At 46.3% G+C, this 66,019-nt stretch overlaps 3 protein-coding genes across 3 annotated transcripts; 1 reads left to right on the top strand and 2 right to left on the bottom strand.

Annotated features, from left to right (window-relative positions):
• Positions 1–17,343: 17,343 nt before the first annotated feature.
• On the top strand, positions 17,344–18,201 carry LOC119334292 (low molecular mass early light-inducible protein HV90, chloroplastic-like). Its single transcript, XM_037606886.1, has 2 exons — positions 17,344–17,627; positions 17,727–18,201. Exons 1-2 carry the CDS (start codon positions 17,463–17,465, stop codon positions 18,078–18,080), a joined length of 519 nt encoding a protein of 172 aa, XP_037462783.1. The 5' UTR covers positions 17,344–17,462; the 3' UTR covers positions 18,081–18,201.
• An 8,836-nt stretch (positions 18,202–27,037) lies between these two features.
• On the bottom strand, positions 27,038–33,887 carry LOC119328810 (origin of replication complex subunit 3-like). The gene is made up of 17 exons (XM_037601798.1): positions 33,591–33,887; positions 33,289–33,516; positions 33,022–33,196; positions 32,758–32,927; positions 32,522–32,652; positions 31,642–31,915; positions 31,465–31,539; positions 31,244–31,320; positions 31,081–31,171; positions 30,601–30,791; positions 29,924–29,993; positions 29,421–29,500; positions 29,001–29,078; positions 28,469–28,544; positions 27,995–28,122; positions 27,608–27,766; positions 27,038–27,469 (listed from the first exon to the last, which is right to left on the bottom strand). Exons 1-17 carry the CDS (start codon positions 33,639–33,641, stop codon positions 27,364–27,366), a joined length of 2,160 nt encoding a protein of 719 aa, XP_037457695.1. The 5' UTR covers positions 33,642–33,887; the 3' UTR covers positions 27,038–27,363.
• A 1,251-nt stretch (positions 33,888–35,138) lies between these two features.
• On the bottom strand, positions 35,139–38,482 carry LOC119328811 (protein MICROTUBULE BINDING PROTEIN 2C-like). Its single transcript, XM_037601799.1, has 5 exons — positions 38,245–38,482; positions 38,048–38,116; positions 37,331–37,690; positions 35,996–36,211; positions 35,139–35,594 (listed from the first exon to the last, which is right to left on the bottom strand). The coding sequence occupies exons 1-5, from the start codon at positions 38,374–38,376 to the stop codon at positions 35,442–35,444; spliced, it is 930 nt and encodes a 309-aa protein (XP_037457696.1). The 5' UTR covers positions 38,377–38,482; the 3' UTR covers positions 35,139–35,441.
• Between the last annotated feature and the right edge of the window lie 27,537 nt (positions 38,483–66,019).

Genomic DNA, 66,019 nt, shown 5'->3' with positions numbered 1-66,019 from the left:
GGGGCACCCCCAAAGACACAACAATTGATCTATTAATCTCTTAGCCGTGTGTGGTGCCCCCCTCCACCATAATCCACCTCGGTTATATCGTAGCGGTGCTTAGGTAAAGCCCTGCGTCGGTAGCTTCATCAACATCGTCACCACGCCGTCGTGCTGACAAAACTCTTCCCCGAGCTCTACTGGATCGTGAGTTCGTGGGACGTCACCGAGCTGAATGTGTGCTGAACGCGGAGGTGCCGTACGTTCGGTACTGAAGATCGGTCAATCGTGAAGACGTACGACTACATCAACCGCGTTGTTATAACGCTTCAACTTAACAGTCTACGAGGGTACGTGGACGACACTCTCCCCTCTCGTTGCTATACATCACCATGATCTTGCGTGTGCGTAGGAATTTTTTTTGAAATTACTACGTTCCCCAACACAAACCGCCTCCGCGCTCACCTTGTGCACCGCCGTCTTCTTGGCCTTCCTCGCCTCGCTGGTCTTGTTGCTGCTGCGCCCGCCCTAGGTCGGAGAACGTGGAGGAGGAAGCTGTGAGGTGTCCACGGACATGGCTAGAGGAGTGCATGTACCGTCCGGCATGACCACATCCTCCAGGTCCGAGAGCCCCTTGTCCACCAAACACACCGGGGAAGAGATCACCGAGCCCAAGTTAGAGCCGTATTGGTTGGGGATCGACAACTCCATCCCGTTGGACTGCCCTTCTTGCAGCGTCGCATCAGCCAAAGCCGCCTGCCGAGGAGGGAGCGCCGCCCCGCCCTTGTTCGTGATGCCAAGCTTCTCCCATGCCGCCGTGTCAATGGAATCATCATCGATGCTTGCGTCTTGATCCTTGTCACCGTGCCGCCCCTCGCCGCCCTGGTCTGGGCCCTTGCCGTTGTTGGGAGGGGAAGGGTAGGGAAGGGCAAGGGCCCCCAGACGAGCCTGGTCGAGCTTCGGCTCCACTGACGTGTTGAAACACGCTCCATTGAACCAAATCTGCACTGAGCCCTGAAGCTTGGAAGGATTGCTGCAGGCAAAGCACATGCGAACAGGCACCGGACGGATCAGCGACTCCTCGTCAACCAAGAGAGGCCTGCTGAGCATCGTCGTGGCTGCCATGAGCCGGTCCATCCGCCACTGTTTGAGTGGCACCCCCCACAGCTTGACCCAAACCGCAGGCATAGCCTCTCCCTTTGGCGCCTCGCGGATGGCGTCGTGGATGTCCGCCGTGATGTTGTTGAGGGAAAGGAAGAGTTTGCCATTGCGCGTGGCCATCCGTAGCATGGTTGGGTCCGGAAACACCACTGAGAACGAGCCGCCGTCGAGTTGAGTAATCTGCCAGCCCCATGACCCCTCAAACAGGTGCGGCAGCTCCATCTCCAAGATGGCCTTCGAGAGCGCACCCGGGGCCGCAGATAGCAGGGCCGCGTTGGCCCCAAGAAGGTCATGTGGCTCATCCTCCGAATCTTCAGCATACTGCAGGCAGTAGAATCCTTCACCGGAGATGGCGTGCCCCATGGTCTGGAGCAGCAGCGGCTTCCCGCGGGAAGGGCATTGGGCAGAAGTGTGTCCTCCTGGGTGCACACCACACACAACAGCTTGAAGGTGCACTCGTTTTGGTAGTGGTCGGCGCGGCCGCACTTGAAGCACTCCGGGCCATCTGCTTATTCAACGGGGATCGGCTCCGCTGCCGTGTCCTTGGAGGATGGCGGCACCTCAGATTTCTGCAGGACGGGCGGCTTGGAGGCCGCCGCCCCACGGGCTTGAACTTCTGCTTCTTCGCGAATGGATCTCCGGCGCGGTCACCGCGGTGGGGCAGCGGCATCCCCTTTCACTTGAGCTCGAGTCCATGCTTCTTGCACTCCTCCTTCTTCTTCTTTTTCCTTTCTTGCTCCTTGAGCCACCAAGCAAGCGGTGGCCCCCAGCCTCCCTCCTCGCCGGTGTGCTCCGCCCACTGCGCCGAGGGGTGCTGACGCCGCTCACGGTCGTGGTCCTACGGTGGCTCTATGGCCCGCTTCTCCGCCCGTTGATCTGCCTTGGATCACATCGCCACCACCTCGGCGAAGGAGCGCGCGGGTGGTGGAGGAGGAGGGATGGGGAAGAGAGTGTGGGTGGAACGACTGAAGCGTCGCACCTCCGATCTGGTGGCTGGAAACCCTAGTGAGGCATCTAGGGTTCCCCGGCGCAACCGCAGCCACTTATATGGCTTTGCTGTCGGGCCTGGGCTGGACTAGGCCTGAGGGGCGAGCTCACACGCAGGACCTGCCTCAGGCGCAGGTGTCGGTGTCAAAACCGGCGGATCTCGGGTAGGGGGTCCCGAACTGTGCGTCTAGGATCGATGGTACCAGGAGACGGGGGACACGATGTTTACCCAGGTTCGGGCCCTCTCTATGGAGGTAATACCCTACTTCCTGCTTGATTGATCTTGATGAATACGAGTATTACAAGAGTTGATCTACCACGAGATCGTAATGGCTAAACCCTAGAAGTCTAGCCTATGTGGGTATGGTAATGAGTAAATGTGGTGTCCTTTCCGGACCATCCCCCTCGGTTTATATAGACACCGAGGGAATCTAGGGTTTACATGGAGTCGGTTACATAAGAAGGAATCTTCGGTCGCCAAGCTTGCCTTCCACGCCAAGTAGAGCCCAATCCGGACACGATGCAGTCTTCGGCCTTCATGTCTTCACAGCCCATCAGTCCGGCCCATGGATAACAGGTCGGATGCCCGAGGACCCCTTAGTCGAGGACTCGCTCAGTAGCCCCCAAACCAGTCTTCAATAGCGAGGTGCTCGGCACACATATATTGTCTTCGGCATTGCAAGGCGGGTTCCCCCTTCAATGATCTCCAAGTAATGTATTCGGCCATTGATCCAATGTCGCCTCCTTGGCTTCTGCGCATTGAATAATCTTTGTCCTCCACGTGTCGAGTGAATGTGGAAAGTTAGGGTATTTTTGCGAATAACACCCCATCCATGCAAGGAAGAGCGCCTACTTAAAGAGATTGGATCCCAGATCCATTCAGCGCTACGTAGAAGAAACCCCCAGAGACTGCTTAGGAGAAACCATTCCAGCATGGCTAGTGCTCCCAGCTCCTCCGGTCGTCCCGGCCCAGAGAAAGGCGAGTGGGAGAGGTGTTCCGTGTCTCATAGCCGATTGACGAAGTTGCAAACGCAGGGATTCCTTCCCCATGCAGATCTAGTCCATGTTCGATCGGGGCTAGCTTTCTTCAATGAGGGGACTCATGCAGAGGACTTCCCCAATCCGTCCGGGGGAGAGCGAGTGTGTTTTGTCCCCTACCTGCTAAGAGGCGTTGGATTTCCAATCCATCTGTTCCTCCAAGGGCTTCTAGAATACTACGGCCTCCAGCTGCACAACTTCACTCCGGCCTCTATTCTGCACATTGCGGGTTACGTCGCTTTATGCGAACTTTTCCTGGGCGTCGAGGATCATTTCAAATTGTGGAGGAAGTTGTTCTGTCTCGTCCCGCGCAATCACGAAGGGTCAATATTTGAAGTGGGTGGAGCCGAAGTATGGCGCATCGTCGATACCGGATATCCATCCGGCACACCAAGGAAGGCACCCGATGAATGGCCCTCTGAATGGTTTTATATAGAGGATGTTGCGCTTCCCGACCCGATTCAAAAGGGTCTTCCTAAATTTGTGCACGTCCCGCTGCAGAAACGCCACAGTTGGCATACCCGGAGTCTTGAAGAGGAAGATGGCGCAGAGGTTCGTCAGCTGATGAGCAGGATAAAGGAGCTCACCCAGTCCGGACTCACAGTAATCGAGGTTATGGCGATTTCCATAGCGCGAGGGGTTCAGCCGCTCCAATACAAAGGGCTTCCAATGTGGCACTGTCATGGGGAGGACGACGCCTCTCGCTGCGGCCGGAAAGGTCCTGATACCCCTGCCGCTTTGGCTAAGATATTAGCCGAACTGTTCAAAGGGGAGGAAAAGGAATTTCTCCACATTAAATTTAGGGATGGGTATTCTATGTATAACCCTCTCAGGTGGGTAAGGCCCGACCCCTCTGTTTTTACTCCTTCCATCTCCGAATTGCCTTTGATAAACTTATAGCTTGTTTGCTTATGACAGCACTGGCGAAAGGTCACCGAGGGATTTTATAGTCCCGCCCCACAGCCGGAGGACCACAAGCGGGAGCTCGATCCCGGGTTCGAAGAGGATCCGGACATATTTGTGGTGCTTGCGGAGGGGGTGTTTTACCAGACGAGCTATGACGGCACAGAAGTGGCCATCATCGCCGATTACCCCGGTCTTCTTCCAGCTTCACACGTAAGTGATCCGAACACACCTTATTCAAAAGAGATCTCTCCTTCCTTCTCACCCACCGCACTGTCTTGTGCTCAAAAGGGGAAGGGTTCGGCGCGCCGTACTACTCCAAGGGTACCTCCGAAGAGAGCGTCCCCCACTCCGGGCGAGCCTTCCAAGAGGAAAGCAAATGAAGATACGGCCGTGCCGTCATCGAAGAGGTGTGAATTCGCCAACCTGCACCTGAGTAGTCACATCCAACCGTGACCTTCCTGTTATCCATGTGTCAGGAGAAAGATGCGCCGGACCGTATCCGGAGGTTCAAGCGGCCGTACTTCCCGCAGCTAAGATTCAAATCCTGCCATGAAGATGGGGGCTGATGCGGAGGCACAGTCGGACTGTCCTCCGGCCGAGGACTCGGATGATGTATCGTCACCAACTCGGAAGTGGAGAGTGCGATGAATCATCGGCGCCGCCGGGCCATTTGACAAGACCCTGGTTTTTAGAAGAGTCGTTTAACACCTTCAACTCGGCCGATGCGTACATTCGAGCTGCTCGAGATGGGATTAACAGGGCCACAAAGCAACATTTGAAAGATGTGCAGGTAAATTTATTTTGTTTGACTATGATAACCATATGCCAGTAGCCCCGAGACTTAAAGGAGTTGAAACAACTGATTTAAGGATCAATGTATGACCAGGTGCTTACAGAGAAGAACACCCAGCTAGCTCAGGAGCTAGAAAAGTGTCAGCGTCGGCTGCTTGCTGCCAATGCCGAACTAGAGAAATACAAGGCATCTCCCAGTAAAGTTTCCTTCTATCAAAAATTCATAATGATACACCGATAGTGCGAATCTGGGTGCTAATCCTTGTGTTCGATCGTTAGACCAAGTACGAGAGCAGCTGGATGCCGCTTGAAGCGAAGAACATGGAGCCAAAAAGCTACTAGCAGCGGGCGAGCGTGTATTGACAAAAGTCGTTCAAGAGAAAAAGAAACTCCAGGACTCGAACTCCAAACTGGGCGAAGAACTGAAAGATGTGCGAGCTCAGCTAGCTGACTCTGTGAAGGAGAACAAGAAGCTGCGAGGCGGCATATTCAGTATGTGGCCACTTTTGTTTTATAACAGTTTTGGAGGTAACGGTAGCTAATATAGCTGTAATTGCAGGTGTCTTGACGAACCGCCCCGAAGAGGAGGTGTCCGGATCATCGAGTGATCTTCTGCAAGGGCTGTCGCAGTTGCACGAGCAAGCTCGGCAGGCGATGCGGAGTGTAGCCAAGGCTTTATGGCCATCCGACCCCCCTCCAGGAAGCATGGAGAAGCTGGTAGAGTTGTTCAAGGGAGCGCGGCGGCGTATCCGGCTATGGAAGATATCGGCACACCGAGAGGGTGCGCGAGAGGCCTAGGCCATGGTGAGGACGCGATATACCAAGCTGGATCCTAATCACATGGCTCGTGTCGGACCGCTAGGGTCGAATGGGGAAGAAGTTCCGGTTAGTTTAGTGTATGACCAAGTAGAGGTGGCCGCCAAATATTCCCAACAGGATTGTAAGTTAGACTGCATGTTGGAAGGTGTAGAAGAGGAGGTTTTCGAGCCCAAGTGACTTTGTACTTTCCTCATCTAACTGAATTGTATATCATTTGTCATGGCAGACCTTTTCGCTTCAACCTCCGGTCCCGAAGGTGCGGAGTGTTTCTGAATACCGTCACAGCCGAATAGGCCGGGGTATGCCTGGAAAACTAGGCGTAGGGGTCATAGTTGCTTGAACAGACAAGTTGTATCCGGCTAGCTATGTTATATTACATTGATATCGTAAGAAACATCTTCCGGAGAGAATAGTTCCGTTAAGGGTTCCTTTTCCTGGGTGTGCATGCATTTAATGCGCATGTCCAAATTGTGGTGTGAGCACCACGGCTTGTATAACTTCTGGGGGTGCACAATGGAGTGAGTTTTAAAAAAACATCTTTAATTCACCGACCGAATATTCCCTTAAGAACGCTAGCTTTCGGCTTCACCCAGTCTGAGGTACACATCTGGATGACACGGCAGTAACAATCGCAGAGGTGTTCCCTTTATGCCCTAGCCGAACTAACGGGAATGTAGGGCATAAGCACAGGAGCCAGGCAACCCAGCTTGGCCAAAACTTAAGTCATATCGATGCATATAATGGCAAAGAAAAGGTACATATGGAGAAACTCATATGTGAGGAGCTTGATGCTCAAGGAATGGCAAGAACTTCTGTCCGAGAAGCCCCCAGGTACTAGTGGCGCACATGTTTAAAGATGTATGTGCCATTGGTGTGCAGTCTAGCTGCACCAAAGCTTTAAAGCGAGAAAGAAGAAAGTAATCGGAAAAGAGAGAAAAATAATGGAAACTACAGGGGAGGAGGCGACGAACAAGGGGTTTAGCGCTACGCGTAGAATCTCCGGAGTCTGGCTGCGTTCCAGGGGTTCGGCTCGAGGCGATTATCTGATGCATCGCGAAGACGGTACGCTCCTCCAGTGAGAACTTCATCAATTATGAAGGGACCCTCCTATTTGGGCTTGAGTTTGTCCTTTTTCTTCTCCGGGAGGCGTAGAACGAGTTCGCCAATGTTGTAAGTCTTGGCCCGTACTTCTCTGCTTTGATATCTTCTAGCCTGCTGTTGGTAAACTGCTGAATGGGCTTTTGCGACATCGCGTTCCTCCTTCAGGGCATCTAGGCTGTCCTACTGATCGAGCTCGGCTTCTCTCTCTCTTCGTACATACGCACTCTAGGTGAGTCGTGAATAATATCGCAGGGAAATACGGCCTCTGCACCATACACCATGAAGAAAGGTGTGTACCCGGTAGTACGGTTGGGCGTGGGCCGCGGCCCCCAGAGTATGGAGTCGAGCTCCTCAACCCAGTGCCTGTCTGATTCTTTCAAAGACCGCACTAGTCTGGGTTTGATGCCGCTTATAATAAGACCATTGGCGCGTTCGACTTGACCGTTGGTTTGTGGGTGGTAGACGGAGGCGTAATCTAGTTTAATGCCCAAATTAGTACAACAGGTTTTTACCTTGTCAGCTGTGAAATTGGAGCCGTTGTCAGTGATGATGTTGTGTGGGACACCATAACGGTGCACAACATCGGATATGAAGTCTATTACCGGGCCGGACTCAGCCGTTTTGACCGGTTTAGCCTCTATCCACTTAGTGAATTTGTCCACCATAACCAGCAGATATTTTTTCTTGTGGCTTCCCCCTTTAAGGGTTCCAACCATGTAGAGTCCCCAGACCACAAAAGGCCAAGTGATGGGGATTGTTTGTAGGGCAGTGGGGGCGTATGGCTTTGATTGGCAAAGAGTTGGCATCCGACGCAACGTTGGACAAGGTCCTGTGCGTCCGCTCGGGCCGTTAGCCAATAAAACCCTATACGGAAGGCGTTGCTAACAAGGGCCCGAGCTAAGGCGTGGTGGCCGCCGAGTCCGGCATGAATTTCAGCCAAGAGTCGCCGCCCCTCTTCCTCGGATATACATCGTTGAAGTACTCCGATGGCGCTTTTCTTGTAGAGATCTCCATCATGAACCTTGTAGGCCTTTGAGCGCCCGACAATGTAGTGGGCCTCATTCTGGTCCTCATGAAGCTCCTTCCTATTAAGGTAGGCCAGGAAGGGTTCGGTCCATGGGGCAATGACTGCCATGATGAGATGCACCGATGGTGTTATGTCGGTGTTTCTGGGATCTGGGGTTATGTTTCATTCCGGACTAGTATTGCCATTTTCCCCCTGCCACACCACGGATGGATTAAAGAGCCTTTCCAGGAAGATATTAGGTGGGACGGGGTCGCGCTTAGCGCCAATACGAGCAAGAACATCCGCCGCTTGATTACTTTCTCGAGCCACATGATGGAACTCGAGCCCCTCGAACCGGGCCGGCATTTTTATGACTACGTTACGATACGCTGCCATCTTCGGATCTTTAGCGTAAAAATCTCCATTTATTTGAGATATTGCAAGGTTTGAGTCCCCGCGCACTTCTAGGCGTTGTATGCCCATGGAGACAGCCATCCGGAGACCATGCAATAAGGCCTCGTATTCGGCTGCATTATTGGAGTCTGTGTATAGTATTTGGAGAACGTACTGGACGACGTCTCCGGTAGGGGACGTTAAAACGACACCCGCTCCTAACCCTGCCAGCATTTTGGAGCCGTTGAAGTGCATGACCCAATTGGAGTATGTGTCATACTCTTTAGGGAGTTCGGCCTCTGTCCATTCGGCGATGAAGTCGGGCAGTACTTGGGATTTGATAGCTCGACGTGGTTTATATATAATGTCAAATGGCAGGAGCTCAATGGTCCATTTGGCAATTCGGCCCGTAGCATCGCGGTTGTTTATAATGTCGTTGAGTGGTACTTCGGAGGCCACCGTGATCGAACACTCCTGGAAGTAGTGACGGAGCTTTCGGGATGCCATGAAGACCGCGTATGCTATTTTTTGATAATGAGGGTACTGGGATTTGCATGGTGTAAGGACAATAGATACATAGTATACTGACTTCTGAAGCGGGAATTTGTGTCCGTCTTGTTCTCGTTCGACGACGAGTACGTCGCTCACCACCTGATGTGTTGCCGATATGTATAATAACATCGGTTTGCCGGTGTTTGGTGCGGCCAAGATTGGATTGCTCGAAAGAAAGGTTTTTATTTCTTCCAGTCTTGTTGTTGTCGCGTTCGTCCACTTGAAGTGGTCGGTTCGTTGTAGAAGGCGATAGAGTGGCAGTGCCTTTTCTCCTAATCTGGAGATAAAGCGGCTTAGAATTGCCACGCAACCTACGGGTTTTTGAACTTGTTTAAGGTCTGTTGGCTTAGCCAATTGTGACAAAGCTCAGATTTTGGCTGAGTTTGCTTCGATTCCCCTATTGGAGACGATGAAGCCCAGCAGTTTTCCAGCGGGGACGCCGAAGACACACTTTTTCAGGTTGAGTTTGATGTCATACGCCCTGAGGTTGTCGAATGTAAGACGTAAGTCGTCTATTAGTGTTTCCACGTGTCTGGTTTTGATGACGACGTCGTCAACGTAAGCTTCTACTGTTTTACCAATCTGTTTCTCCAGGCATGTTTGGATCATGCGTTGATATTTGGCGTCGGCGTTCTTGAGCCCAAAGGGCATGGTATTGAAGCAGAATGGCCCGTATGGGGTAATAAATGATGTTGCCGCTTGATCGGATTCCTTCATTTTGATTTGATGGTATCCGGAGTATGCATCGAGGAAACACAGTGAGTCATGTCCTGCGGTGGCGTCAATGATTTGATCAATGCGGGGAAGGGGAAAAGGGTCCTTAGGGCAAGCCTTGTTGAGATCCTTAAAATCGACACATAGGCGCCAGGATTTATCTTTCTTTGGTACCATTACCAGGTTTGCCAGCCAGTCTGGATGCTTGATTTCTCTGATGAATCCAGCCTCGATGAGCTTGGCCAGCTCCTCCCCCATGGGTTGTCGCTTAGGTTTGGAAAAGCGCCGGTGTTTGCTTGACTGGTTTAAATCCCTTTAATATGTTGAGGCTATGTTCGGCCAACTTGCGTGGGATCCCTGGCATATCCGAAGTGTGCCAGGCAAATATGTCCCAGTTTTCGCGCAGGAATTCTCGTAGTGCGGCGTCAACTGTTGGGTTCAGGTGAGCTCCGATGGATGCTGTCTTCTTCGGGTCCGTTGGGTGGACCTAGAATTTGGTTATTTCTTCTGCCGGTTTGAACAAGGTGGATTTGGGGTGTTTGTCGAGGATCACATCGTCCCTGTCCACTTTGGAGCGTAGTGCGGTTAATTCTTCGGCCGCGAGGGCTTCGGATAGCGCCTCCAGGGCCTGGGATGCGGTTTTGTTTTCAGCGCGGCGTGCTATGTCCGGATCACTGACGAGAGTGATTATACCGTTTGGTCTGGGAATTTTGAGCTTCATATATCTGTAGTGAGGTATAGCTTGGAAGCGTGTAAAAACATCCCGCCCCAACAGGGCGTGATATCCGCTGCTGAAAGGGGCCACTTGGAAGGTTATTTCTTCGGACCGATAGTTCTCTGGTGATCCGAATACCACGTCAAGTGTGATTTTGCCCGCGCACCGCGCCTCCCGACTAGGAATAATTCCCCGGAAGGTTGTGTTACTTTGTTTGATGTGGCTCCTGTCTATTTCCATTTTATGGAGTGTGTCCTCATAAATGAGATTTAATCCGACACCACCGTCCATGAGGACCTTGGTGAGTCGAAACCCATCCACAATGGGGCTGAGGACTAACGCGGCTGGTGCTCGTACTATTTTGTACTTTGGTTCGTCACCGGCGTTGAATGTTATAGCCGTGTCGTTCCATGGATTTATTACAGCGATTTGGCAGACTTCGTTGAGCTCGTGAAGTGCCCTTTTGTGCTTGTTATTTGAAGCGAATGTCTCGAAGACTGTCAATACTCTTGGGTCGTCGTCTTCTGGGGGGTGTTGTTCTAGGGCGTCCTTGATAAGGATGTCCTCGCCGCTCTTGGCTACCTGTCGTAGTATCCAACATGCTCTAAGGCTGTGGGTTGCCACGGTATCTGTTGTTGTATGTATTTTGCATGGGCCATCGAGCCACCCTTCCAGAACAGTGTTGTGTCATATAGTGGCTTTGTGTTTTTTGACTGTTGGATTGGGCGTGCCACGAGGGTACGCCCTTTTCGCCTGTAGGGGAAGTTGGGTTGGGGCTGGTGGTTCCCAGCGAGCTGCCTGAGTTTCCCAGGTGCTTTCCATCACGCAGTATTTTTGTACGATGGTCGCTAAGTCAGCAAATTTTAGTATTCAGCGGCGATTGATGGCGTTGAGGATTCCTTCGTTCGCATAGTTTTTGCAAAACGCTGATATTGCGTCCTCGTCACGGCAATCTTTTACCTTGTCCTTGACAAGGAGGAATCTGGCCCAAAAGTGGTGGACCTTCTCCTGAGATTGCTGTTTTATGCTCATGAGAGCCTCTATGTCCGGGTGGGTGGGTGAATTAAATCCGAACCCCGACCTAACCGGTTGTCCGGAGTCCGACGACCTTCCGGACTAGACAGTCCGGGTTTCGGAATATCTTCTGATTGTTTGGAACCGCCGTCCGATGCTATGTTCGGAGGGCTGGTCGCGTCCTTTCGCGGGTGAGTATCCGGTTCTTTATGAACAGCGACCAGAACAAAGTCTGTCTTCAATATAGAAGAAGACTCGCCGTCCTACTCCAGGACTACCGCGGTCTGGTGGGTGACCGGTGGAGTTTCGTTTTCTCCCTGATCGGTTTTAGGCCCGATCTGATTGTAATCTGTGACGATTCCCAAAGCGGCGATGCGATGTAGGAGCTCGTTTAAGGACGAAAGCTCAACCGGATCCATCTACTTGGAGTGCTCGAAGTAGATGCGAAGGGGATTTTCGATGGCCCGAGAGGTCATCGTCGGCTCCGCGGCTGAACGTGCGATCATAGTGAAGTCGCTCAGCCAGAGGGTTTGGCCCGAGGCCAAAACTACCCCTGCGGTAATGTTGTCTTTAATGACAAGGCGAGCCATCGAGCCTTTCATCGACGGCACAGTGGAACTCTCAATGAAAGCACCAATGTCGGTGTCAAAACCGGCGGATCTCGGGTAGGAGGCCCCGAACTATGCGTCTAGGATCGATGGTAACAGGAGACAGGGGACACGAAGTTTACCTAGGTTCGGGCCCTCTCTATGGAGGTAATACCCTACTTCCTGCTTGATTGATCTTGATGAATACGAGTATTACCAGAGTTGATCTACCACGAGATCGTAATGGCTAAACCCTAGAAGTCTAGCCTATGTGGGCATGGTAATGAGTATATGTGGTATCCTTTCCGGACCATCCCCCTCGGTTTATATAGACACCGAGGGAATCTAGGGTTTACATGGAGTCGGTTACATAAGAAGGAATCTTCGGTTGCCAAGCTTGCCTTCCACGCCAAGTAGAGCCCAATCCGAACACGGTGCAGTCTTCAGCCTTCATGTCTTCACAGCCCATCAGTCCGGTCCATGAATAACAGGCCGGACGCCCAAGGACCCCTTAGTCCAGGAATCCCTCAGCAGGCGGTTGTACCACAGCACTTGTAGGCCCCAACGCTGGGCCGCAGCCCACTTGCACGACCGGGCCCACTGGCCCAGCGGGTGTCGCCTCCCCAACCCTAGGCAGGGGAGCCCGAGCTTCCGCCGGCGCCGCCGCCGCCGCGGACCCAACCGTTCCCGGCCAGATCGGCCCCGGGCAAGGGAGGAGAAGCAGGCCAGCCTCCTACAACAGCTCCGGCCACCCACGCCTGGTCTCCCCTGCCGGCACTGCACGAGGCGCATGACGAGCCACCGCAGCAGCCCTCCTAGGCCCGTGGCCGCCGGGCGGCCGGGCGCGAACGTGCTCCACCGCCCGACCTTGAAGGAGCCCCCGAGCTCCTCCGCCCGCGCCACGAAGTCGCCGACAAAGCACGCCGTCCGGCCGCGCTCCGCACTCACCTCAGCACCGCACGCCTCCTCGTCGTCGTCGTTGTCCGAACACTCGTCGGCGAGGGCCCAGAATCTGCTCCTCGGCCAGCCGTGCACGCATGGCGGTGGAGAGCCTTGCTTGGTGCCCATCACCGGCTGGACCGCAGTCCACGCGCCCCCCTCGGTGAGGGCACCCGCGGAATGGGCGCACGAGGCCGAGGAGGGCGTGAGATCACCACCCTGGTCGCCCTGGCCGTCTGTCCGTACAGGAGCCGTTGGAAACCTGTAAAGTAGCTATTGCAATTCGAATACTGAAGCAATTCCCCTCTCAATCCCCTTTTCTTACACTTTTTGATTTCTCTGTCAGCTCTGCGCGAACTTGTCCTGAAACTCAAATCTTTTATATACTTTTGTTTAATAAAGAAGATGCATGCATTAGTCAGATGTAGAAGACGGGGATAATCCTTCTTTCCTAAAAAAACCGGCAATAGCGATGGCGGCGTTGTCCACCAGAGCACCAGCACCAGAGTTCTCAGCGTCAGCCGGATCCGACCCCTCAGCACGCTCGTCGGCGATAGGAGACACCGCGGCCATGGGCGCCGGTGGGCTAGACACCTCGCCGGTAGAAGCCGACGCCCTAGCACCTGGTGAAGAGAAGACAGCCTGCGAGCTCTTGCTGGCTGGCGCGGTACCAGGCCCGTCGGCGATAGGAAACACCACGGCCATGGGCGCCGGTGGGCTAGACGCCTCGCCGGTAGAAGCCGACGTCCTAGCACCCGGTGAAGAGAAGGCGGCCTGCGAGCTCTTGCTGGCTGGCGCGGCACCAGGCCCGTCGGCGATAGAAAACACCACGGCCATGGGCGCCGGTGGGCTAGACACCTCGCCCGTAGAAGCCGACGCCCTGGCACCCGATGAAGAGAAGGCGGCCTGCGAGCTCTTGCTGGCTGGCGCGGCACCAGGCCCGTCGGCGATAGAAAACACCACGGCCATGGGTGCTGGTGGGCTAGACGCCTCGCCGGTAGAAGCCGACGCCCTAGCATCCGGTGAAGAGAAGGTGGCCTGCGAGCTCTTGCTGGCTGGCGCGGCAGCAGGGCCGGACTTCCTCGACGCCGTGGCAGACGCGGCCTTCTTCACGACCTCGGGCGCATTTGCAGGAGCGGAGGCTGCGGGCGCCTTCGGCGACTCTGCAGGGGCCTGCGTCGTGCTGGAGGCTGCGACGGCGAGGACAAAGAAGAAGATTGCGACCGCGGCGCGCGCCATTTTGTATGGTTTTTGAAGTGTTGACGGGCGCACCAACGGCGAGGATTGGTCGGGGTCGGGAAGGATGGCTGTGTAGGTGTGTTTCTGGCTTCATTGGGGTGAACTGGAAGGGCGCACGAGGTGAGAGGAATTCATAGGGTGCCATTTCTGCTTGTGAGAGAGAGGACGGGAAGAACTCCCGGAGGGTTCGTGGTCCAGATTGGCATCCTCAGACGTTGGCTGCCCGGCTGTTGCGCGCCGAATTTTGAAGCGTTGTGTGTTAGATGGCCGGTTCAGTTTTTGTGAATAGTTCGAGTTCAGCCAAACTGTTCACCAAAACGAACAAATCAAATGTTCGCCGGCACATTTGAATCGTGTCGAGGATATGGATAGAGGAGCCGGCCATCCTACCGGAGTCATTGTATGTCTCTTTTCTCGGGAAAACTGAATAAAAGTAAACCAAATGTCATTCTCCGGTCATTTCGACAAATGCATCTAGATCAATAGCAATTTATCCATACATTTAAATCTAAAACTACCGGGTTGTTCAACAACTTTCTAAAATTCATCGACCCGTAACCCGCTCCATGGGTTCTGGCAAGTTGTGTCGTGTGTGTTTTTTTATGTGTGTGTGTGTTTTCAGGGCTTGTTGAGCTGTGCCCTCAGGTTTAACCCCATTTGATACTCTGTGTGTGTGGACTTTTTGTGTGTGTATGGTGTGAACCTTTGTTGGATGCTTGGTTCGGGTGGTTTGCTTTATATATAAAGCAGGGCGAAAGCCTTTTTTGATAAAAATTCGTCGACCCCAAAAACAAAAGAACCGGTTGTCGAACCAAAGACCACATTGTGCTATTCAAGAGTGGTCTTCATCTCAAGCTTTCTCTTCTCGAAGTTGAACTTCTTCATGGGCACATGTTCTTGATGCAGACACGTTGTTGCTATGCTTATTGGGCTCTGTGTGAAGGGCTTGCCCTTTTGTTATGTGGTAAATCGTGCACGGGCGTTGAGGCTAGACAATGACGTGATCAGCAAGTTGCAACATTGAGCAAAACAATGAAATGGCCAACACATAGAGCAACAAGAAGCAAAACTTACGAGCTCTTCAAGTAGCGTGCCCCTAGGCCACCTTATTTGCAGTTGCGCATACACACCGCAATACTTGTTGATGGTCTTTTGAATGGCGTGTCACCGATAGAGTAGCGACTTTGCACCACGACCATGGATCACTTTCATCTTGTAGGGCACGTAGTGCTTGTGCTCATGAAACCAAACTTGCACATGTTGACGAAGTGCTGCTGCATTTTGCTACATAGCTTGAAACTACACACTCATGGTCAACCACGCCTCACACAACAATTCATCATTCTTCATCGAGAACGTTGCCATCATGTTTGCTTCAAAGTAAACAACGAGAACTTAAAATTTTGGCAATGTCATTTGGCCGAACAGTTGCCGGATGGAGTGTCCGTCATGGACAGCATCGACGGGAGCGGAGGATACCTGGGCTGCGGACCGATCCGGGTTAAACGGCGGCTTAGTCGGGAGAGCCAGGCGGTGGGTGGGGCAGCATATAGGGTGGTACAGTAGCAGTCTCAACCTTTGAGGGTGCGGATACAGAGCACACCGGGGGAGGGTGACGGAGTGGTGGGAATGGCTCCAGACGGGGTATTTTGGTGGGCCAAGGGTGTTGAAGTCCGACGTGGCGAACGTCCGAACACCCCTATACCTCCCCAGGTTTAGTTCCGGTTAGTGGAATTTTCAACGTCCAGAGCCGTTAGGAAAATTTTGGTGACCGTAGGTGGATGAAAGAAAAGGTTAGGACCGTTCGATCAGGACATGTAGAAGTGATTTGGCGATCCACGTTGGAGTTGCCTCACGAGACAACCATGTGCCATGAGAGACGGGCCTCTGTAATAAATAGGCCACAGAACTTCGAGATGGCACAACCATGCAAGGGAGCTCAACTCAAACCGACACCATGACCGAACCATGGGTTAGAAGAGCACAACGTGGAGGCACAAACTAGCTCGGAAAAGTCGGTCTTCTGAATCACTCACCGATGGACGTTGTCCATCACCAGAGGAGCCCCGTCCGTGCAGCAAAGAACCGATGCCCCAACACCATGCCGGATACACTCCGAGCCGCACAAGCAAGCCCTACCTAACACCACCCGCCGCCGCACGCTGCCCTGGAGGGGAATAGCACACGCCGCCAAGGCCAGGAGCAACGGCCTTAGCCAGATCCCCCACCAGCCGAGCGCCCCCGTGCGAGCTGCTCCACCCACACCTATGTGACGCCACTACATTACGTCCACACACCTTCACCTAGCCGTCATGCCGTCGTCGGCCGCCAGATCAGGACCACACCCCCATGCGCTTGAGGCCCCATGGCCCAGAAAGACAAGCGGGGGATGAAGACGCTCCGCCGCAGCCGCAGTCACACGGGCTTCGCCCGTCGGCGAGCGCTCGCCGGCGGCGATAGGAAGAAGGAAGGAGAGGGAAGGGGAGGGGCATTGGCACTAGGGTTGACGCCGGGTCACTCGCGGGAGCAACATGGGGCCGAGATTGGAATGGGTCAGATTCATTCTATGCATTCTTGAAAGACATTTGACTTCAGTTGATATGGGACATTTGAAAGACAAGCAACAAAGTGTGCTTCTATGAGGGAGTTCCCGCGGGACCTATCCGACGTCATTCAGTTGATATGTTGCTACATTGATGATTGGACGGGTGTCTAGTCTAGAATGTAAAAGCGACGGTGGTTCTCCAAGGAGGATCCAAAAGATGCATAGTGGCAGTGGCGACTGAGGTGTTTGATCGTGCTAAAGGATAGGCACAGGTGGAGTGGCGCATTGCGAGACTACAGACTGTGCATCGTCTTCAACACCTTGAGACCAGAAAAGGTGATCAATACTGTGATATCGTTTTTGGCACAACGCCTAACGATTTGTCCGGCCAAAAAAAAAACTCTAATGGTCTTGTTAAAGAAAACTTCATAAAAAGAAAAGAAAAAACAGTTACCATTTTACCAGCAAGAATAAAGTTTACATACCCGCAAAAAAAAAAGTTTACATGCTGCCTTCATGCCTGCAAGGCTTCGCGTACGTGTATACAGTCACAGATACGCGTCTCTCTAGTGCTTTTGGTTAGCTTGACGTGAATCACATGCTCGTTCAATAGAGGTTTTTTTCTTTTTGGTAACTTCTCTGTCTGTTTGGCCTTTCATGGAGCGCTCCGCACGGTGGCCTCCACCTCCACGTCCGCGTACTCGCTGCCTCGCTCCACGTAGAGGGTAATTCACGGCCGGGAGCAGCTCGCGACGTGGGCACCGCCGCGGCCACCGCGCCCGGCTCGTCACGGGTTGGCTGGCTCTCGCGGAGCACGGCCTATAAATCGTGCCCGCTCTCCCTGAACAATACATCAGCAAACACTCGGCGACACAACAACAACAACAAGCAGCACTGCACTAGCAATCATCTTTGCCTGTTGTAGCTTCTGTAGCTTTTTTCTCCTTTCGTGCACCTTCCGTCCGCGGCTGATCCATGGCGACTGTGATGGCCATGAGCTCCTTCGCCGGCGCGGCCGTCGTGCCGCGCGGCCCGGCCGGCCGCCTCGGCGCCAGGTCTCTGCCAGCGCCGGGCCGCCGCGCCCTCGTCGTCAGGGCACAGAGCGAGGGCCCGAGCGCACCACCGCCGAACAAACCCAAGGTACGTACTCCCAAAGCATGACATGTACTGTATAAGCAGCACGGCGCCGTTGCTAGACTCAGCCCGGCGGCAGGTTTCTGATATTTGCTCCTGGCACAGGCGAGCACCTCGATCTGGGACGCGCTGGCCTTCAGCGGCCCCGCACCGGAGCGCATCAACGGGCGCCTCGCCATGGTGGGCTTCGTGACGGCGCTTGCGGTGGAGGCGGGCCGCGGCGACGGGCTCCTCTCCCAGCTCGGCAGCGGCACCGGGCAGGCGCGGTTCGCCTACACCGTGGCAGTGCTGTCCGTGGCGTCACTGGTGCCGCTGCTCCAGGGCGAGAGCGCCGAGGGCAGGGCCGGCGCCATCATGAACGCCAACGCGGAGCTCTGGAACGGCCGCTTCGCCATGCTCGGCCTCGTTGCTCTGGCGGCCACGGAGATCATCACCGGCGCGCCCTTCATCAACGTTTAAAACTGAATTTGGTGTCCACCGGATAACACGTGTACTTAGCTAATAGGACTTGTAAATGATGATCATCCTCGTATTCTTTGTAGCACTGCTAATTAAAGACGGTTCACCTTTCTTTTTCTCACTCGTATTCTTTGTGGCATTCAATTCAGTACTATGATTCAAATCGAGAAGACATGGATTGGAGATCGAAACAGTTCCCAGAACTTGGGCTCAGTAACTGGTTCAAGCAGACTCACATTTGCCAACTTCAGGGGATTATTTATCCTTACTGGAGTTGCTTCAACTCCTCTTTTGCTAGCATTGATAATTTATTTCTACAAAAAGAAGCACGAGTTAACAAAGACTGTTAGACAATGAGAATCGACCAGAGGAAAGTGGAATGAATGAGGAAAATAGTGAGGCCCAATGAGGAAAATAGTGAGTCCCTACCCCCAAGCTCTAGTTTATTGGATCAACCGAGAATGTTAGGTTTTTGGGGGTCCAGTTTTCCTTATAAACTGGACCAACTCTCTTCTTCTTAATGAAATGCAGGAACCCCCTGCCCCCGCAAGAGGTTTCTCGAAAAGAAAAAAATACACAACAAGCAGGCCAGGAGGAAAGTGGGCTAGAAGTAGTATCTGAGAACTGACAGACAAGCATTGTTATGCCCAACAATGGGTCAATGCCGTTTTCAGGTGTAAAAATAAACTAGCCTGCAAGTGGAACTCATCTGAAGTTCAGTACATTTTTAGCTCCCCTGTTATCTCAGCGAACTCACCTCAGCTAATATGTTCAACCCTGGAAATTATCATTATTGAGCTACATGTGTAATATAAATAGTCATTTGCGCCAGGGTTTAAACTTGTAAACAATTAGAACTGCAAAAACTCATTTTATTTGACTGGCTGCCAATCTCCTGTATTTCTCAAGTATAGCTTGGTTATACCCCCAAAGGCAAGCTCATCTAATTGGGTTCATTGTGCATCTCTAAACTGCTTGTTTATGATGCAATTTTAACAATTAATGTATGTAACCGGCGTATGTTTTTATAAGTGATGTGGTGTCATGAGATATTGATTGAATGCCACTCATCCTCTATGAGATTGACAAGTCAATAGCTTATCCAGACAGAACAGGTTATTACAGTGAGATGATAAATGATAGCATGCATCCTAGCTGAAGTAGTAACCTAGTAGATGCATACCTTCTTACAGAAACTTTAACCTTGACAGTTGAAACCTTCTAGCTTGATCAGCATTGAAGATAACAGGTATGCTACGATCGAGCAGGAGTCAGCGGCTTGGCAATCTTCTCTGTTTCTCGAATCCTTATCAGCTTTTCTACCATAACCATCCCCCTCGCTTTCAATGGTCACCTAGTGAGGGCGGAGTCGCTGAGACAATGATCTGATGTCCCAGGAGAGCACCTCCTTGATCAGATCCTGAAACTCTTCTGCTGAGGCGTAGAATGCCTGCTTTTGTTGCAACAAATTAAGTTTGATGAACTTTAAGTCAGAAACTGGATTTACGGTATATTTGACCAAAAGAACAAACAACATTTTGGTAGAGTACACAAAGAAGATAATAAAAATTTCTGAACAACCATAACACTTACTACATGCGCCCAGCAGTGGGAAAGTGAAGAAATGAAGTGCTCAAAAAGGTGGATAGATTCCACAGTTAATGCACCGTCAACCTACTTGGACAACATATCCAGCATTAGTAGATGGCAAATAATCCAGGAGTAAGCCGATTGGAACGTTGCCATAAGAGGTCCACAAGTGACCCTGCCGCCATCAAGGTTATATTGTACCAAATAAACTATATGTGATACTTTGACAAAAGCACAAAAACTGAACTTTGGCCTATAAACGCATAATAAATAAGATACATCTATTGGATTTTCAAGATACTGAGCTTCCTCTAAATAACATCAAAGTGGAGAAGTTTGTAAGATAAGAAAAAAGTGTAAAACTGCCTACAAGGTGAAGAATAAATATTTTCGGTCATGTAGGATGTTTAGGTAAGAGAAATCATCATCTGAATACAGAAGAGTAGCTATAAACATATACAATCTCGAACGCGTACCATCATGTATTTCGACTCATATACAAAATTAGCATGTTCTGAAGAACAAACAGAAAAATAAATGAGCTGTAAAGATCAAGAGAGTAATGAATGGAGTAACACGCCACATAGCATGTACCACTAACCTGGTAACACCCATCACTATGCAGAGTTCCATCCAAACTACGAAGCAAACTACAAAGACTAACCACAAAATACACCAAGACTAGCACAGACCGCTTCAGCGGCAAACATGACCAAAAGACATCCACTTCTCCAGCTTCATCTAGCCTCAGCCAACCCTTGACCCCTGAATCGGTCCTTGGCAGAGACGCAGAAGGTTGACAACATTGTTCTTGAGAATCTCTGCTCCAGCTTTTGCTCTTCAGCTTGCTCCGGCTTCTGCAAACGTGCCCGATAAAACAAAAGCGAACAAGCGGCAAACACAACATCAAAAGGGGACTTGATGATCTTTTTTCTCAAAGGTTGCTTTGTTGTGTGACGTCCATATGGCCCGACATACTGCAGCCGAACCCATAGTACAGAACTTCTCCCCACTCAGGAAAAAAACATAGCACCAAAAGTACACAAGGAATTTGGGAAGTAATCGGTTCCGAAAACAGAACCCACGGTTCTCCATACCACCCGAGCAACAGGACAAGTAAAAAAACAGTGTTGAGCTGTCTCAACCTGATCACAAAACGAACAGATTTGTGGTTGAAAAGAACCTATTCTAGTATCTCCAAATGCCATATTTGAGAGCTGACATTTTTCTTGTTTGAGATTGGGGAGCTGACATTTGAAAGGATCCCTTTTCAGTTTTCACCAATCAATAGCACAAATTGCAGGAGGGTTGCAAGGAACATGACACATACAGCCCCCTTTCTCTCTAACAGTTTCTACATATTTGCATAAATTAAGAGAAGCAGCCGCGATATACACCTAGGATAGCAGATGTGGTTTGAACTTGCCATGGAGCAGCCACGGCTACCTCAGGGAGAGGAGCGTCGGTGCCTGACGAGAAACGGAGATGTGCCCAATGCAATGTTGTGAATACACCCCTACGAGTAAGGTTGAACGCAAAACCACTGTATAGTCTGTAAATACACCGCTTTGTATCTTTTTTTTCTTAGTTAGACGGACAGTCGCCGTTCGTCTCAGCTATATTCTACTTTGAACACCGACCAATGTTTCTTGATACGTTTGACAGGCCATGAGATATGTGACAGGAAGCACCAAGCCTCAAAGCAACTAACGTACTGGGGGTCAATACACAGCCTAATACATATGCTTCAAATAAACTTCACTGAAGGTCGGGATCCCATCTCCCGGAAACGGGGCAGGTCAGCATAGGAAAACCTTCTTCAACACACAGCAGGAACAACAGGTTCCACTTGGTCTATCTTTATTGGCCGCGAACTAAAATGCGTTCCAGTGGCCATCAACCTGGCTTGGAGCTTATGCAAAAAAATCTGAGTAACTGCATACCATTCATGCATGAAAAACTTTTTTGTTTCGAAAAGGAGGATATACCCCTGGCCTCTGCATCAGAAGATGCACACTGCCATATTATTAATTACTGAAACAATGCCAAGCAAATTTAAGCATTGAGGCCGATCAAACCGATCAGAATGAGAAACCGATCAGAAGATGCATGAAAAACTTACACATGCCCAGTATATCATGTCTCCTCGTTCCATGCACCTCAACGAGTCCCAAGTGGTGGCTTCTCATTCTCTTCAAGAGGCTTGTAATCTGAGCACTCGTTAGCGACATGGGGAGCAGATACTTCAGAAATGACGTCGGCCTTATGCTCCACAAAAGAACCGGCAGGAGAGGCCAGATTATTTTCCTCCTCAGGCTGGCTGTTGCTGAGTTTGTAGTAGCCATCACGAATAACTTGGAGTACTCATCCCAAGGGATGTTATTGGGTTTCTTGTATGCAATTTGTGACCCCCATCCATCCTTAAGAAGGCGCTCACATTTAACAGGGCAGAGGAAGGCTTCAAATGGAGGCTGGCCACCACTGCTTCCAGCAAGCATGCTACAACCCTCGATTTCTTGGTCGGTTTGGGGGCAGTGTTCTGTGCTGATTGCAGCTTTAGATCCATCCTATTCTCTCAAGTTCTTGTGAGAACCATCAGGCAGTTCGAATGTTTTAGATTCGCTCGTCTCTTGGTCGCAAATGTTATGTTCATCCCACTCATCAAACCGTCTAAAGCCGTGCATGTCCTCATACGAACCAAAAGTACACACAGCTTGTTTGGTAAACACTCGGGCAGGGGAATGGAAGTTTGCACAAGGGTGTTTATGAAGGGATTAGGCATGGGAAGTAGATTTTTACTCCCATTCCCTTGTTTGACATATGATGGGAATTGGCGTGGGATAGAACTCTGCTCACGAATTAATAGGGTACCCCCTGGGAATAAATCGGTGGGAATTGGCTTCCTAAACTCCCAGACTCCTTCCCACTTAAACTCCCATTACCTCTAATCAAACAGTGGATTTTTAATCTCCTTACCCCTCAACTCTCATTCCCTATCTCTAATTCCCCCGAACCAAACACGTTGACAAGGAATTTGGGCAGCAATCGGTTCCGAAAACCGTGCATCTACTCGTCATAACTGGAAACATATTCTCCCGTGTCCTCATCCAAATCACGAAATTTATTCACCTTGGCATTTATCTCATGCGCAGCGCTGTTTAGATACTTCTGTCTTGGCATCATAACATCCTGAGGCAAACAACAATGGTACGTAAATCCTAGTTCTTTACACACCTCTTCCACTTTGTCATCAAAATCTCTGGCATCTGGCATGATCACAATTAGAAGTCCCTGCTGTTTTCCATTGAGAGATTCGTCGTTGAATTCGTGCATCTCCCGCAATGCCCATTCTATATCGGTCGGAAGAGCACAATCTGCGTGGGCGGATATCGTCTCCACCGTCGTAAAATCCATCCCAATGTCCACACATGTATTTCTCAGATCATTTATAAATATGGCCGTCTCTTCGGAACTGGTTATATTTGAGAACCTTATGCAGGCCCAGCTTCTTTTCACTCTTCCTCTTTTGACCTGTCTCATGGAGATAAAATGCTCAATCTGCTCAATCCCTGCGCTATCAGAAGAGCCACCGATATGACTTGCCTCAGGTTTCTTCTTCTTCTCTTCATGAGTGTCGTGGCTTGCCTCGGGCTCAGGAAGCTTCTTCTCCAGAGGAGTGCCTAACGATGGCAATGAGGAAAATCCAGCCACATAATCATGTTCACCCCGCTCATCAAACAGTTCAAAGTCAATCATGTCCTCAGACGAACAAAACAGACTACCTGATGATATCTCCTCATCAGAACTGGAGACACAATAATCTCCAGTGTCCCCATCCAAATCACAAAATTCTTTGGAGTCACCATCTTCACTTTTCTTCACCTTGGCATTTATCTCATGCGCAGCGCTGTTTAGATACTCCTGTTTTAGCATCACAACATCCTGAGGCAGGCAACAATGGTACGTAAATCCGAGTTCTTTACACACCTCTTCCACTTATCAAAATCTCTGGCATCTGGCATGATCACTATTAGAAGTCCCAGCTGTTTTCCATCAAGACATTTGTCGTTGAATTCGTGCATCTCCCGCAATGCCCATTCTAAGAGCACAATCTGCGTGGGCGGATATCGTCTGCACCGTCGTAAAATCCATTCCGAGGTCCACGCATGCATTTCTCAGATCATATATAAATATGTGCGTCTCTTTCGGACTGACTATATTTGAGAACCTTATGCAGGCCCAGGTTATTTTCACTCTTCTTCTTTTGACCTGTCTCGTGGAGATGAGATGTTCAATCTGCTCAATCCCTGCACTATCAGAAGAGCCATAGATGTGATTTGCCTCAGGTTTCTTCTGATTCTGCTCATCGGTGTCGTGGCTTGCCTCAGGCTCAGGAGGCTTCTTCTCCAGTGGAGCACCTAACGATGGCAATGAGGAAAACCCAGCCGGGTAGTGCCTGCCCGTGACACCTCCCCCGTGTACATCCCCACCCCCGTCCCCGCCGGGGGCTTGCATCCCGCACCCGCAAGCAGCACTTGAGCGGTGAGTCAAAGACGCGCTATGGCAGGCGGCCGGAGCGGCGGCGCGTTGATCTGGTGGAGGTCGGAGTGAGCAGCGCTGGGACAGGGCGCGGCGGTCGTGGCCTCGTGCCGGCGGCGCAGTCGGGCAAGGGAAAGTTTAGATGGGCTAGGGTTTCTTTTGGGCCTTCTGAGGTTTTGTCCAAGGCGCGCCTTCTTCTTCTTTTTCTTAGGCTAGCTATAGGGGGGTAACTTGAGTAGTAACTTAACATATCCCAAAACAATTTTGCTTATGTGGCAAGTATTTAATGAAGAAAGAGGTGTTTGTGGTAACATAATATGTTACTGTAACATAGCGCTTCCCGAGGCAAAATGAGTCTATGAGCTAATAAATGAAACTATCTATGACACTACTACTTAGTTACTTTACATTATAAAGGTAGTAATTTAGACTAGTGTCATGTGCATGACACTAGTATAAGTTACTCCCCACTATGACCAGCCTTATACGCGAGGAGCTACTCAGCGTGAATCAAGTGGGGTTTTGTGTCGAAAGTGCTCATTTGATCCCGAGCTCACATGCTCTCTCATAAATAGTAAAATCCAAAAAAATGGTAAAATTATTTTTTTGTAAACATTAATGAATGTTTTAGCTGCCTGCATATTTGTGTGATGAAATGACATTCGTGGAGGTCTGGACAAAAACTCCATGTCTGTCATGTGTCTTCTTTTTAATGGCACCTTAATTTATGGGGACTCGGCAGTGATGAATCGATTGAATTGGCGTCATTGCCAATCATTCGATGGTGCGCGAGACAACAATCTCCCGTCGTGTAGCCTTTGCAACAAGGTCTGTTTTGCGCTTAATATGAACCATGTTTCGATAACATATGGACATAGCCTCACGACATCGGGCTTGTTGCAGGGCCGCTTGTCTCTGCAGCAAAGCTCTTGTCTGGCAATGAGCCATGCTTATGCACGTGACATCCATCCATGGAGCCGAGGGTCTCCAAATGAAACTCCATCTCCGAGTTGGTCCATGGGATGAGATCTATGTGGGCAGAGAAGGAGGGGCGCTGGGGAAGAGGATGCGTCAAGGGATGAGGCGTTGTGGGTCTCCACTCGAGCTCTCCCGCCTGATATCATCCATGGTACTAGTAGGAGGACAAGGTTGAGGAAGAAGGGATGCGGTGGATGAGGACCCGTGAGACACGTGTCATCCGATCGAGGCGGTCGACAAGGCATGAGTAATCCGTCAGGTGATTATAAAATCAATTCGGTATAATTATTGTCATGATATACTATATATATATATATATATATATATATATATATATATATATATATATATATATATATATATATATAATACAACAATATTAGCACGTCATAAGCCATTCGGTAGTGACCATTGTGGGGGCACACTGGACGTCCTCGATTGAAAAGCTCATTTGGATTGACACCAGATATGGACATGTTCAGCTTGACCGTGGCTCTGACCCTGTCCAATTTGTAAAGCCGGAAATGGGGATTTGGATTCTTTCTCACTGCATATGCAATCAAGTTTGCTGAGATGAGTGATCCTCCCAACACAGTGGCGAACTCTTCCACTATGGTTAGTAATTGCGGATGGTTCATCGGGTTTGCGCTTCCGAACGCCAATGCCTTGAACAGGTACTTGTACTCCTCGAATGGGAGACAATTAAAAGAAATAGGTTTGGCGGTTCCAAATTTCTTTAAGTTTTCATTCCGACCTAGGATTATCATCTTGTTTCCTCTGACCATGCTCATAATAGATGAATAAAATGTTGCCCAATCATTATCATCTACATCAGAAACAAATTCGACAACTACCAGTGTCCTCTCTTACAACCGTTCTTGATCTATTGTTTTGAAGAGATCATCTCCATTCATGCTAGAATAAGGTTCTCCCCGCCTAGCCCTGGTTCCAGTGGCGCGTCTAGCAGTGTCGGTGGACATGTGGAGGTGTGTCTCCGCCGGATTTATCTTTGGTGGGTTTTCTTGGAACTGGTCGTCATTCATCTACGTTCGTGTCTTTAGGTTGGATCATTCTGATCTACGATACTCTTCATCGTTCTGTTGCGCTAGCCCTATGGGGTCTTAGCACGACAACTTCCAGGTTATCTACTAGAACAAGTTTTGTCTAGCTTTAGCAAGGGAGAAGCGATGATAGCTAGGTGATTTACAGAGCTTGATGTAACTTTTATTATTTTTGTCATGATTGAAGATGAATAGATCGAAAGTTTTTCCGCAATAAAAAAAAGAACACAACTTCTCATCATCGCATACATGTGCAAGGGCCAGGCATGTAAGGACGTTGCAGCAAGAAGCTGGTGATCTGCTGCTTCTCGACATGCCAACCAAACACGAAGGGGCCGACGTGAAGGTAGGCGTCATAGGGGGGGTCTAGGCAAGATGCGCTCGGCTCGCATCTGCCCAAGAGTATGAAAACTCCTATCAAGGCCCAGGCCAATGACACTGTCCCAAACGCATGAGTTTGCTGAATTTTCAGCAAAAGGGCGCCGAAATAGTCGGTCACTAGCCACACAAGAGATGTGAGGAGCTCCAAGGCATGATTTTCTGGAAATTACTAGCATGGATGTGAGGAACTTTATTTTGGTTGCCAGCATAATTAAAATCAACATCGGCCATATCAAAATTATACTACTAGGAGATAAACTGTTGTGTGGCAACTCAGAGTTCTCCAGTTTCATAATCAAATGATGCAAATACTCAAATAAACTGGTACCTGCAGAAGCGCTCAAAGGCTCCATTGGCTTAATGCATCTCTACAGCATACAACCAAACAGAGCTCCACATGCAACAGACTAGGAGAAACATTTTCTTAGCCTTTCAGTGCACTGCTCGTTTCTAGCATAAATTCTTCATGAAAAATGAAGGTCTCAAGGACCGAATGCAATTCTCTGCACCAGATCTGGCCTTAATGCATCTCTACAGTTTCATAATCAAATGATGCAAATACTCAAATAAACTGGTACCTGCAGAAGCGCTCAAAGGCTCCATTGGCTTAATGCATCTCTACAGCATACAACCAAACAGAGCTCCACATGCAACAGACTACAGGAGAAACATTTTCTTAGCCTTTCAGTGCACTGCTCGTTTCTAGCATAAATTCTTCACAAAAAATGAAGGTCTCAAGGACCGAATGCAATTCTCTGCACCAGATCTGGCCTTCTCTTGCTTGGCATCCGAAGAAGTCCAGTAATTTGGAGCTCAGTGACAGCCCTGCAGAACCGTGCTCTGGAAAATTACGTGTCAAGGATTACCTGGACTGAAATATCAGTAGAAAATTATGGACTGGTATTTGAAAATGAAAACCATGAATTCAGTTTGTCAAACTGTGGTCAATGAAGCAAAAAAAACTATGGTCAAGGATACTGGATCATGGCTCCACTCTGTTGAGGCGTGGCTTTTGATTTCTTTTTTGAGGGAGAACCAACCAATTTGCTTTTCCCTTTTGAATTGATAATTCCATCAAAAGACAGGTACCAGTCATGGAGGTTAATTACGTCACCATATTCTTGGGCTAGGTTGCACCTGCAACATAAAATGGTTTCGCATCAGCTATAAAATGTTGGCCAAGGCTTTGCTTGCCCACGATATGGCGAATGTTTGAGCCTAGGCCTAGCCTGTCAATCATGTATAAATTTACTCCATGGACTTACATTACTAATATGGCATATTATGGTGGTGCCATTCAGATTCCAAGCGTAACAGCTACTTAAATATCAGTCAGAATATTCATATCTTAATGCATGGACTTACATAACTGATGTGTCATGCAAGGATGCTGACACAGCAATTCCATTTCTGCTGCAGCAAGAGCAATTAAGACGGCTCTGTGACTTCAGGAGATCAAGCTGAACCATTCTTCTTGGGTTTCCAATTAGTGCCTAGATATGAGATGAGATGAAATGGAAATCAGAATTGTTATTAGTATATGGATTACTCTTACCATTCTAAATTAATTGAAGTTCTAGCTTTGTCCTAAGTCAAACTTCTCTATATTTGACCAAGTCTTGAAAAATGTGTTAATATCGACAACATCACATATATATAATATGAAAATATTTTTTATGATGAATCTAGTGAAACTAATTTGGTGTTGCAGTTGTTGATGTATTTTTCATTTTTTTTCTATGGTCTTGGTTAAACTTAAAAGAAGTTTGACTTAAGAACTAATTTGGAACAGATGGAGTACACAGTAACAACAATTTTTTATATGAAGGAAAAACTTACAGATTGGAGAACACCAACATTCTTGAAGCAAATGATTTCGTGGAAAGGTAAACACTCGACAGGCACCAAAAAATTTCTGTTGAATATCTAGACATTAGATGCTGAAACTTCAAATGACTTAATAATATTATAAACTGAACAGAGTTAATAGGATAAGTGACTTCTCAGTTCACAGCATAAACTTGACAATCAGTCATGTCAAGATGTTAATTACTAAATCTCATTGTATATCATACCTATTCCTAGAGGGTCTTATGGTATATCATTGTACATCTAGGCTTCATCTGGTATTGTGGTGGATTATGATAAACTGCTGATCACATTTGGCCCAGCTTCGTATATTTGGGTGTCTAGCTAGACGCTTCTCTTAATGAGGATGGAAACAAATATATTACTGTGTTTCAAACTGAGACGAAATGTTAGAGAACAAACACACTGGATAACAAAATTTATCTGATATTAAGCTAATTTACCAACCACAACATGCAAGATCAAAATGGTGCTGAGCTAATATATCCTACCATAACTTTACCTCGTAATATCATCCAATAGCATGGTAGCTTTATCGTTTAATGGCACTGTTCCAATTGCAGTACTATTTGTTGATCTCCTGATACAGCATGAAGTGATGGTCAGCCAGTTTCAGCTAAGCAAAATTTATAATATTGTATTGGAGTTTCATGGATAAGATATTCAGTCACGTCTTGCCAGTTGTCACTATTGCATTGTATGTAAAGTAAATACTATATTAGTCTGACTGGCAGCAGGTGCGTTGAATGAAACACCCCTGCTAATTACTATTCGACATTACAATCATGATCATGATTCAGTATCACAAGTCTTACATATCCATTAATTATAAATAAAAATAACTGCATGGTTATTTTGGCATTCTTAATATTTGTTTTATCAATAGAATTGCACATGAGAGATGATAAAAGGTGGTACAAACCTAGGCCACTTATCCTTTGTGATTGTCACACAATCTTCACTGGTTGTGGTTGACTGAAGCTCTTTGACCTTGGCATTAATCTAGAAAAGAATGAGCATATTCATAACTAGCGCCTCAGTGCAGCCAATACAAATATTGCAATTATTGTCTTTGGGTTTTCTGCTACAAGCCCATAATTAGCTTCTCCAATGTAAAGTGAAATTGCCGAATTTCCAGTCCATTTTGTAAAAAGATAAGTTCAGCAACCACAAGTATTCAGAAGCTACTTTAACACAAAAAACTTCAAACAGAGAACCAAAATAATGTCCCATTTTCAGAGTATCTATCCAGATTCCATACAAACAACCTAGTACGAAAACTGGTGATGAGAAACTGGATCCACCATTTAGCAAGTGAATAAACTTGACCAAAATGACTTGATGAGAAATAATAAATTTCTCGTTACATGACTTGTACTTCTTTCACCAAAGTGTTCATCATTACAAAATCAGCAGTGAGAATACCTCATTCATTCCTTCTAAATGGATGCTCCAAACTTCAAGAACACGAAATAATGTTTCCATAGGCATGTATCTGATCCAACATAACGGATTCATCAGAATCTAAAAGACCAAATTAAATAAAAGTTTCAAAAAAGGGTATTGCCTTCAGACAAATGAAAAAATCAGCCCTAGTATGTAACCGCTGCAAAAAAAAAAACTTGTCTTTCATGGTAATTGTCAGTTGGCCATATTACTTCCAATACAATAATCATGGCCTAGTGACTCCATTAAAGAGTCTGGAGCTCTCTTAAATTATAAATTAAAGATATAAAAAAGTACGAGGAGAGTGATTGGGGAAATACTGTGCACGGTCAAATACCGCAGGGCCGCAGGTTTTATATTAGCTCAACAATGCAATGATAGAAATTACAATCGGTTAGGATCTACATGTGATATACTCCCTCCGTTTCTAAATATAAGCCTTTTTAGATATTTTAATACAGACTACATACAGATATATAGACATATTTTAGACTGTAGATTCACTCATTTTGCTCCATATGTAGTCCATATTGGAATCCCTAAAAAGGCTTAGGAATGGAGAGAGTACAAGATTAGATATGCACAACTATCTATAACAGTAATAAATCAGAGACTTTGTGCATCAAGAAATCTGAAAGCAAATTCGATCATCTTACCTTACTGTATCCAATGCCTGAGCTATACATCTTCTACCAGCACCTGATTTTCCACTTGATAGATTCCCACTTGTCGGTTTAGACAGCAGTTCATTATTTGAATCATTCTGAGTATGCAGATCCGGATTGATTGCCTCGCAGAAAATATCTAGAAGTTGCACTTTGCCATGTCTTCCAGCTTCATACAAGCACTGGATGGTCATAATGTGGGAGACAAATATTCAGTATTATGGACCTACCATATTCACAATTAATCAACTAAAGAAGCTTCTGTAATTTCAAAATTGTATGGATGTGTTTTATACCATATATATACCAATGAGTAAATTACACAGTTACACTTTTCATTAGCTTTTATTTAAGTATCCTTCACATGAAGGTAGACATGTGAGCATGCAATATCTTAAGTGTTTACCACAACGCTCATTTATGTATAATGATGGAGAGCTGTCGTTTTCTCAAGGGCTGTTAAGTGTTTACCGAGAGAACAGAACTCCAATCCTTTTGCAGCTTCATCAGCTCAGACAACCCTTCTACCAAATTGTTGCCAGGCTTGATTGAGTTATTTTCCCTGCAATACACAGTTTCAAACCTATAGAATGGGAGAAATTATTGTAACCAGATCTTATAGATGATCTTATACCTAGTGCATGAGGGTAAACCAAAAGCTTGTTTCTGAATTGCTACAGGCAGTGCACCAAATTTATCACGCCAAAAGTTCTGTAGGGCAGTAAATCAGAAGCAACTCAAACAGAGATATATATACTAAAATATAAGGGAAACTGAAGTGTAGGTTCTAGCTGGTAGTAGTAACAAAAAAATAGCAAACATGGTACTATGATGGAAATAGGAAATAGCAGCAACCTCAGAATCCTCTTCAAGCATTCCCATGCACAAGAAACTCAAAGGTTCGACGGAGAAGTGCTTACTGCATGCAAGCTATGTCAATTTTGATTAGTTTTTCCATAACAGATGGAGAAAATATATTCGATAGAATTTCTAACATGAATATAGCTTAAGTGCTTAATATGAAAAACTAACCTTGAGAGCACTAATGAATGATGTTATTGTCCCATCGTGTCTGAAAAAGTAATTTCTGAGGAAGACTGCAACTTCGTGACTGATGCAGAAACCGGCACATGGTTTAACAAGGATGGCCTCCACAAGGGCATTCATTCTATCAGAGGGAGACCCCAACGTGAGTTTACAGGGATCTAATCTTTGAAGAGCTTCCGATGAGAGCAGTTTCCGTGGTGCGTCAAGGGTAGTTGCTATCCCCATTACAAAGAAGATTGGTATCTTAATTACCCACTCACTACAATAAAGAGAAAAGTATTAGGCTTTCAAAAATTCTATGTCGAACCAAATCCACAAATGCAAGCTTCTTAATTGAAATTAATCGCAGAAAGAAGAAAAACTATGTATTATGTTTCATTACTGGTAAATACATTTCTTCTAGAGAGGAGCTAAACAAGTGGCATGCTCATGCAACTACAAGAATATGTTTCATTACTACTCCCTCCGTCCCATAATGTAAGACGTTTTTTGACACTACACTCTAATGTCAAAAAACGTCTTACATTATGGGACAGAGGGAGTAGTAAATACATTTCTTCTAGAGAGGAGCTAAACAAGTGGCATGGAGCATGCAACTACAAGAAAAGGAGCAGAAGCTATTGAACAAATAAATCGATATGCTTCTTGCTATCATTGACATTGAAACTAATTAGTGTTAAGCTGTAAGGATTAAACAGTGGGCTAAGAGTTGAAACTGGTATTTATGTAGTCAGGATTTTTGCATATCTCATGGGTACCGAGATCAGAGTTTCTTCAAAGATTGCACCTACTTTTACCTGGGTTGGCGTAGAAGTGCCTAAAAGATAAGAGCAAAGTGCCTGAAGCGACTAAACATAGAGTTTACCTCAGCGTCATCAGAAGCTCTCCCAAGACATCACCGGAGCATTGCTCTAAATCATCAATTATGATAATGATAGGTTGATCGTAATTGTCGCCTTTGCAGTACCAAGATGCGAGTGCAGATACATCCGCTACCTGTTGGAGAAAAGCAGCAACAGATGAAGTTAGAGAGCCAATACACTCAAGTCTGAATCAACAATGCAGATTTAAAAAGATTTGAGCCACATTCATGTCACTCACATCTGGAACATCTGAAAGCAGCTGCCTCAACAAGCTCCTTAAACAGCCACCGACTCCATTCTTTGATGATAATTCCGTTGCCGAGAGCTTGGCCAAGTGACATCCATTAGACTCCAGATGATCCATGAGATCCCGAAATGTCGTGACATCATCAACAAATTCTGCGTTCTCTGCAAAAGTGAGAAACCCAATCCAATCAAATCAGTCGATTCCTCGTCAGTAGAAACCAATCAGTCAAACACTTGATGGCAGTGTTCTGCTTACTAGTGAGAACAAATGCCGTTGGTATCTTTCTGCAGATCACATCAGTTAAGAGAGGGTACGGTTGCTGGATTTCGGCAGGGCGGGGTCTCATGATAGAGCGGATCGCGGAGAAGGATTCCTGGACCCACCGCAGCACCTGGTCGAACAGCTTGAGGTTGATGCCTCTGAGGACCTCCTGGAACCAAAACGATACCAAGATGAGACATAGCACGCATTAACGTATGCGCATGATGAGGAACGAGGCTGGTCGATCGGAGAGAGGCAGACATTGATGGTGGATTGGATCTTAGACCAGGTGCAGTGGAATGCCTCCAGGCGGAGCTGCTCGTACATCTCCATGTCCGCCTCATCGTCGTCATCCCGCGGTCTCTTTGCAGATTTGGGGTTGGGAGATGACGGCTGGGAGACCTCGATTCGCCGCCGAGCCCGGGAAGTTGCCGGGGAGGAAATGGATGCGGATGCGCCAGCGGACGCCTTATGAAGTACAAAGAACGGCTGCAAGAAGACTGACATGAGAGGGGGGTAAATGCAGATCACACGCAGGCTGCAACATCTGAGCAGAAACATGCCTGGATATTGTTGGCGGCTGTGAGCGGAGCTTCGCGGGATGGTGTACCCATGGCTCCGGCGGTCAGAGGGGGGAGGCGGCGGCGGCGAGGGGCACGGCAGCTGCTAATCGAGCCGGCGGTTGCTCACCCCCGCGAGGCAGCGGGCTAATTGATAATGCTCTGCCCCGGCAGACGGCGGCGCGGTTAGGGGAAGGAGGGGCGGGACGGGCCGCGCGAGGACGGGAGGGGGACGGAGGAGCGGGCGAACGAATCAGGGAAGGCGTGCGTGGGTAGTTTCGGACGGGGAGAGAAGAGAGGGGACTGATGTGATCTGACGGTCAGGGCGCTCCGAGGGGTCGGGTCGTGTGGCTGGAAATTGCCTGTTGGGACGGTGCCTTAGGGTAGACCAGTGCGATGTCTGGCTTGGCGGGAATTTGCGCGCCAGAATTGAGCGGGCCCCTGAGTCCCAAGGGCCGTTTGTGCCCGTGATATTCAGCCCACCCTGGTTGGTAGGCAGGCTTAGCTTGGGAAAAGGCCTTCTTCTCTCTAAAAAAAAGTTAATACAGTACGCACTTTGCGTGCTCTTAATTTTTTTGTAGAGAGGCCTCAAATCAGCCCTTTCTTTTTGAACCACAAACCGTAGGTAGAACAATTGTTCTACGGTATTTTCTCACTAATAAGGCAAATATAATACAATATTTTATACAAGAAAAACAACAGAAATGAAAAAACTGTTCTAGTGAAATAAAAAACTCAAAACTTGCAAGGTTTAACGAGCATTTTCTGTTCAATCGTCGAAACTAGCGAATTAAGTTGAATTGGCATTTGAACGGGTTTAAGGAGTCGAGTCGTCAAATAACATTCTCTCTAAGCTTTGGCTGCGTTTTTTTTATAATAATCTCCTCCATTCAATCACAGTTGCATCATTTACAAGGAAGGCATCATCGCATCCGGAGGCGAATCCATCCAGATACTAGGAGGAGGTATCTTTACAGCTGTACTCGGTAAACTTTGGATGTGTTTGTTTAGCCTTCCTGGGCGACTTTTCATGAGAGAAAAACTACGTTTGTTTGGGAATTGTGAGGATATATCATTAAGAGCATGCATTGGGAGTGGCATAAACCTGCTTTTGGCTGTACTTTACACTTAGGGGCTGTTCGGCAGTCCACCAGCTCCCTGGAATTTGAGAATCTGGGGAGTACCTGTTCAGTCGCTCTGCAGTTTTCGACTAGAACTCCGCCAGCTCCTGGAGCGGCAGCGTGGAGCACAGGGACTCCGAACAGTCCCCTAGTGTGGATATGATCTAGCTGCAACTGTTCTGGTAGATTCATTGCAAGATGTTTTGCTGTGTTCACAAGTTCCTCCGAAAAGGAAATTAGTGTTGTCACTATAATGCACTTACTTGCTTTCAGTTCTTCAGATGACATTATGTGATTCCACATCACCGTGAATCGTGATTGCACAAATATGACGATTCAAAGGATAATGAAAAGAAGATGCATCAGCAGTTCAAAAATTCCAACATCATAAAACTTAGCAGCAATCTGTGCCCGGACATTCAACCAAGTCTAAAAACACTAAAATCACACTAGATAGCAGCACTGCCCAGTGCTCATCATCAAAACAACAGCCAAAGTTTTCCTTCTAATATAATCCACAACGGAGAGCACAGAACCAGGTAAATGTGATCCGAAAACTAAAACAATTGTCCAGTTTCAAGTGCTCGATTGGTTACAGTCACACCGGTCACACACATGAACCAGCTCAAGCCCACAATTATAATTACATCAGTGACTTAAAATTATCGTACATACACTACAATTGGCACCCCCGTGCATCATCGTACATACACTACAACTGGCACCTCGTGCATTATTGTACAACAAGGACCTGCAGCCTTGACCGCGCCTCCGCAACTGAACTCAACTGTTCTTCGTTAGGGTTTGCTCTTGCAGCAGCAAGAGCTTCAGCATATGTAACTCTTTCCTGCTCTATCTTGTCCACTTCAATCTTGTCGATTTCACTCTGAAAGAGCAACGTTTGATGGTTACTTAAAGAGGGTAAATATGCAGGCATGACATCTTCCCAGTTTTACTTTTGTTGAAGTTTCCTGGCAGCTTTCATAGTGATCTTGCATGGCGGGGCACAGGTCGCACTATTAACATATCCTAGCAGTGTTACCCTTATTATGTTGATAGCCTAAATTGTTAGCGAATTTCATTGTAGAATCCGAATCTTAAACATTACATGATTTTCAAGCCAGAAATGATAAGCTAGATTACCATACAATTTACACAGTTGACAAAAAAGGAACAATTTGGAATACTACATTGCAATTAGATCTTTTGCAGAGAATTAGTAGTACAGATAACAGCGTCATCATTGATCAGACCTGTAAAACTTGTAGGGATTCAAGGATTACTCACCACTGATTGAAGTGCCTCTAGATCATAAGATGGTATGCTACCATCGTGACAATCATCTGAAACATTCTCCGAGATTTTCTCGAATAATGTCACGAATGAACTTATCTCAAACTCCATATTGGAGACGTCCCCTTGAAGATCTTCCACCTTCTTATTTGAGGTCTTTACCTCCCATTCCAATTTTTCTAAGGATGCTTGCTTGTCTGCAAGCATAATCTACAGAAGAAATTTCAGAAAAAAAAACATCAAATAAATGCCCTAGTATGGGCAGTTGATTTGACTATAAACCAAACATTTAATATAAGAAACGAAGGGAACAGAACACCCACTCTGTTAAACTTTACCGAAATTGAGCTATGCTGTTATCATCTGGTAAGGGAAATGTATATGAAATAAACATGCTTTATTCAACTGCATTGCAAAAAGTGGAATTGCGTAAATGCACAGATCAATTCTGTGCACGAGAACAGGGCCACAGTTCAGTTTGCACTATGGCCAAAATGAGGATTAAAACTTTGGACCGGATAGCCTAGTAGTGGAAAAAAAACTAGGCTGCAGAGATTTGAAATTCACTAATAAAGCCTGGCACGAGGATTAAATGCATTGCAATCCAGATTATAACTGGAAAGTGGAAACTGCTGCATATGGCCTGTCTGCTATTCGTACCTTAGTTTCTTCAGTTTAAAATCAACTTGGCATATTGTGAACTAAATGGTGGTGAACATAAGCATATCATTCCCTAATTTTATGTTGTAATTGCAAGAAATGTTTGATGAATCTTCTAGGAATTGGCCACATGCTCTTTTCAAAGAAATTACCATTTTGGCTGCTTGGAACATATGGAAGATTAGAAGCAGATGCTACTTTGACAGGATACCTGCCTCCTTGGTGGACTGGCTGAGACTACTCCAATCTCACCTCAATATTTTGAAACTGAGGGTGCAGCCTAATATAGCCGAATTTTTGACTAGCTTTAATGATAGTCATGTAGTGTCACTTTTCTTTCTTCTTATGGCCTTTGTATAATTCTGGATTTTGTTTCATGACTCTGTAAATATTCTTTATTTAATTTAAATAGCAATAGGAGCCTCTCCTGCTGCTCTAATGGTTAAAAAATGTATTTTATGTGTTTGTTAGGATCATTGTGATTTGAACACCAAAAATATAAAGCGTAGCAAGTAGTGTGCCATTTGTAGAACAAAATTTAAAACGATAACGACAAATAAGCTTCAGAACAAGAGAGGAAACTCTGGCTCACTGAAGCAGAATATAGCACAATTTCCACTAAAGAAATATATATAGCACAATGTAATTGCAGGCAGGCGGGCAATTCACCTTTGCATTTTGTAACTGAGAATTAGCATATTTGATCAAAGCTTCTTTCTCAGCAACTTGGCGTTTCAACCCATCAACTGTCGAATACACCGCATTCATCTCACTCACAGTACTCTCGGCAGACCTCAATGCCTCCTCTTTTTCGACAAGTTGCTTTTGGAGCTCATCGACCTGCTCACGCAGCAAGCCAATCTCATCCTTGTCTTTGGGTTTATTTTCTGCTCCCGATTGAGTCATCGGGGCAACGGAGCCGTTCTCTCCATTTGAATCAGGTGTGCTTTTATTTCCTGTGTCTCCAGGATCCCTCCGCTTTTTTGCCGACAAGGTTTGTGGTGTCTTTGCGCTTTTCAAATCACCACCCTATAAGAAAAAAATCACGCATCCCTTCACCGTTACAAAAGCTCATGACAGTAACAAAACAGATTTATCAACGCCATGCCATCTCAACAAGGCTACAAAAGCTTAACAGAAACCGACAGACTTGCGAGATCTACCCCTGTAAACCATGTAAATGACAATGAAATTCCCTAATCTGAACTTTCTTGCACAGCCTATCTACCGAAGCACGACATCTGAACCACTCCCGGGGTCGCAATTCAGAAAAGTACACAGGGAAACCGAAACATCAGCAACTGTCACTATAGCTTTTTTGTTAATGCAAAAAATCCCCACATCCAAGGAGCAAAGCGCCAAAAGACGAAGAAAGAAGCGTGTCACCTTCTTGGCCGGCGCCGGCGTGTACACCAGCGAGGCGCGCCGCGAGTACGACGGGTTCGTCCTCTGATCCTGCATCCAGAGGCAAAGCAAGCCCGATGGTTAGAACGACCCGAATCTACAAGCTCCGCGAGAGGGAGCATGAAATCCCTCCAGCCCCGGCGAGATCTGCGCCTCGGCTCGCCCACGCGCGCGCTCACCATGAGGGACTCGACGAGCGGCACCATGTCGACCAGGTCCTTGAAGAGGACCCGATCCACGTTCCCGCGGACCTCGCCGGGGCCGGCCGCGCCGGCGCCGGCCTCCGCCGGCCGGAGGGACCGGTCGAGCATCCCTTTTGTCTCTTTTCAAAGCGAATCGGGAGGGCGACGAGTGGGAGTGGGGCGGAATGGAATCGGGTTGGGAATTTGGGAACGGGAAACGGCTGGGAATAGACGAGAGGGTCGGGCGGGTGGTTGGGTCGGGGTTTAAGGCCGCGCGGCTTCTCCGGGTCGCTGGGTTCCGTCGTGGTGTTGATTCCGACCGACCGGGCCGCTTTTTAGGAGGCTTCTTGGTGCGGTGCGGATGGAGTCCTGGCTGGAAAATGCCTGCTTTGGGAAAGGGAACGAGGGGGCCAAAGAGGCGTCACGCTTTGGCTAATGATTCTGTTGTGTGGTTCATGCAAGTGGAAACTAGTACTACTATATGGAATTGGCAGATGGAATTACTTCTTCTTCCAAGGGGATCTTATCTTCTTTTTGTTTTTAACTAGTCAATGTGTACGTGCAATGCACGTTAATTTGAAAGTATATTAAGTGTGTGTGGATATTAAGTAGGATATTATTTGCATGTTATTATGTGATCAACATTATATTTGGCATTGCCGCAAAAAAAACATTATATTTGGCTTGAAACTAACTGCACGCTAAACGTGTTGAGTGCTCGACATTGAAGCGGTCTAGGTCGTTGGATTGACATGATTTGATGTCTGAAATTAATTAGATCTGCCCCTTTGGGTCTTTTTATATTGGTATAGATATAGATAATGTACTCCCTCCGTTCACAAATATAAGATGTTCTTGATATTTCAAAATGAGCTGACTACGGATTGAAATGTGTGAACAAACACACTAAAACGTGTCTTGTACATTTGATTTCGGAAAAAAATAGAACATCTAAATGTGTAGGGACTACTATTCCATGCTGCTCACTCCACCCTTATTTATAAGTCTAGAACACCGCACACATTTCGGTAGAAAAAAATGACCATGGATTTGTTCAATAAAATATTAGTTATATGTCGTAAAACCTATATCATAACGGGGAAAGTATCTAGTGCTCCCAGGTCTAGGGTGCTCCCGGTGCTCCGATGCGGAAAACATTTTTTAAAATGTTTAGAAAATTCTGAAAAAAATGCAGCACATCGATGGAACATCGATGTCTCTTGTCAAAAAATTTCAAATCAAAATTCGAAATATTGTTCGAGATACAAAAATGACAAAATTGACATCAATGTGATAAATGGGCCAAAACTAAAGCCTAACTTATGTTATGTACAAAAATTTATCATTTTTGTATCTTGAGCAATGTTTCGAATTTTGATTTGAAATTTGTGACAAGAGACATCGATGTTCCATCGATGTGCTGCATTTTTTCAGAATTTTTTGAACATTTTAAAAATGTTTTTCGGACATTTGGAGCACCGGGAGCACCCCAAGCCTGGGAGCACTAGATACTTTCCCTATCATAACGTTCAATTCCAAAGAAAGATTTCAATGATGTGTTTGTTGTTGCATATAGTGTATATTTTATAGACTAAATTAATGGTCAAGGTTAAAATATGCTTGAGACTTATAAATCAGGATAGATGAAGTAGTGGAAATGAAAGGAGACAATCTTAAGATAAAGAGTCAATATCGGCTACCTGATCAAGGTGTGTGCCGAATATTAAGTGTAGCTAAATGATCTATGGCAACAAATATGTGCACGAGTGTCTCCGTTTCACGGGATACGCTCTCCACCAGATGCTCCACCAGGTTATGGGTCATTAGATTCAAAATCAAAGGACAAGATCCATCTGCAAGGGGAGCTGCTGGTGTATTTGCAAAACAAACCTTCAAGTCTAGCTAAACAAATAAGATAGACCTCCCAAGCCCAGTTTGTCTATCGCCCTTCCTCAATCCTGTCTTTGCCCCGTCCTGTCTCCTGTGCCCCCCACCACCTTGGCATGGGAGCTGAGGTAGGGTTTGAAAAAAAATCGCCCATCATGTCTCTTTCCCTCTCCAGCAGAAAGTCAGGATCTCCGCCATAGAAGCTAAACCTACGCAACGAACTGTATTGTGGCGCTGGCTCATGTTCTAGTTTTGGGACGTCGATGGTACAAAGTGACACAAGAGTTGATAGTCTGCTGTACTTCAAGGATCAAGGTGTGTTGTCTTCTTCCTTTACCAATGTGTTTTGGAATGAGTATTATCTACACCGAACCGATGTATGATATATGCAACTAGAAGGGTAAAAATTGTATCTTCAGTTTCAGTTGCTACAGTAATAAGATTACAAATACACAAACAAGATGCTTTTGTTTTATTCCTTCAAAATTTATAACATTTTTTCATGTGCAGCACTATGCATGATTGTGAGTACTTGTATATGAAGAATCAATACTTGGGAGTTGTGAAACCATTACTAGTTGTTCATGCTCCTGATTTTATTTTGCTACGATCCACATTGTAGCGATGCTCTGAAGGTAATATCCTTAATGTGTGTTGCTTGTTAGCATGTTAGTGAACCAAAATTAATGTTTTGAAAACTCACCAGTGAACTCAAAAGGCATGTACCCACAAAAAAACTCAAAAGGCATGCAAGGTAGAACATGCACATGTTACTGATTGGGAATGACATTAGCGTGATGTGAGTGTCGTCTATATGCATGAGCTGCAAGTATGATGGTAATTTTTATCCCCTGGTTACAACACTTAAAATATAAATAAACAAAGAGATTTGCAAGACCGCAATTATTCATTTTCTTACGCAAATTTGGGAGCTTAGTGGGTTTTGTAAAATGAGAGGGCATAACAACAGATATCAAACTGCTAAATTTACTCCTTGTACTCTTCCTGATTGTGCCTAGTTGTCCTAGGCTCTGGCTTTTCTAGCACCATGTATTCATCAAGAATGTAAACCTGTGAAACTAACAATGTAAGCTTTTTATTCTACTTTGCACTTAAGATGGACGGTTGTTGAACAAATTATGTGCATTCATACTATGAAACACTTGTGCTGCAATGCAAGACCATTGATGTTATTGCATTGTACTCCCTACCAGCTAAAGATATCGTGTCCATAGAGCTGCAACGAGATGCCTCATGATGTAGATCTGGGCGCTGGTGTTTCAAAGCTGGAAGCCAAAGAGGGAGAGGGAGAGAGGTGATTCGCCCCATTTTTTTTAACCCCAGATCAGCAAGGCGACCTAGAGCAGTGGCACACAACATTGGAAAATGTAGGTAGACGAAGTGGGCTTCGGGGGTCTATCTGATCTGTTTAGCTAGATTGAAGGTATGTTTTTGCAAATGTACCATCATCTTCCCTTGCAGATGGATCTTGTCCATTGATTTCAAATCTAATGGCCCATAGCATAGCGGAGCACCTGGTGCACGAGTGCCTCCATTTCACAGGATGCGCTCTCGCATCTGGTGCACGAGTGCCTCCGTTTCACAGGATACGCTCTCTGGTTGCATATGCCTTGCGCCTGCTTTGCAACACGTATTGTCACGGGCGCCTAGAGCCCATGCCAGGGTTACCAACAGACCAGGGAAGGTTCTACCATTTGTCATTGTAATCTTATGCCCAACATTGAGTGCCTCCATGGATTTTGAGATTCCCAATATCGGCTAGCTCAATTTAAACTAATTCTATGAGGAATTTATGTGCACACTGAGTTCGCCCCTTTGGACATAGTTGACAGTATTCCTCGAGTTCAATCCTCCTCGAGTTCGCCCAATATCAGGCTTCGATCCTCCTCGAGTTCGTCCGTTTGGACATAGTCGACAGAACTCCAACATAGATTCTCGATGTCTCCTTGAGGCAGTGAGGTTGGGGTTTCTTGTCATGTGGCGATAATTGGTGTTAGATGGTTTAGATCTATGCAAGAGTTCAGCGACGACGACTGGGGCTCCAATGTGTCGGTCCTTGGAGGCACGTGCAGGAAGACTTCTTGACTGTCATCGACAAGGTCAAACCTGCTCCGATAAAGAAGCAATGATAGCGATGCGTCGGTAGCTCATTATGGTGGCAGTAACGGTCGTTCGATAGCCTCGGAATCTCAATGTATTTTTTATTTTGTTTGAGATGCTTTATACTTCCAATGAGCTTTTTATAATATATCTTGATCTTTTTCAAAAAAGAAACACCAAGAGATAATTTCTTAGTTGAGACATGCAAATCTATTTCAACTTTTTATTGTTCTTAAGTCAGTGGATTTTTGTTTCTTAGACACAATACAATCGAAGAAGCTCATATACACGAGCATACACTCACCTCTATGAACACACACATGCACACCTTACCCTATGAGCATCTCCGAGAGACTGAACCGACATAGCATCTTAAGATTTACGAAGGCACCACAGTAGTTTATCCTTTCAAGTCAACAGTCATCTTACGTGACTACACATAATAGAAGCTCGGACCACCTATATATGGGTGAAACCCACATTTCCCATTAGAGCAGCTATAACCGGAATTGTCTAATCCGGGTCCCTATACTTCCATGGACGCGCCCGAGACGGGCATGTCCTCATTTGGCCCTCTCCACAACCACACTTTCCTAATCTCAATACTCAAATCCATGCAAATCCATGCACGACGATCATACAACGCAAATTCATCATATATTCTATGATACAGAGATAGTGTAGCCCAAATAAATTCAGTACATGTCAAAATAAAATTCAATAGTTCATATATAGATAAACGATACACGAATGAATCAAATCTTCACTCCTCACGGTAATTGGTCCTCTTTTTCATACGAAGCAACCACTTCGTCCCTTCATCATCCAAGGGGTTGATGTCCTGCAACATGATCCTCAACTCCTACGTATCTCTCGCAAGGCGCAACCTCTCTTTCTCGAGGTCAAGACCACGCATTGTCACTGTTTGCTCAAGCTCCCATTTGGCAACCTTCTCTTGCCTCTCCAATTCCACCTTGTCCTTCTCCAAGGCAAATCTCTCCCGATCAAACTCCATCTTCTCCCTTTGCACAACAATGAACAACTTGTACATATCCTTCTTCTTCACCTCCTTTCCATAAAAAATGCCCATCCAAGTGACGCATATTTTGCTTGCCGCACCTTCACGCGCCACCCTTTCCTTCTCCCACTTGTTTTCCATCACTTGTTGGTTTCTTTTTGGCATGGTTGGTTGTAAGTCGGACGCACCATTTTCTTCTCCTTCCTCTTCCAACCCAATTGATTGAGCCAAGCTTGACCCGTCATTTTTCTTCATCTTCTTCGGGTCGTTTTCAATTTCCTTGAGGACAGTCCGTCACTTGGGTTTTCCATTCAAATTTTCAACCAACAATGAAAAAAAGTGAATGGCTTCTTCTTCACTTGACGTACAGAAGCCGCCGCCAAAGTGGCATAGGTTTGAACTCCGATGCCACTTTGGTTCCGTCCTAGAGCTTGTTTGAGATAACCAATAAATTTTCTAACGACCTCTTAGATGGACGGACATCTATGTTGAAGAGAGCATTGGGTGTGGCTTCATGTAGTGTTTTTACTCGTGATAAAGTTTTCAAAAAATCCCAATATTTCTCGCCTTTTTGCCCGGCTCCACAAATCAGATCCATGCTAGTCTTGCACCAACTTTCACATAACAAAACATCCTCAAATTATGTGAATGTCGGACCCCTAGGCTTCGCAACTTTCGCAAGTTTTTCTTCTTTTTAGTGTGTGATGCTTTCTCAACTTCAAACATCTAGGAATTGGTATCCTCCATAGTAAATTTGTAAAGACTCTTGACCATGATTTATCATGTCATGCAATATTTGTTCCTACTATATGCATCGCAATTTAACTATCGTCCTACTAATACGATCCGATGATATGTGCAACCAAAGAAACTATGAAGAAAATGTGAAAGGGTCACAAATTATACTAAGACTTGGTCGGGCATTCCATCGAACACGAAGTGGGCATGATCGGAGCTGGCATTGCTCGAGCACGCCCGATGTAGTTTGAGCTCCGGTGAGTCGGCCATCATGTATGCCTCGGGGATGGCTTGTTTTTTTTGAAAAGGAGGATTACCTCGGCCTCTACATCTGGACGATGCATGCAGTCATTTTATTAATTATTCACAAAGATCTTATAAAAGTAGTACATCAGGTAGTCTGAAGCCACCATCCTAGCAACAACTGTCGCTACTCCTATCCACCTGATGACGGGGTGCCGATAGTCCGAGCCTAATACCAAACAGACATCACACAAATGCCTAACATCTAAAGCTAGAGGCCCCAACCAAGCCACATACCGGGTTTGGGGCACAAGCTGGTCTGACGCACCCTCTGTGTTGTCGTCACCATCTTCCATCAATCCATCTTCAGAGCAGAAACTAATGCACCGACTTTGCCAGGCCTCTCTGCCATCGACGCCACCATGACGCTAGACAGCACCCTGCCGAGTCTCCACAGCGCCATGCCCTTGTGAAAAGCTCAAATCCGGGATGCCCGTCCACTTGGAGGGCATGACGGGGTCGGACAACAACGACAAGTTTATTGTCTCCGTGGCCACGACCGATAGATTTGGCGGCGGCGCGTTCATGTCCTCAGCAGCGGCCAATAAGGCCGCGTCCGTAGCTGCCTTCGTTGCCGCTATCTTCTCCGCCGCCTCATGCTCGCACTGCCTCCGGCGGCGCTCCTTCCGGGCAAGGTTCTCCGCCTTGCAAGGATCCAAAGCCAAGCATGGGACCTCGACTGATTCCGCCGAGGCATCATCTGTGGCCGTGGAGGCGGGCACGATCGTCGGTGACAATATAGGCGAAGGCGGTAGAGGACGACTAGTAAGGATGGGGCGGGCGGCTGCGGGAGAAATGGAGGAGGGAGGAAGGAGGCTGGAGGAGTTCGATCGATGCGGAGAACTAGTCAATTTGGTTCTGATTTGGGATGGATCCGCCTTGACAGAGCCAACACGGCGGATGTGTCTGGGCGCTTCCGTGCCTCCCCATATCTAGCCTAGATATGAGCCAGATATGAGGTGTGTCTGTCAGTTCCAGTGTTTGGGGTGGAAATGGGGCGCCCGGTTGGGTGGCATTTTTTCGTCCGGTCATTGACCTGGCAGCCCGTCCAGGCATTTGGGACGGATTGGGAGTCTGGTTGTAGATGCTCTTATGCATGCTTTTTCTAGGGTAATATACATAGAGTACAATGTACAGAACAACTGTTCATCCGGTACGCTCGAGAGAGAAAAAGGTTTCCATCGAGCGAGTACATTAGAAGGACCATCGCCCTGTACGTGGTTGCATGATTCCAAAGTGGTTACCGAGACAAAAGCCTTGTACACTACTCCACCTTCGAGACACTCTGGCGATTAGTAGCGCTCTTTTTTCCTGATTGGCACTAACACTTGTCTTTTTTTTTTGCGGCAACTAACACTTGTCTTCTTTCTCTCGAGAGTACAGTCTACACCGGCCTGATACGGGACAAGTATAAATACACAACAAACCAAGAAGAAAAATAGCAGCCGGACGGTCGTACCGGGCCACCAGTTGGAGGCTGGCGCGACACTCGCCGGCCGAACAGCCATTGAGACGTCGTGCCGTCCCAAAACAGTTTTTGTCAAAAAAGAAAGTCTGACAAAGACGGAAATAGAATTTGTAAGGGTTCATCTGGTTCACATGATTCTAAAACCGTAAAATATAGGATAAAAACACAAGAGGAATGCATGTGCAAAATAGAGAGTTGGTAAATATAAGAATTATGTCAACCTTACTATGAATCAAATGGAAGTTAAACCACATGAAAGTGAACAATTAGAATATTATTATTCTCTCCTATTTAAAAAAATAACGTTTTGTCGTCTAACTTCTTTTTCGTCCAACTTTACATACGTTCTCTCTTTCCTTTCTTCGCTTTAATCCTTTTTCTTTATATCTCTGGTTTTTCATCGGTTTACCTTTAAAACCGCCTTAACTAGGGATGAAAATGGAGTGGAAACTTTCTGTTTTTCCGGAGGAAAAATGGAAGCAGAGAGGAAATATGAAAACGGAAATGGAAATTTGCAAACCGGAAGTGGAAATGGAATTTTTTATGCGGAAACGAAAACAAAAATGGAACGGTGTTTTCCGGTGGAATATGCATGGAAATGGAACTTTCCGTTTCCGTGAATATGGAATTTCTGTTTTTACTATAGACCTATAGCTGCTTTGTAGCCCAACCACCAAAGAGAACACAATGACACAATTAGTAGAATGCATGTAAGGCCCAACTTCTACTACCACACATGTACTCAACTTGACCCTATACGCAATTGTCCGGTACTACTACAATACTACGCTAAGTTGCTAACATAATGATATTATTTTGTAGCCATGTTAACAATTCATTAAATTTGTTTGTTTTTGTGTGCATTTCTCTATGATTTAAGGGGTTTTTAAGTTCCGATCAATGCCTATTTCTGTTTTCGTATCCGCATTGTATTCGCTCCGTGTCCGTTTTCGGTAGTATCCGTTTCCGTATTCATTTCCGGGGATTCTTATTCGTTTCCGCTTCTGCAAAAAAATATAAAAACAAATATGATAACACTCAGTTCCGTCCGTTTCCGCTCCATTTTCATCCCTAGCCTTAACTGCCTCGTCTTCTATTTATTTACCAAATAATTTTTTTTATAAGCCAATAAGTGCTTACGAAATAAGTTTTTATCAAATAAAACGTTTATTTACACAATCACAATAATATGGACATGTAAATCACATGCTAATGTACTAAAATATGTATACCCCTTTCAATTCACGGGTAATTATCTAGTGTCACTTAAAAATCTTATTCTCCTTCTTTATGCATAGAAATTTGAAGAATAGGTCCAAGTGGATGTCAAATTTTATGTGTTTTCATCTGAAACTGAGATAAAGGAAAAAACTTCTTCATTTTTCCTCTGCCTGATTCTTCTGAACCAAAGACATAACAGTGGTGCCATAGAAACCCCGGCGTTGTACAGGTTGTAGATAGGCCTGTCCCCCGCGTCGCCCTCCTCTGGCGACATGGGGGAAACCCCAGCCGCCGCCGCAAGGTAACCCTCCCTCCGCCTACTCCCGCTGCACCGCCGCCGGAGGGCCGGCCGGCGAAGCCGTGCCGCGCCCCGGGATGGTGGCGGCGGGGCGGATCGGTTCCCCTCGCGCATCCCCACCCCACCCCACCCCAAGCTCGAGATCCACCAGCCGCCGCCGCCGCCGCTGGGAAGCTCCCCCTCCGCCCGCCTCTGTTGCGCCGCCGTCGGAGGGCCGGCCGACGAGACCGCGTCGCGCCCCGGGATGGTGGCAGCGGGGCGGTTTTCGTCCCTCTCACGCTTTCCCCTGCCCCGCGTCCCCGATTTCTTCGCGCACCGCGGGCGCCCTCCCTTCCAGCTGCTGCAACTCCTGCCGGTCCGGCGTCGGACGCAACGTTCTTGGCTCCGGCCTCGGCGTCCTCCCTGCAGTCCGCCCACCCCCTGTTGCAGCACGGCCCACCCCTACTGGTGCTGCTGTTGCCCGTGGGCTGGGCGCGAGACCTGCGGCCAGCTGTGGGGTTGTTCTTTGCCCGCCTCCGTGCAGGCGCCCCCCCATTTTCGGCGGCCCTTCCTCCCCTCCGCGAGCAACGGTGATGGCTAACGCGCAGAGGCGACGAGGCTATAGTGCTTGTGTAGTCATGGTGCTTCTCTAGGCGGGTACTTGCTGGTGCTGCTTTGGCCCCGACGAGCTTGGGCCCGCGTCTCTCCGGTGCCTACGATCGCTGGTGTCCTTTGCCGGGCAGCTCCGCCCTTGGTGACCCAACAACTGCGTTCCTTCCAGCTCGCTTGGCTCACCGACGTTTCGATGGCTATGGCCACGGCAGTTTGGATCTGCGTCCCTCCAGTCCTAGCTTGCCGGCGTTGCTGATTGCCGTCGCCCCACCCTCCTCGTGGTTCGCTCCGCGCTTGTCCTGCCTTGTACATCTCAAAAGCCTCCCCTTTGGTCAGATCCAATGCTCGTGGGTCCGGAGGCGGTGCCACCCTCCGACGGCAGGTGCAGCCCGACCAACCGCCTCCCGAATAAGTGGCTCTGGCTAGTGACGGCTTCCTCATCTTCGACTCCAGATACGGTGGCTATGGGATTGCTCAACCTATGGCCGGAGCGAAATCTCTGCCCGGCTTGCCGGTGCTGGCAGCGTCGGCGTCTGCGGATGTCGTTTCCTTCTTGGAGGCACTTTCAAGGCCCTCGGCTGAGCCCCTCCTCGAGCACAGGGGAAACCCTAGGTCCTCTGGACCGGATGGCGATGGCGTCTCGGCGTCGTCTTCTTTCTTGAAGGCGCTATCTTGCTCGCTCGTGGTGCCCCCAGTTTTTGGTTTTCGCGATGTTGGTATTCTCGCTAGTTTGGCTTTGCCGCTTTTGGTTTAGGCTTGGTAGGTCTAGCTGTGTTCTATCCTTGTTCGGGCCGAGCATCCCTTGTCTCCCTGCTTCGGGCATCATGTTCACGCCTGTCTGCGTTCGTGTCATGTGATGTATCCCCTATGTACTCATTATATTCCTTCTAACAATGCAATGATACGCAAGCTTTGCGTATTCGCGAAAAAAAGAAAAATTTCCTATTCCTTCATTTCCCCCCTTTGAAACAGAGGAGCACTCAGGTTTTTACCACATCTTGCCCGCACAAATTATTTATCTTATGAGTGTTTGTATTGGTTAAGATAGTCGGCCAAGACATAAATAGAATCGTAAGGTGATAATGTTATTATCACGTATACACAATGTTGTTTTAACCATTAAGACGTCGCTTCTAGGTGGGAATGTATCCGGTGCATCCGCACTTGTGGTGCTACCGGTGCACCGGATGCCATAGAATATTTTTTTAAATCTGAAAAAATTCTAGTATCTTAACACAACATCAGTGTATCATGTCACAAATTTTCGTATGAAAATTTGAAATATTTTTTGAGATACAAAAATGAAAAATGTGATATTAGTGTGATACTGTGCCAAATCTAAAGCCCAAGTTATCTTATGTACTATTCAGTGTTGAATTTGTCATTTTTGTTTTTTGAATTATGTTTCGAATTTTGACTTGAAATTTTGTGACAACCTACATTGATGTTGTGTGAGTATACTAATTTCTTTTAGAATTTTTTAAACAATTTAAAAGTACAATATGAGTTCGGTGCACCGGTAGCACCATAAACTCCGATGCACCAGATATTTTCCCGCTTCTAGGTATCCACTATATATGAAATGGAAGCACATTCTTAGAGGTATTAAAATCGAGTATCTTAGGAGCAGTACAATTTCACGGTTTGGTCACCACTGCCCGTTGGAAGTGGACGCCTAAACAAACCGGTCTCCACTACATGGGCTTAACATTCTAAGAGCATCTCTAGCAGATCCCGTATAATATTGACCCGCAAAACTTGTTTACAGTTCGCTGTAGATGTGATTTGCAGGGAGAATTCGTGCGCTGCCGATCAGGCCTCGTATATGAAACTGTAAAATTAAAAAAAAAATCGTGGGAGAAACTTGCAACGACATTGATCATATATTGTTCATCATCATACTACATTAGTCTCATACATAGTTCATCAACATTGTACTAGTAGGGGGGGGGGGTGCGGGTCCGAGCCTACGCTAACAAAATTGACGAGCTCGCGGCAGCGACGACGCGGCGGAGAAGCCCAGTCCTCGTCGGAGTCAAGGTCGATGAAGACCTTGGCCTGTTCCGCCTTCATGACACGCAGGTCCGCCTCCTTGGATGCGTGCGCCTGCGACGCCCTTCTCGAGGAAGTTCCGCTCGTAGTCGAGCTTGCAACGGCGGAGCGCGTCAGCCTCCTCGAGCTCCCTCGCCGAGCGCTCCATGATGACGTGCTCTAGGTGCTCCTCCTACCCCGGGGGGAGGTAGTCCTTGGAGCCGATCACTCCTCGACGCGGTGGCGCGTCGGCCTCGAGCTTGATGGCGGGCGGCCCGAGCTCCTCCGGCTATCTCTTGACCGGTGTGAGCCACGAGCTCGAGGCGCCCGCGGATGAGCTCTCCGCGGCAAAGGAGCCAGAGGAGGCATGGCGGCGGCGGGCGAGCTTGAAGGAAATATGCCCTAGAGGCAATAATAAAGTTATTATTTATTTCCTTATATCATGATAAATGTTTATTATTCATGCTAGAATTGTATTAACTGGAAACATGATACATGTGTGAATACATAAACAAACAGAGTGTCACTAGTATGCCTCTACTTGACTAGCTCGTTAATCAAAGATGGTTATGTTTCCTAACCATAGACATGAGTTGTCATTTGATTAACGAGATCACATCATTAGGAGAATGATGTGATTGACATGACCCATTCCATTAGCTTAGCACTTGATCGTTTAGTTTGTTGCTATTGCTTTCTTCATGACTTATACATGGTCCTATGACTATGAGATTATGCAACTCCCGTTTATCGGAGGAACACTTTGTGTGCTACCAAACGTCACAACGTAACTGGGTGATTATAAAGGTGCTCTATAGGTGTCTCCAAAGGTACTTGTTGGGTTGGCGTATTTCGAGATTAGGATTTGTCACTCCGTTTGTCGGAGAGGTATCTCTGGGCCCACTCGGAAATGCACATCACTTAAGCCTTGCAAGCATTACAACTAATGAGTTAGTTGCGGGATGATGTATTACGGAACGAGTAAAGAGACTTGTCGGTAACGAGATTGAACTAGGTATTGAGATACCGACGATCGAATCTCAGGCAAGTAACATACAGATGACAAAGGGAACAACGTATGTTGTTATGCGGTCTGACCGATAAAGATTTTGTAGAATATGTGGGAGCCAATATGAGCATCCAGGTTCCGCTATTGGTTATTGACTGGAGACGTGTCTCGGTCATGTCTACATAGTTCTCGAACCCGTAGGGTCCGCACGCTTAAAGTTTCGATGACGGCTATATTATGAGTTTTGATGTACCGATGGTTGTTCGGAGTTCGGGATGTGATCACAGACATGACGAGGAGTCTTGAAATTGTTGAGACATGAAGATTGATATATTGGAAGCCTACATTTGGATATCGGAAGTGTTCCGGGTGAAATCGGGATTTTACCGGAGTATCGAGGGGTTACCGGAACCCCCCGATGGATTAATGGGCCATATTGGGCCTTAGTGGAGAAGAGGAGAGGCGGCCAGGGCAGGGCCGCGCGCCCCTCCCCCTAGTATGAATAGGACAAGGAGAGGGGGCGGCGTCCCCCCTTTCCTTCCTCTCTCCCTCCTCTTTCCCCCTTCTCCTAATCCAACAAGGAAGGGAGGGAGTCCTACTCCCGGTGGGAGTAGGACTCCTCCTGGCGTGCCTCCTCCTGGACGGTCACACCTTCCCCCCTTGCTCCTTTATATACGGGGGCATGGGGCACTCCATACGGACAACAATTGATTTGATCTTTTAGCCGTGTGCGGTGCCCCCCCCTCCATCATAGTCCACCTCGATAATACTGTAGCAGTGCTTAGGCGAAGCCCTGCGTCGGTAGAACATCATCATCATCACCACGCCATCGTGCTGATGAAACTCTCCCTCAACACTCGGCTGGATCGGAGTTCGAGGAACGTCATCGGACTGAACGTGTGCTGAACTCGAAGGTGTCGTGCGTTCGGTACTTGATCGGTCGGATCGTGAAGACGTACGACTACATCAACCACGTTGTGCTAACGCTTCCGTTTTCGGTCTACGAGGGTACGTGGATAACACTCTCCCCTCTCGTTTCTATGCATCACCATGATCTTGCGTGTGAGTATGATTTTTTTTGAAATTACTATGTTCCCCAAAAGTGGTATCAGAGCCTGGTTTTATGCGTATATGTCATATGCACGAGTAGAATACAAGTGAGTTGTGGGTGATATAAGTCATACTGCTTATCAGCATGTCATATTTTGGTTCGGCGGTATTGTTGGATGAAGCGGCCCAGACCGACATTACGCGTACGCTTACGCGAGACTGGTTCTACCGACGTGCTTTGCACACAGGTGGCTGGCGGGTGTCAGTTTCTCCAACTTTAGTTGAATCGAGTGTGGCTATGGCCGGTCCTTGCGAAGGTTAAAACAACATCAACTTGACAAACTATCGTTGTGCTTTTGATGCGTAGGTAAGAACGGTTCTTGCTAAGCCCGTAGCAGCCACGTAAAATTTGCAACAACAAAGTAGAGGGCGTCTAACTTGTTTTTGCAGGGCATGTTGTGATGTGATATGGTCAAGACATGATGCTAAATTATATTGTATGAGATGATCATGTTTTGTAACCGAGTTATCGATAACTGGCAGGAGTCATATGGTTGTCGCTTTATTGTATGCAATGCAATCGCCCTATAATACTTTACTTTATCACTAAGCGATAGCGATAGTCGTGGAAGCATAAGATTGGCGAGACGACAACGATGCTACGATGGAGATCAAGGTGTCGCGCCGGTGACGATGGTGATCATGACGGTGCTTCGGAGATGGAGATCACAAGCACAAGATGATGATGGCCATATCATATCACTTATATTGATTGCATGTGATGTTTATCTTTTATGCATCTTATCTTGCTTTGATTGACGGTAGCATTATAAGATGATCTCTCACTAAATTTCAAGATAAAAGTGTTCTCCCTGAGTATGCACCGTTGCCAAAGTTCGTCGTGCCCAGACACCACGTGATGATCGGGTGTGATAATCTCTACGTCCATCTACAACGGGTGCAAGCCAGTTTTGCACACGCAGAATACTCAGGTTAAACTTGACGAGCCTAGCATATGTAGATATGGCCTCGGAACACTGAGACCGAAAGGTCGAGCGTGAATCATATAATAGATATGATCAACATAGTGATGTTCACCATTGAAAGCTACTCCATTTCACGTGATGATCGGTTATGGTTTAGTTGATATGGATCACGTGATCACTTAGAGGATTAGAGAGATGTCTATCTAAGTGGGAGTTCTTAAGTAATATGATTAATTGAACTTAAATTTATCATGAACTTAGTACGTGATAGTATCTTGCTTGTCTATGTTGTTTGTAGATAGATGGCCCGTGTTGTTGTTCCGTTAAATTTTAATGCGTTCCTTGAGAAAGCAAAGTTGAAAGATGATGGTAGCAATTACACGGACTGGGTCCGTAACTTGAGGATTATCCTCATTGCTGCACAGAAAAGTTATGTCCTAGAAGCACCGCTAGGTGTACCACCTGCGCCAGCAACTGCAGACATTATGAATGCCTGGCAGTCGTGTGTTGATGATTACTCGATAGTTCAGTGTGACATGCTTTATGGCTTAGAACCGGAACTTCAACGATGTTTGGAACATCATGGAGCATATGAGATGTTCCAGGAGTTGAAGTTAATATTTCAAAAGAATGCCCGGATTGAGAGATATGAAGTCTCCAATAAGTTCTACAACTGCAAGATGAAGGAGGATAGTTCTGTCAGTGAGCATATACTCAAGATGTCTGGGTACTGCAATCACTTGATTCAACTGGGAGTTAATCTTCCGGATGATAGCGTCATTGACAGAATTCTTCAATCACTGCCACCAGGCTACAAAAGCTTCATGATGAACTATAACATGCAAGGGATGGATAAGACGATTCCCGAGCTCTTTGCAATGCTAAAGGCTGCGGAGGTAGAAATCAAGAAGGAGCATCAAGTGTTGATGGTTAATAAGACCACCAGTTTCAAGAAAAAGGGCAAAGGGAAGAAGAAGGGGAACTTCAAGAAGAACAGCAAACAAGTTGCTGCTCAAGAGAAGAAACCCAAGTCTGGACCTAAGCCTGAGACTGAGTGCTTCTACTGCAAGCAGACTGGTCACTGGAAGCGGAACTGCCCCAAGTATTTGGTGGATAAGAAGGATGGCAAGGTGAACAAAGGTATATGTGATATACATGTTATTGATGTGTACCTTACCAGAGCTCCCAGTAGCACATGGGTATTTGATACTGGTTCTGTTGTTAATATTTGCAACTCAAAACAGGGACTACGGATTAAGCGAACACTGGCCAAGGACGAGGTGACGATGCGCGTGGGAAACGGTTCCAAAGTCGATGTGATCGCCATCGGCACGCTACCTCTACATTTACCTTCGGGATTAATTTTAGACCTAAATAATTGTTATTTGGTGCCAGCGTTTAGCATGAACATTATATCTAGATATTGTTTGATGCGAGACGGTTATTAATTTAAATCAGAGAATAATGGTTGTTCTATTTATATGAGTAATATCTTTTATGGTCATGCACCCTTGAAGAGTGGTCTATTTTTGATGAATCTCGATAGTAGTGACACACATATTCATAATGTTGAAGCCAAAAGATGCAGAGTTGATAATGATAGTGCAACTTATTTATGGCACTGTCATTTAGGTCATATCGGTGTAAAGCGCATGAAGAAACTCCATACTGATGGACTTTTGGAACCACTTGATTATGAATCACTTGGTACTTGCGAACCGTGGATCATGGACAAGATGACTAAAACGCCGTTCTCCGGAACTATGGAGTGTTGGGGAACGTTGCAGAAAACAAAAAAAATTCTCTATGTTTCACCAAGATCTATCTATGGAGTCATCTAGCAACGAGAGGGGAGCGCATCTACATACCCTTGTAGATCGCGAGCGGAAGCCTTCAAGAGAACGGGGATGATGGAGTCGTACTCGCCATGATCCAAATCACCGATGACCAAGTGCCGAACGGACGACACCTCCGCGTTCAACACACGTACGGAGCGGATGACGTCTCCTCCTTCTTGATCCAGCAATGGGGAAGGAGAGGTTGACGGAGATCCAGCAGCACGACGGCGTAGTGGTGGATGCAGCAGTGAACGCATCAGGGCTTCGCCGAGCTTCTGCGAGAGGGAGAGGTGTAGCAGGGGAGAGGGAGGCGCCAAGGCTTGAGGTGCGGCTGCCCTCCCTCCCCCCCTTATATATAGGCCCCCTACGAGGGTGCGCTGGCCCTAGGAGATGGGATCTCCTAGGGGGGCGGCGGCCAAGGGGGTGGAGTACCCCCCAAGGCAAGTGGAGGCGCCCCCTCCCCTAGGGTTCCCAACCCTAGGCGCATGGGGGGCCCAAGGGGGGGCGCACCATCCCACTATGGGCTGGTTCCCCTCCCCACTTCATCCCATGAGGCCCTCTGGAATGGGTGGCCCCACCCGGTGGACCCCCGGGACCCTTCCGGTGGTCACGGTACAATACCGCTGACCCCCGAAACTCTCCTGATGGCCGAAACTGCACTTCCTATATATAATTCTTCACCTCCGGACCATTCCGGAACTCCTCGTGACGTCCGGGATCTCATCCGGGACTCCGAACAACTTTCGGGTTACTGCATACTCATATCTTTACAACCCTAGCGTCACCAAACCTTAAGTGTGTAGACCCTACGGGTTCGGGAGACATGTAGACATGACCGAGACGACTCTCTGGTCAATAACCAACAGCGGGATCTGGATACCCATGTTGGCTCCCACATGCTCCTCGATGATCTCATCGGATGAACCACGACGTCGAGGATTCAAGCAACCCCGTATACAATTCCCTTTGTCAATCGGTACGTTACTTGACCGAGACTCGATCGTCGGTATCCCAATACCTTGTTCAGTCTCGTTACCGGCAAGTCACTTTACTCGTACCATAATGCATGATCCCGTGATCAACCACTTGATCACATTGAGCTCATTATGATGATGCATTACCGAGTGGGCCTAGAGATACCTCTCCGTCATATGGAGTGACAAATCCCAGTCTCGATTCGTGCCAACCCAACAGACACTTTCGGAGATACCTGTAATGTACCTTTATAGTCACCCAGTTACGTTGTGACGTTTGGTACACCCAAAGCACCACTACGGTATCCGGGAGTTACACGATCTCATGGTCTAAGGAAAAGATACTTGACATTGGAAAAACTCTAGCAAACGAACTATACGATCTTGTGTTATGTTTAGGATTGGGTCTTGTCCATCACATCATTCTCCTAATGATGTGATCCCGTTATCAATGACATCCCCATGTCCATAGCCAGGAAACCATGACTATCTGTTGATCAACGAGCTAGTCAACTAGAGGCTCACTAGGGACACATTATGGTCTATGTATTGATGCATGTATTACGATTTCCGGATAATACAATTATAGCATGAATAATAGACAATTATCATGAACAAGGAAATATAATAATCATTTTATTATTGCCTCTAGGGCATATTTCCAACATGGAGCGAGCAATAGATTTGTTGGAAATCATACATACAGATGTATGTGGTACGATGAATGTTGAGGCTCGCGGCGGGTATCGTTATTTTCTCACCTACACAGATGATTTAAGCAGATATGGGTATATCTACTTAATGAAACATAAGTCTGAAACATTTGAAAAGTTCAAAGAATTTCAGAGTGAAGTTAAAAATCATTGTCACAAGAAAATAAAGTTTCTACGATCTGATCGTGGAGGAGAATATTTGAGTTACGAGTTTGGTCTACATTTGAAACAATGCGGAATAGTTTCACAACTCACGCCACCCGGAACACCACAACGTAATGGTTTGTCCAAACGTCGTAATCATACTTTACTAGATATGGTGCGATCTATGATGTCTTTTACTGATTTACCGCTATCATTTTGGGGTTATGCTTTAGAGACGGCCACATTCACGTTAAATAGGGCACCATCGAAATCCGTTGAGACGACGCCTTATGAACTGTGGTTTGGCAAGAAACCAAAGTTGTCGTTTCTTAAAGTTTGGGGCTGCGATTCTTATGTGAAAAAGCTTCAACCTGATAAGCTCGAACCCAAATCGGAGAAATGTATCTTCATAGGATACCCAAAGGAGACTGTTGGGTACACCTTCTATCACAGATCCGAAGGCAAGACATTCGTTGCTAAGAATGGATCCTTTCTAGAGAAGGAGTTTCTCTCGAAAGAAGTGAGTGGGAGGAAAGTAGAACTTGATGAGGTAATTGTATCTGCTCCCTTATTGGAAAGTAGTTCATCACAGAAACCGGTTCCTGTGACGCCTACACCAATTAGTGAGGAAGTTAATGATGATGATCATGGAACTTCAGATTAAGTTGTTACTGAACCTCATAGGTCAACCAGAGTAAGATCCGCACCAGAGTGGTACGGTAATCCTATTCTAGAGGTTATGTTACTAGACCATGACGAACCTACAAACTATGAAGAAGCGATGGTGAGCCCAGATTCCGCAAAATGGCTTGAGGCCATGAAATCTGAGATGGGATCCATGTATGAGAACAAAGTGTGGACTTTGGTTGACTTGCCCGATGTTCGGCAAGCCATTGAGAATAAATGGATCTTCAAGAAGAAGACTGACGCTGACGGTAATGTTACTGTCTATAAAGCTCGACTTGTTGCAAAAGGTTTTCGACAAGTTCAAGGGATTGACTACGATGAGACTTTCTCACCTGTAGCGATGCTTAAATCTATCCGAATCATGTTAGCAATTGCCGCATTTTTTTATTACGAAATTTGGCAAATGGATGTCAAAACTGCATTTCTGAATGGATTTCTGGAAGAAGAGTTGTATATGATGCAACCAGAAGGTCTTGTCGATCCAAAGGGAGCTAACAAAGTATGCAAGCTCCAGCGATCCATTTCTGGACTGGTGCAAGCCTCTCGGAGTTGGAATAAACGCTTTGATAGTGTGATCAAAGCATTTGGTTTTGTACAGACTTTTAGAGAAGCCTGTATTTATAAGAAAGTGAGTGGGAGCTTTGTAGCATTTCTGATATTATATGTGGATGACATATTGTTGATTGGAAATGATATAGAATTTTTGGATAGCATAAAGGGATACTTGAATAAGAGTTTTTCAATGAAAGACCTCGGTGAAGCTGCTTATATATTGGGAATCAAGATCTATAGAGATAGATCAAGACGCTTAATTGGACTTTCACAAAGAACATACCTCGACAAAGTTTTGAAGAAGTTCAAAATGGATCAAGCAAAGAAAGGGTTCTTGCCTATGTTACAAGGCGTGAAGTTGAGTAAGACTTAATGCCCGACCACTGTAGAAGATAGAGAGAAGATGAAAGATGTTCCCTATGCTTCAGCCATAGGCTCTATCATGTATGCAATGGTGTGTACCAGACCTGATGTGTGCCTTGCTATAAGTCTAGCAGGGAGGTACCAAAGTAATCCAGGAGTGGATCACTAGACAGCGGTCAAGAACATCCTGAAATACCTGAAAAGGACTAAGGATATGTTTCTCGTTTATGGAGGTGACAAAGAGCTCATTGTAAATGGTTACGTTCATGCAAGCTTTGACACTTATCCGGACGATTCTAAATCGCAAACCGGATACGTGTTTACATTGAACGGTGGAGCTGTCAGTTGGTGCAGTTCTAAACAAAGCGTCGTGGCGGGATCTACGTGTGAAGCGGAGTACATAGCTGCTTCAAAAGCAGCAAATGAAGGAGCCTGGATGAAGGAGTTCATATCCGATCTAGGTGTCATACCTAGTGCATCGGGTCCAATGAAAATCTTTTGTGACAATACTGGAGCAATTGCCTCGGCAAAGGAATCCAGATTTCACAAAAAAAACCAAGCACATCAAGAGATGCTTCAATTCCATCCAGGATCTAGTCCAGGTGGGAGACATAGAAATTTGCAAGATACATACGGATCTGAATGTTGCAGACCCGTTGACTAAGCCTCTTCCACGAGAAAAACATGATCAGCGCCAAGACTCCATGGGTGTTAGAATCATTACTGTGTAATCTAGATTACTTACTCTAGTGCAAGTGGGAGACTGAAAGAAATATGCCCTAGAGGCAATAATAAAGTTATTATTTATTTCCTTATATCATGATAAATGTTTATTATTCATGCTAGAATTGTATTAACCGGAAACATGATACATGTGTGAATACATAAACAAACAGAGTGTCACTAGTATGCCTCTACTTGACTAGCTCGTTAATCAAAGATGGTTATGTTTCCTAACCATAGACATGAGTTGTCATTTGATTAACAGGATCACATCATTAGGAGAATGATGTGATTGACATGACCCATTCCGTTAGCTTAGCACTTGATCGTTTAGTTTGTTGCTATTGCTTTCTTCATGACTTATACATGTTCCTATGACTACAAGATTATGCAACTCCCATTTACCGGAGGAAACTTTGTGTGCTACCAAACGTCACAACGTAACTGTGTGATTATAAAGGTGCTCTATAGGTGTCTCCAAAGGTACTTGTTGGGTTGGCGTATTTCAAGATTAGGATTTGTCACTCCGATTGTCGGAGAGGTATCTCTGGGCCCACTCGGTAATGCACATCACTTAAGCCTTGCAAGCATTACAACTAATGAGTTAGTTGGGGGATGATGTATTACAGAACGAGTAAAGAGACTTGCCGGTAACGAGATTGAATTAGGTATTGAGATACCGACGATCGAATCTCGGGCAAGTAACATACCAATGACAAAGGGAACAACGTATGTTGTTATGCGGTCTGACCGATAAAGATCTTCATAGAATATGTGGGAGCCAATATGAGCATCCAGGTTCCGCTATTGGTTATTGACCGGAGACGTGTCTCAGTCATGTCTACATAGTTCTCGAACCCGTAGGGTCCGCACGCTTAAAGTTTCGATGACGGTTATATTATTAGTTTATGAGTTTTGATGTACCGAAGGTTGTTCGGAGTTCCGGATGTGATCACGGACATGACGAGGAGTCTCGAAATGGTTGAGACATGAAGATTGATATATTGGAAGCCTATATTTGGATATCGGAAGTGTTCTGGGTGAAATCGGGATTTTACCGGAGTACCGAGGGGTTACCAGAACCCCCCGGGGGATTAATGGGCCATAGTGGGCCTTAGTGGAGAAGAGGAGAGGCGGCCAGGGCAGGGCTGCGCGCCCCTCCCCCCTAGTCCGAATAGGACAAGGAGAGGGGGCGGCGCCCCCCTTTCCTTCCTCTCTCCCTCCTCTTTCCCCCCTTCTCCTAATCCAACAAGGAAGGGAGGGAGTCCTACTCCCGGTGGGAGTAGGACTCCTCCTGGTGCACCTCCTCCTGGCCGGCCGTACCTCCCCCTGCTCCTTTATATACAGGGACAGGGGCACCCCATAAGGACAACAATTGATTTGATCTTTTTAGCCGTGTGCGGTGCCCCCTCCACCATAGTCCACCTCGATAATACTGTAGCGGTGCTTAGGCGAAGCCCTGCGTCGGTAGAACATCATCATCATCACCACACCGTCGTGCTGACGAAACTCTCCCTCAACACTCGGCTGGATCGGAGTTCGAGGGCGTCATGGAACTGAACGTGTGCTGAACTCGGAGGTGCCTTGCGTTCGATACTTGATCGGTCGGATCGTGAAGACGTACGACTACATCAACCGCGTTGTGCTAACGCTTCCGCTTTCGGTCTACGAGGATACGTGGACAACACTCTCCCCTCTTGTTGCTATGCATGACCATGATCTTGCGTGTGCGTAGGATTTTTTTTGAAATTACTATGTTCCCCAACAGAGCTCGCGCTCGTACTCGACGAGCTCGCAGCGTTCGAACGCCGGCGGCAGCCGACTCCCGTGGTTGATCCACCTCCACGCACCCCGCTTGCGTGCGGCGTCGGATCTACGGCGGCGGCGCTCTGTGTCATCCCCAGAGCTTCCGTAGCCATCCATGGCTTTTTTAGGTTCGCCGGCGGCGAGAAATTAGGGCGGCGAAGGAGGAGGGGAATCACGGCGGAGTGGAGGCGAAGGCGGATAGAGTTTGACCCATATCCGAGCGGTCAAACCGCATATATAGCGGTGGGGAGGGAGTTTTTTCGGGCCACGGTAAAAAATTTATGGGCCGGGCCGCGGATATGGTGTCTATTCTGGCCAGGAAAATGGGTCGAACCCGTATACTTGCCGGAATTATACGGGTTCGACCCGTTTACGGAGTCTGCTGGAGATGCTCTAAGGGCAGCTATTCCCATAGTTCAACTTTTTGGAGTATTGTGATTAATTGGCTATGTTAGATGTTCTATGTACAAAGCCCAATCATGGAAGCAACTTATTTGAGTAGGTACACCACAGATCGAAGTCCAATTGTGGAAGCAACTTATGTGAGAAGTCACACCATTGACCGATAGAATCCAAAATGCCTGCAATGGAAAGAAAAACACATCCCAAATCATATGTGTGAAATGAAAAAAAAAACAAGCTCAAGAGAAGGCTCACACACGTGTACAATTGAACAAATCAACTCAAAACATTACTAAAAAGATATACATATTAGCTAATGCCATTTTTAGAACAAGGCAAAATTTCATACTTATATTAGCATCAATACCTAACACTATAGCATAAAACGAAGGGGCGCGGCAACGCGTGCCACTTGTGATCTGATATTAGCAACACAATTCACATAGTGGCGATGATTTAAAAGGGTTGTTTGGGCTTCATGCGTTGACTCGTGTAGTTGTTGACCGTAAATACTCCCGCATGAGATGTGTTTTGATTTCCCAATACATCTTGTGATGTGGGGAAAACATAAAAAGGTCATGCTTCTATTTTACCGAAGGGAGTACCAGAGAGTTCGTATAAGACTCTGACGGAAACACAAGAAATAAACAAAATAGAGTAGCTCATCAGAGGATAGGGTTTTGCAGCTTGCGTCTAGTTCTATACTGATCCAGTTTCTAAGATAAATGGTCTCTTTAGAAACTTAGTGTCAGCTCACGATTCTGATAATAATCATGATGTGGTTGTGCACATAATTGGTTGGCTAGATTGATATCACACGAGGCAATTTATCCATTTTTAGGCCCTCATGATCGAGGTAACACCATACTCCTGTTTTGATGTATAATGGGGTATTGGTCTTGTATGAGAGATAGGGTTTGTATACAATAGAGATATCGCAAGGATCACATAGGTATGAGTTGAGTTGTCAAAGGAAGGTACCCTGCCTTGCCTTATATAGGGGCACAAGGCTAGGTTTACATAATTCCCTGGTAGGTTATGATCTGATCTATCCTCGCCGGATACCCCTAGATCGCCGGGTACTATCGCATTGTACGCCAAGGTGATGATGTGCCTTGTTTTTTAGATGAGATAATGATGATGATGTGCGTTGGTGTGTGTAGTAGGTCAAGCCGTGGGCTTGGACCGCCCCTTGGTTATCGGGGGTTGTGGGGGGGGGGGCAACGTAGGATCTAGCTCTAGGTGACATCAATGAGATCAATTTTTTAAGATATAAAACATGTTCAAAATTTCTGAAAAAAATTGCAGTCACACATCAATATTTGATGTACAACCTCGAAAAGTTTCAGCTACTAATTCAACCTACACTTATAGAAAAAGAAAGACAAAATCAGATGTGAATAGTGTCAAATACTATTCAACAAAAGCTGACTCTATTCATAGTTGAATTTGTCATTTTTGTATCTCTAACTGTAGATCGAGTTTTGAGCTGATTTTTTAAGTTGTAGACTTACATCATAGGTATGTTGTCAAATAATTTTAGAATTTTTTGAATTGTGTAAATATGATTTTTTTTTCTGGGTTGATCCTATGATCTCACCTAAAGGGCAGATTCTATTCTAGTCTTCCCCTGGTTATCGGGTTGACTCCCGACCTACTGGTAGTTTGGTACGCCCCGGGGGCATGGCCTTGTCACTTAGCATGAGTGGCTAAACCCTGACTATTCTTCTAGAAAACAATCAAACTTTTTTTATTATAAAACACATCAGATCAAAAGAATTGAAACAAACATAAATTGCAAAGGTCCATTATAAAATTGAATATTACATCAAAGTTGTACGAATTCGCCTCTCTAGATTCAGATTTTGCGTCCAGATGGTCCATCATGATTTAAGTAAGCAAATGCACAAGATTGACTTCCACAAAGCTCATAAGTTTGAAAAGTTGCATGAATTGTAACTCGAGTGGGAATCCAAGGTCACTAAACACACTGTTGTCGTGGTCAGGATATACATTTTTCCTGAAAAGTTCTTGGTTCATCGGGGCCATTCTAAGGAACACTACTAGGGGAAAACCTAGTAGTAGAGCGGGTTTAATGCCTACTAGTAGCACGGGAAACTGCGCTACTAGTAAGGCGCTACAGCTATTGCAGCACACGCTACTGCTAAGACATATAGTCGCAGCGTGTGTTTGATCCAGTGCTACTGCTAATCTAACTAGTAGTAGCGTGCTTCCTCTCCATCGCTACTAGTATTCTGTTTTTATTTTTTTATTTTTAGTGTATTTATATGTTGTTATACAAATTTTGGTACAATACCAATTATGAGGTTGTTATATCATTATGTTCATAACAGTGTCGAAAATGAAGGTGGATTAGGTTCAATTGAGGCAACATGTGGTGCATGTCGAAAGTATACTACTAATCCAAACTTGATCTAGTTTGGACTAGTAGTACTTTCGATGTGCACCACATGTTGCCTCCACTTGAATCTAATCCGCCAACACAAGCTATGAAATCATCATCATAGTCATTACCACCAACACTAGCTATTTAATCATCATAGTCATAGTGTAGCACATCATCATCTTCAAACTCATTATAGCTAGCTAATCACCACCAACACTAGCTACGTAGCTATCTAATCACTGCCAACACTAGCTAATAATAATCATCATAGTCATTACCACCAACACTAGATATTTAATTATCATAGTCATAGTGTAGCACATCATCATCTTTAAACTCATTCTAACTAGCTAATCACTCATACTGCTCTCTCTCAGGTAAAATAGTATAAAACATGTGTAACACTCTTGCTTCATCGTATTGGAGCATGCAAATGAACTTGTCTCCTAATTATGGGCAGCGCTTCTGATTGTTGCCCCCTAGTACTTTTCTGCGATCCTTCACAATTTTGCTCCAGTCTTTGACTATTAAATCTTCCTCGCTTTGAGAAATCCTGAATGCACTAAAGTGCAATGTAGGATGTCTTGGCCGTAAACTAACCATTCTCATGCGACCTTTAGTATCGATCCAATGAGGCACAACATTCATCGGGAGTCCCTATTGAAGAACATCGTAGTAACATACTTAGCAATGAAGTTTAGCTTAAAAATTATGTATGCAAAAGATGCACTAAGGACAAATAGTAAAAATCTTACCATCTTTCCTAAATAGATGTGACCATAGTTCAATACAAACACTATTGGTCGCACGTTTTGAGTACTAAGATTTTTAAGTCCAAAAAATAATTTGTATTGACAACATCAAGATCCTGAAGCCATGAAACATAATGACCTATCTCCTCGCAGTTTAGTTCAGCCCCGGAATAGTGGACGGTCATGTCTACCAAGCGCCGGACATGTTTGCTTGAATGGAAATAAGCTATCAATAGAAATTAGTTTTCAACTATTTTTGAATAAACAATATCCAAGACATAAATATGGTTGATAAACTCGCATAGTGGTAGAGCTGGAGGCATCTGCACATCGACCCAAATGTCTCTATTACCTTCAATATAATCTTCCGGACGAATATCAAAGGTGATAACCATATCAGGCTCATATGCATAAGCCTTGCATAGTGCTTGCCAAGTTTTGCATTCAAAATAGGTGTAGGTGTCTGCATTGTATAATTTTGCGTTGAAAGTATAACCATGCTCGGTCTTCAAGTAAGCTCTCTTTACCTCCATAGTTTTCATAGGACTAAAACCTATCTTATCCAAGACAAAAACTCTTGCATGGCAAGGGATGAGCTAGTAGAATAGTTAAAAATTAAATTATAAGTTAAAGCAAATGAAGCAGAAATCATGCTTAATTACAAAAAAGACTTGTCGTTGTGATTTACTGTATCCACTTCGAAGGTCTCATCCAGCTTGATGCTGAAGCGCCTATCATCAACTAGGAAGATTCTATCGCACAGGCCGCGCTCGTCTTCGCAGTACTCGCAAATACCAAATCCTATTCATCGTCAGACATTTCCTATGTTCATAGTTGAAACATTAATTGAAAATCGATCGAAGGCAACTAGCAGGAAACTCAACACACAAATCCGGGGCACTCAATATTTCCTACATATTCTAGCACAAGTCATGCTTAAATTCACGAAAAAATCCGGCATGACCTTTGCTAAAATAGGACATATCGAGCGCCTGAAATTGCCGGAACGGAAATGAATCAACACTCCGTCAAAACATAGGCCACTCGTATTTTTCTAGCGATACAAAGATGTTCGTACACATACAATGATGCATGCTTAAACTTGCAATTCCATCTGGATCAATTATCATAAGCATTCGCACATGAGCTCACCGACTAAATACTGTAGTTCTACTCTATTCAACACACCGAGAAGTGGATAAAGAGGAGGTGGAATTCTAGTTCACCAACTCAGGTGTAGAGGAAGTGGAGGTAGCTCGGATGACGATCACTCCAAGGAGACACGACTCTACAAAGCCTGCATATTCCACCGAGTAAAATTTTAATTAGATCATCATATCTCATATAGCATTCTTTGATGACAAAGTGATAATGACATAAATTCAACTAGTTCTATTAATTCAACTAGTTCAACTAAGCACTTACTAAAATAAACTAGTTCTATTAATTTTCTTACTAAAAATAAACTAGTTCTATAGTAAAATTTTAATTAGATCATCAAATCTCATATACCTAAATTTTCTTATTAAAAATAAAATAGTTCTATTAATTCAACTAGTTCAACTAAGCACTTACTATAAATAAAAATAATTAATTTTCTTACTAAAAACAGTAAAAAAAACTACATTATACAAGAACAATACAAAAAAGTTTAGGGTTTAGGAGAGATGGAGGGAGGAGGGGGTTGGGA

Source organism: Triticum dicoccoides, chromosome 7A (genome assembly GCF_002162155.2).
Source record: "Triticum dicoccoides isolate Atlit2015 ecotype Zavitan chromosome 7A, WEW_v2.0, whole genome shotgun sequence".
NCBI classification, from domain to species: Eukaryota; Viridiplantae; Streptophyta; class Magnoliopsida; order Poales; family Poaceae; genus Triticum; species Triticum dicoccoides.
Note: the sequence above shows the minus strand (reverse complement) of the source record. Positions and strands in the feature narration are given on the sequence as shown.

Excerpts from the sequence above, each read along its gene's own strand:
- LOC119328811 (XM_037601799.1), bottom strand. The coding sequence starts at position 38,376 with ATGCTCGACCGGTCCCTCCGGCCGGCGGAGGCCGGCGCCGGCGCGGCC. Across the intron at positions 37,691-38,047 it reads CGCCGGCGCCGGCCAAGAAG|GGTGGTGATTTGAAAAGCGC; the intron begins GTGACACGCTTC and ends TTTTTCTTATAG. Across the intron at positions 36,212-37,330 it reads CTCAGTTACAAAATGCAAAG|ATTATGCTTGCAGACAAGCA; the intron begins GTGAATTGCCCG and ends TTTCTTCTGTAG.
- LOC119328810 (XM_037601798.1), bottom strand. The coding sequence starts at position 33,641 with ATGGGTACACCATCCCGCGAAGCTCCGCTCACAGCCGCCAACAATATC. Across the intron at positions 31,321-31,464 it reads TGCTTGAAGAGGATTCTGAG|AACTTTTGGCGTGATAAATT; the intron begins GTTGCTGCTATT and ends ACTGCCCTACAG. Across the intron at positions 29,994-30,600 it reads CAGGCATTGGATACAGTAAG|ATACATGCCTATGGAAACAT; the intron begins GTAAGATGATCG and ends ATGTTGGATCAG.
- LOC119334292 (XM_037606886.1), top strand. The coding sequence starts at position 17,463 with ATGGCGACTGTGATGGCCATGAGCTCCTTCGCCGGCGCGGCCGTCGTG. Across the intron at positions 17,628-17,726 it reads CACCGCCGAACAAACCCAAG|GCGAGCACCTCGATCTGGGA; the intron begins GTACGTACTCCC and ends CTCCTGGCACAG.